The 60,948-nt window shown below is 30.9% G+C and overlaps 1 protein-coding gene across 1 annotated transcript; it reads right to left on the reverse strand.

The window, feature by feature from the left end:
• Positions 1-9,597: 9,597 nt before the first annotated feature.
• On the reverse strand, positions 9,598-53,780 carry LOC145242721 (monocarboxylate transporter 9-like). The gene is made up of 4 exons (XM_080105865.1): positions 53,425-53,780; positions 37,077-37,755; positions 17,869-17,919; positions 9,598-11,704 (listed from the first exon to the last, which is right to left on the reverse strand). The coding sequence occupies exons 1-4, from the start codon at positions 53,737-53,739 to the stop codon at positions 11,646-11,648; spliced, it is 1,104 nt and encodes a 367-aa protein (XP_079961991.1). The 5' UTR covers positions 53,740-53,780; the 3' UTR covers positions 9,598-11,645.
• Between the last annotated feature and the right edge of the window lie 7,168 nt (positions 53,781-60,948).

Here is a 60,948-nt window from a genome sequence, read left to right on the forward strand (position 1 = left end):
TATCTCCATGCCATTCTCATCTGATGTGGGAAACGTACATTAAAAGAAGAAGAAGAAGAAAAAGAAGAAGAAAAAGAAGAAGAAAAAGAAGAAGAAGAAAGTAAACCTAAGGTTTCAGCAATTTTGTAAATCTCATATCCACTTATTTTGCCAAAGGTGGAAAAATTGCTGTTTTCTGGTATAACTTTTCTATAGTCTATTGTCCAATCCAATCTTGTATTTTCAAACAAAGGCATTTCAGTGAAAAACCTTAGTACGTACTTACATGTCATGTCAAAATTAGTATAAATTCCCAAAATTATGGAAAATGGTCCAGTAGAAAATGAACTACAGCTAATTTTCACAAAAAAGCATGCAGTATATTGAGAAAAAGCAAGATGGCCGTGTAATATTGGGAATCCCAGCTTAAATGCTATCTAGGTAGTTGGAGAAATAGTAAGTTATGTAAATATATTTTTGATTCCCATCAGCGAGTTTAGTGGGGTCACAGAAGGTTAGATTTGACATTCGTCAAACTCAAGTCCCTTTTTGTCAACCTAGTTAGATGCACCGGAAATTAGGGGTGACGTGCACCGGAAATTAGGGATAACGGGAATTGTGGTCGTAGGTTTCCGGTTGGCGACCACGTGGGGGAGAGTTGGTTTTGGACTGCAGATGAAGCAGACGTGACATTAGAGTCTCTCCTCCAACAACCATGGGTTCGAGACATAGGCTTGCCTTTTTAATAAAACGAATTGAAGCTTCGAATCCATCTCATGTTATCGATGCATCTGCAGCAGTGACCACTCCCCATGAGATGGCAGCCCAGTGACAAGAGGATATTATCCGCTGAACAAGGCAAGCAGGTATGTACACATTATATATTTGCGCATACATGTCGAGACACTACAAGGCAAGAAACTGTGTAAGAATAGAATGCACACACACACACACACACACACACACACACACACACACGCACACACACAAGAACACACATGTAAGAACACACAGACTTTAAAAGCCAAAAAAATAGTAAAAGAGAACGATTAGCAAAGTAAACAAACAAATAAATAAGAAGGACACAAAAGTCCATCTTTAACAGCCGACCTGAAAGATCATGTCATCAGATTCTGCCCAAAGCAACTTAAACAGTATAATGCAGTTATCTTCCCCTGATTTCAAGCATCTGAAGGTTTAATTCACAGTGAAAAATCACAACTTTGAAAATTTCTGCTTTTACTTATAATTATTTTTCTATTGCACTATTTTTGTAATTTTTTAAATTTATTCTACTTCTGGCATGACGCTTAAGTATGTGATAATATTTTTCTTTGAAATACATTTTTTCAAAGACAAACTATAGTAAAATAGCACCGTGTTTTTTTTTTTTTTGAGGATGTGGTATGAGATTTTCAATCCTCTCAGAATAGTCATCATCAAGAAATATTAAAAGAGTTTCCACCTTTGGAACTACATGTTTATTTCGTTTCCTGTATATGTTTACAAATGTAAAAAAAAAGAATAAAAACAAATGAAAATAAACAGCAAGTATAAAAAAGATTTTTATTTACAAAAAAAAAATGAAATATAAAAAGAGTTGTCTCCCTTTGCAGTAAAAATTTCATTTCTTTTTTGTATAATTTTAAAAAAATATGAAAAATAAGTAAAAATTAACAGAACGTATTAAAAGATCTACATTTATTAATAACAACAACAGCAACAACAACAACAACATCAACAACAACAACAACAACAACAACAACAACAACAACAAGGGAGTGATAGTGGTTAACAACGCAGGCTGACAACCTTGGTGTGCCATGTTCAAACCCAGTTCATTCCACAGAAACACTTTCACTGAGTAATGTTGGCAACCTTCACATGGTCTCTTCTGTAAGTATGCGATATTCTTCTAGAAAGAATTCTTAATAGAAGGATATCTCGGAAACGAATGCCAACAAAATCATCATCATCATCATAAATGATACTAAAACACAACAACAACTAATGAACAGCAATTCATTCACAAATGATGATGATGATGATGATGATCATCATCATCATCATCATCATCTGGAATTGTAAGTCACCGGGTTCTAAAATTTCTGCAAAGTTTTTCCTGCAGAATTTTTGCAAAGTTTTCCTGCTAAAATTTCTGCAAAGTTTTTCCTGCAGAATTTTTGCCACTATTTTCTCATGTTGAGAAATAGAAATCTCATTGAATGAGAAGTTCTCACTCACGTAGGCTGCGTGTAATCTATTTGCAACATGACTGTTCGTGATTTCCTTCCACAAATTCAGCATGTCACGATCTTTTGTAGAGATAAGCCGTCAATCCTGCAGGAATCATAATTTACTCTATTCTTCTTTCAGCAAAAAAAGTTTCTCATAAATTTTGAAAGACGTGTTTTATCTGAGTCCCAAACTACCAGATCTTTTCGACCTCCTCATAAAAATGGTTTGCAGCATGTGTAACTTCAATTTCCAAAACAGATGCCTGAAATGAGTTCAACTCTGTCCTTTCTGCTGTCTGTGATGATTAGAAGTTGGACTTCCATCACGATGGCCTGATAAAATATGTGTAACTTGTGCACTTTCAAATTCAACAGCAATCCTAACCCCTTTGGTAATTTTATCGATTGAGATGTTGAACCCAAAAAAGTGCAGTTTCATCTGTAGCAATCATGTCGAAGAGATGATATTTACAAAAATTTACTTAAAATGCAAATCTACATGCAACAATCTTGACAGCTTTCAGTGCTTTTAACTGCTTTGAAATTTTTATGGAAATTTACCAAATTAGCAGGCCGCCCGGCATTGCCTGGTCATAAAATACACATAAATATTATATTTTAATTAATGCAGAATTCTTATTTATTAAAAACAGAAATACTGTAGGCATTAAATGTAATGTTAAATTCCTTTAAAAAAATGAAGTAAAAAAAAAACGAAAAAAACTGAGACATGTGCATGCTAGTATTATGTTTTTTTTTTCTAAACCGTTCATTTCTGTAAGTAAAAAAAGAAAAAAAATACTCGAGCTGTGATTGAAACCAAAACCTAAAGACAGTTCAAAATCATTAAAAACTTTTCCTCTCCAAAAATTTTAAAAACAAAAAAATAAAATATGGCTGTTTATGGTATTAGATTGGCTATTTTATTTTGTAATTAAAAAAATAAAATATGGCTGTTTATGGTATTAGATTGGCTATTTTATTTTGTAATTAAAAAAATAAAATATGGCTGTCTGTTTATGGTATTAGATTGGCTATTTTATTTTGTAACTAGCGGGGGTACCCGGCGTTTCCCGAGTGTTTGTTTCCGGGACGGGGGGGGGGGAGGGAGTTTTAAAAAATGTTATGGTAGGTAAGTAGGAAGGATCAAACCCGGAGTCATGAGTAAAAGTAGGAAAATAAAGTGTGAAAAAAAACAAAAAAAAACATCTGCAACGTTAACAGTTCGGCACCAAGAAAAGTCCATTCCAGTTGTTTAGGAAAAAAAACAAAAAAAAAACGACTACGGTAGGTCGGCGCGAACGTGAAAATATAATGTGAATTGTCCAGCACGCTAACCACTACGCCACAGAGCACTGCAGCTTAGTTTAGTGATTTTAAATAACTTCACATGAAAGAACTACGAAGCCAAACCGGTGTTCTCTTCTCAACTGTTCCTTGTGAACGATCCCCAAACGGTGTTAAGTGGTGGCAGGGGGAGGAGGAATTTGTTAGAGAGAAAATATTTTACCACTTCCATTGATCTTAACCGATTTTGGCCGTGATTTCTCAGCAGAAAAAGTATAGAAATCTAAGATTATCAAGGAATTTGAGAAATAATAAGCCTATAACACACCTCAGATATTGTTCTGCCGTTTGTGCATATTATATTTGCATGAAATATTTTGATTTTTAATCCTATTAATGTCAAAATCAGACTGGAAAAAATGAGTTCATTTTATTTATATAGAGATTAAAAAAATAAAATATGGCTGTCTGTTTATGGTATTAGATTGGCTATTTTATTTTGTAATTAAAAAATAAAATATGGCTGTTTATGGTATTAGATTGGCTATTTTATTTTGTAATTAAAAAAATAAAATATGGCTGTCTGTTTATGGTATTAGATTGGCTATTTTATTTTGTAATTAAAAAAATAAAATTTTATTTTGTAATTAAAAAAATAAAATTTTATTTTGTAATTAAAAAAAGTAATGTTGAGAGGAAACTGTAAGTTTTTTTATATTTTTTTTTAAAATAAAAAAAAAAATGTGCAAGTGAATTGACATCTGTTCCTTTATAATTTATATAAAAAAATTATTCAAAAAACCAAAATAATGTGTTGTTTGTTGAATTTTCATTGAAAAAAAACTTTTTCAATTAATTCTTTTAAGCTTTAAAAGGTTAAAAAAGGAATTTGCTAAAAAAATTGTTTTAAATTCGTTGTTATTTGTTTTATTTTATTTTTTATTCATTTTATTTATTATGTGTTTTAAAAAATTTAAACTACCGTGCAATTGCGACAGGTTCAGCTAGTATGTATAATTATTATCGTTATCATTTTTATGAAAATTAACTCAGGCTTCAGTTTTTAAGTAAAATAAAATGAGCAACAAGATATTCAATGCAAGAGATACATTTAAGCATTGCCAAGGTGGGCTCCCTCTACCGTGCTAGAAAGCTACTTACGCCTGAAAGTATCCTGTATCTCTATAAGGCCGCCATTCGCCCATGTATGGAGTACTGTTGTCACATTTGGGCCAGTGTATTTGCTACTAGTCTCTCGCTCCTGGACAGGGTTCAGAAGAGAGTCACCAACCTGATAGGTCCTGAACTGTCATCTAAGCTTCAACCTCTGTCCCATCGACGTAATGTTGCATTCCTCTGCCTGTTCTACAAGTATTTTAATGGTGAATGCTCTGACGAACTACAAGCACTTGTACCCTCTTGACGTGAATACCCCCGACAAACAGCAAAATTTCACCCCTACACACTAGAGATCCCTAGATGTAAGAAAACCTTCTACTCCAATAGTTTCTTCACCAGAACTGCTAGACTTTGGAATTCTCTTCCGAGTTCCTGCTTTCCGAACTGTACTAACATTCAGAAGTTCAAGTGTAATGTGAACAGATATCTTGCTGCTCAACTCCCTACACAGTATCACTGCAACTTATGTCACTGACAGTATTCCCCTACATCAAAGTAGCACTGTGTCTTGTTTAGGGTGAAAATGGAATTAAAAAAAAAATGTCGTTGAGCCGTCCCCATAAATAATCAGGTTTCATGAACAAAGCTGCTTTCTCAGAACTTCCTGCCTGTGGAACACTGTTCTGCTGTTCTGCTTCCTGGTTGAATACAACATAGTAGCCTTCAAATCCAATGCAAACAAGTCCTTTGTCGAGCCGTCCCCATAAATAATCAAATTCCATCCAATTGACGCAATTAACGATTACCACCTTACATTCATTAACCCTTATCCTCAAGTGGCCTTAAGGCCTTGATAAGTGGTGACTCCCAGGTAAAATTAAGAAAAAGAGAGGATCAAGACTTTAAGGGTATATTTTTTTGTGATGAAATCGCTTGTTGAAATGCTCAACAATAGTTTTAGTGAAAAGAGAGAAATGCGCTAACCAGACTCACATTAAATTCAGGGAGATTGCAAATGTATAAGATAGTGGAATTGAACAACAATATTAAGGAAATTGATTACGTGGTGAAATTAATGAAGAAAGTGACTTACACAACTGAGTGCACCTCTCTCTAGCCTGTTGGGTGACAGAATGAGGGAAGGAAAGAGAAAGAAAAGATCTTTGTTTGTAGAAGGTTCAGTAGTATACATATGGCATTAATTTGCATAGGAGGGCAGAAACTGCTATGAAAAGGACGAGTTGAAAGCACACGTTTTTTTTTTTTAGTTTTTTGACAGCTGAGAGAGATAACGGACAGGGGAAATTTTATTATATTTTATTTTTTATTCATTTTCACCCAACAACAAGGCACAGTGCCAATTTGATGTTCTATCTGAGACATAATTGCTGGAACACTATGTGGGGAATTTAGCAGCAAGATTACACTTGAACTTCTGCATATCAGTACAGTCGAGGAAACAGGAAACCAGAAGGGAATTCCAAAGTCTAGCAGTTCTGTGGAAGAAACTATTAGAGTAGAAGGTTTTCTTACTGCTAGGGATATCTACTGTGTAGGGGTTGGATTTTGCTGCTTGTTGGGTTTGTCGGGGGTATTTGCGTCGAGGGGGTACAAGGGCTTGTAGTTCGTTGGAGCATCCACGATTAAAATATTTGTAAAATAGGCAGAGGGTGCAACATTTTATCGATGGAGCAACGGCTGAAGCCTGGCCAACAGTTCGGGACCAATTACAGTTGAAGTTAGTCATGGAAAAGCCGGAGTTCGAAAAAAAATATTTTTCTTCATTTAATTTTCTTTTTTTTTCTTTTCATTCAAAATTGTAACGTGTGAGTTGCTAAAAAGCTTGGATTAAGCACATTCTAAACTATTGAACTCTGCTTGCAAAATAATGATATACATAGAAATAACTGATGCCACATATAACTTATAATAAATGCCAGATCCATAGGCTAATCCTAAGTGGGGAGTTGTGCCACGAGATGTTTGTTCACATTACATTTAAATTTTTTCATGTTGATAAAATCAGGGAAACAGGGAGTAGAGAGGGAATTTCGAAAGCAAATGGTTTGAGGAAATAAGCTACTAAAAGTGTAAAAAGCCTTCTGGCATCTGGAGTCATCTATAATTAAGGGGTGTAATTTTGCTGCTATATATAACCTAGTCGTAAAGCTTAACATTGTGGGGTTCAATGTAGTTGTTACACATCATAATCGCAAATATGCCTAATTTTGAGTTAGAAAAAAAATCACAATTAATTTATAGAGACGGTAATAGAGTTACAGGAAAACGTCACACTTTATAGTTGTCTGTAATAATTAGAAAAAAGTCACAGTTAAAAATTTATAATGGCCGTTAATAAAATTACATGATAATAAAAGTTACATGAAAATGGCACAATTTTAGTTAAGACAGAAAGTTACAATGAATCTGTAGTGGCATGTAAAGAAGTTACATGAAAAAAGTCACAGAAATATCACAGTTTTGTTCAGAAAATAATATCAGGTAATCAAAACAGAATATTCTACAATGACACAACTATCAGAAAACAATAAAAAAAACAATAAAAAACAATATAAAGCAATAAAAAGCGACTATAATAATAAGCCCCTTGTACCCATCCCCCCTCTTTTTTATGGAAAGTAGATAATACAATGGATGTGCTATCGGCAGCTCCAGTAACTCTCGCTTCTCCTTTTTTGTCATTCAGTCCTCATGCAAATGAGTGATTTTTCTAACAAAGGGTGAAGAAAAAGCTGCTTTAAAGGTCGGTAGTACTTGGTAAACAGTAGTCTGAGATGTCGGAAATTTTTCTGTCTCTATGTCTATCCTTGTGGCCATGTCACTAGTAAGGGTGCTCGAGGTAAACATTTTGTCTGGGCTGACGTTATCCGTCTGATAGTCAGGGACCCAAACCTTGGATTAATCACTAAGGAGGCTGTCCTATTAGCAGGCGCAAAGTACTGGGACTGCTGTATTGCCATTTGGTGAATGGACTCTGGACCATGCAGTAGTCTCTGGTCGGGCCTCTCGATGCCATACTAGTGGGTAATTGTTACGGCTTTACCTTTTCATGTGCCACAAAAAAAAAAAAAAAATTTCCTGTCTTTTTCTCTCTTACTTTCCCTCTCTGTACTGCTCTAACCAAGTATGCCGACCTGTTCCACAAATCCCAAAACCTCAACATGAAACATCTCCAAAAAAAAACTCAAATAAACCTAGGACCCCTTCTTTCAATGTAGACCCCTACTACCAGGTCTCCTTCTCCAACATCAGGGGTCTGCGTTCCAACCTTCCAGAGGTTGAAACACAATTACAGGAGACGACACTGGACATATTCTTTCTAAGCGAAACTGGAATAGGGCCGACCACTTCCCTAGATGAGTTCATAATTAATGGATGCTCTAACTTAACATCTAAATCTGACACCCAAGATCGCCATGGGCATGGAATATGTGCCTACATTAAAGATGGCTTCCCATGTGGCAGGGATATCTCTAGAGAAGATCCTAATTTACCTTATATGTGCTTCCAGGTTGCACTTGCTTACACCACTGCATTCATATTTGCCCTCTATCAGCGGAGTTACTATCTGTAAGAGCATATCTGAGAAAATAGACAATATCCTGTCTGCACATCCCTCGGCTAACATCCACATCTGTGGTGACTTCAACGTCCATAACATGGAATGGCTGACCCACTCAAATAAGACGGACGATGAGGGGAGGTTCTGTCATGATTTTGCCATTGCTTATGACCTCATTCAGATTGTTCGCGAGCCCACTCATGTGCCCGATACTACAGGTCAATATGCAAGCCTCCTAGACCTTTTTCTCACAACTTCCCCTGAGCTATGTTCATGTTCCGTTCTTTCTCCTCTAGGATCCTCCGACCACTCCGTCATATCAGTTAAGATAAAAATGAAATGTAATAAGTCCCCAGACGTACCCCTCTACCGTACTGTATACCGATATTCTATGGCTGACTGGGATAGCTTCCGTACATTCATATCTGATCTACCTCTGCATTCCATGTTTAAAAAGGATGTGTCCTCTATAGTATCAGACCTGACCGAATGGTTAATTGTAGGCATAGACCGATTCATACCATCTAACAAATTCCAACAAAAACCTACCAGCCAGCCATGGTTCTCCCCAGAATGTGCTGCTGCCATTGCGCACAGAAATCACTTTTTCCATAGCTAACAATGTAATAGATGCACTGAGACTAAAGCTGCTCTCAGGAACGCCAGCAACCACTGTAAAAGAGTAATAAAAAATGCAAGAGAGCTATATGCCCAGTCTGTTAAATCCAAAGTAGCTAATCAGTGGCTTGGTTCCCACCAGTTTTGGCAAATAACAAATAGGATCCTGAACAGAAGTGTGTGTTCAATCCCAACCATTATCAACGGACCAGAGGTCATCTCAGCGTCAGACAAGGCCAAACTATTTGCCAAGAACTTGGCAGCTAATTCTACCCTATGCGACGAAGGCCATCAACTCCCCATATTTCCTCCTATAACACAAAACACGCTAGGTAACATACAAATATCTGTGCATGAGGTCGCCAAGCTAATCAAGAACCTTGATTCCAGTAAAGCTACTGGCCCTGACGGCATCCAAATTATAGTGTTAAAAAGCTTCAACCAGAACTTGCTCTCATACTTATAAAACTGTTTAAACGTTGCCTTAAGGAGAAGTACTTTCCAACACCCTGAAAAACCTCATCAGTATGCCCTGTATTTAAGAACTCAGGTGATAAGTTATCTCCCTCTCAGTACAGACCAATAAGTCTCCTGTGTGTCATGAGTAAGTTGCTGAAATCCATATTAAATAGAGAAATAGTCAACCACCTCAGCAGAAATAACCTTCTTAGTGACACGCAGTATGGTTTCCGTCTTGCAAGATCTACCGCAGATGTGCTAACGATTATATCTCATAGGATCAGTGAATCTCTTGACAAAGGCTTCCTTTCCAGGGCAATTGCTCTTGACATATCAAAAGCCTTCGACAAGGTATGGCATAAGGGCCTACTTCACAAGATCTCCAGCTACGGTATAACTGGAAATGTTTTCTCAATCATTAAATCATAGGCTCATAACGGACAAAAATCATAGTATTAATGTTGGAGTCCCTCAGGGGTCAATCCTGGGCCCAACTCTCTTCCTGATCTACATCAATGATCTCCCTAAACATATACTTTAATCATTCGTTGACATCTATGCTGATGACACGACCATCTACAGCAACACATCAAAGGCTGTAAATGAAAAAGCTCTCTCTGATTCTCTCTCCTCTGATCTCGAACGAGTGGTTCAGTGGGGGAAGATGTGGCTGGTTACCTTTAATGCATCTAAAACCAAACTCCTATCTTTACATCATCAATGCTCTGATCCCCATCTGGCATCAATTGAAATGGATGGCTCCCGTCTAGGAGAAGCCCCATGTTTTGACAAGCTTCTTGATCTGAAATGGAACACGTACATCAAGTCTGTTGCCAAGGTCGCTGAAAAGATGGTGGGATCCTTCTACCGCTCCAGAAGATATCTCACTACTAATGCAATTCTCTATCTTTATAAAAGCCAAGTACGTCCAAGGATGGAATACTGCTGCCATATCTGGGCAGGAGCTGCTAAAAACAGCCTATTCTGCCTTGACAGAGTACAAAATAGACTTCGTGGCTCAGTGAGGGATGCCCTTTTCTCTTTCCTGCAACCTCTCTACCACAGAAGAGACGTTGCAAGCCTATCTTTGTTTTATCGTTATTTCCATGGCAGGTGCTCGTCTGAACTCTAATCTCTGGTCCCCCCTTGCCAATCTTTTACAAAAAACACCCGTCTAGCTGAAACCACTGTGAAAAACTTTCCCCACTCTTTATCTATGCCTAAATCAAAACGTAGATTCCATGAACAAAGCTTCTTTCTTAGAACTGCACGCCTGTGGAACTCTGTTCCGTCTGCCTGCTTCCCTCCTGACTACAACTTGGATGTCTTCAAGTCCAATGTAAACAAATTCCTGATGAACCGCCCCCTTAAGTAGACACTTTAAATATCCACACTAACGTACTGTACTTACAATAACCCTTATCCCTGAGTGGCTTCCGGGCCTCGCTAAGTGGTGACCACCTTGTAAAAAAACCCCAAAAAACTATAAAATAAACAATAAAAACGATAAAATAAAAAACAATATAAAAAACGCAAAAACCAATTAAAATTATCAAAAAACAATATAAAATAAAATAAAAAAACAAAAACAATTATAAAGCAATAAAAACAATATACATAAATAATACAAACAAATAAACGATACAAAAAATATAAAAATAATAGAATAAACAATAGAAACAATATACAAACAATAAGATAAACAATAAAAACAACATATAATAATAAAAAAAAACAATAAAAACAATCATAAACAATAGCAGCAATAAAATCAAATATCTGGATCAGAGTAAGTTAATGGAATAAGTCAGTGATTTAGAGTTGGGGGTTCATGCCTATAAAGCTTTAAAAATATGAGAATGTGATAGTTCATATTAAAGATGCAAAAACAATGCTAACATTGTGCCGTTTCTTTATTTCCGTGACCTTTTTCCAGTGAGTGTTTTCTACCTGTGAGATTTTTTTCTACCTGTGAGTTTCTTTTTAATTGTGTGTTTTTTTTTTTAGACATTTTTCTGAAATCGTTTTTGGTAATGGAAGGCTAATATAATCTTTAACTTCTTTAAAGTATTTTCATCTCCTCCAAAAATGGGTACAAAAAAACAAACAAAAAAAAAAAAAACAAGACAAAAACAAAAACAAAAAAACAAAACAAAAACAAGAAACAAAACAAAACAAAACAAAAACAAAACAAAATAAAAACAACAAAAAACGAAAACAGAAATAAAAAACAAAACAAAACAAAAACAGTCGATATTAGAATATTGGTTAAAAAAAAGAGACAAGGTTTCTTATTTTCATGCAGGTATTGATATCAGGCATGGAATATTGGAATGGACGGGTGTGTTATTTGGAATTATTTTTCATGAAAAGTTCAATGGAAGGAAAAGAGCAGCTGTGGCACACACGATGTACATGGAACCTGGAACCGAAAAAAAAAGAAAAAAAAGTGAACATGAATATTTGTTTGTCTAAATTATATAAGTTGGACGTAATTAAAATTGGATGTAATTAAAGTTGATGTAATTAAAGTTGGACATAATTTCAGTTGGACGCAATTAAAGTTGGACATAATTTAAGTTCAACGTAATTAAAGTTGAACGTAATTAAAGTTGGACGTAATAAAGTTGGATGTAATTTAAATTGGACGTAATTTAAGTTGGACGTAATTAAAGTTAGGCATAATTTAAATTGGACGTAATTTAAGTTAGACGTAATTAAAGTTGAACGTAATTAAAGTTGGACATAATTAAAGTTGGGCGTAATTTAAAAAATTTTTTTTAATTACATTTTCACCTCAAACAAGGCAAATTGCCACTTTGGTGTAGGGGGCTACTATCAGGGGCAACAACTACTGGGGTACTATGTAGGGATTTGGGCAGCAAGATGTCGGTTCACGTTACACTTGAACTTCTGCACGTCAGTACTGTTGGGGAAGCAGGGACCTGGAATGGAATTCCAGAGTCTAGCGGTTGTGGGGAAGAAACTATTGGAGTAAAAAGATCTTTTACATCTAGGGATCTCTACAGTGTGGGGGTGGGATTTAGCAGCCTGTCGGGTTTGTCGAGGGTGCTCACGTCGTGGGGGCACAAGTGATTGCAGTTCGTCAGAGCATTCACCACTAAAATACTTGTAGAAAAGGCAGAGGGATGCAACATTTCGTCGATGGGACAGAGGCTGAAGCTTAGATGCCAGTTCAGGGCCTATCAGGTTTGCAACTCTCTTTTGAACCTTGTCAAGGAGCGAGAGACTAGTAGCAGATGCACCAGCCCAGATGTGACAGCAATACTCCATACATGGGCGAATGGTGGCCTTATAGAGGTACAGGATACTTTCGGGTGTTAATAGTTGTCTAGCACGGTAGAGAGAGCCCACCTTTCTTGCAGCGGCCCTGGCAATGCCTTCAATGTAATTGTTCCAAGTCATGTTTCCTGTGAACGTTAGGCCAAGGAGTTTGAAAGATGTACTCTCAGATAAAGAGTCGTTAGCCATTGCTATAGGTGGTAGAGAGGGTTTCTTGTAATTATTGAATGAAACTAGTTTAGTCTTGGTGGCATTGAACGTGACCAACCATTTTTGTCCCCATTCCACTACAGATTGGAGGTCTTCCTCTAGTGTTTCTGCCATTTCTTTAGAAATGTGTTCATTCGTCTTCCTGTCGTGCCTGCCATAGAGTGTAGTGTAATCAGCATATATAGCCATCTCAGAGGCAATTTTGTCGGGGAGGTCATTTATGAATATCAGGAACAATAGAGGTCCAAGGATAGAACCCTGGGGCACTCCCACATTTATATCATATTGTTTAGATGTACGACCGTCGAGGACAACCTGGATTTTTTTCTTATCTAAGAAGGATTTAATTATGTTAAGTATTCTACCAGTGATACCGTATGATCTAATTTTCCTGAGGAGACCCTCATGCCATACCCTGTCAAAAGCCTTAGATATATCTAGAGCTACCGCTCTGCCCTCCCCTGCTTTGTCCAGTGAAAGGTATATACGTTCAGAGATTACAGTTAGGATGTCTACTGTGGAACGGGCTTGTTGGACGTAATTTAAGTTAACATATAAAATTTTAAGTTGCCAATTGCCATTTATTATCATAGTACCATGTTGTTGGCATCATAATTACGTACATTGCTATAGTTTATTTTAAAAATGATATAGACCCACCTGGACAACTGATAATATGATTATCCTCTTATAAGTAACCCAGATAGGGTATGGCATAAAGGTCTACTTCACAAGATCTCCAGCTACGGTATAGCTGGAAATGTCTTTTCAATTATTAAATCATTTCTCTCTGATAGGTTCATAAGAGTAGTGGTTGATGGGCAGAAATCAGAAGCTCATAGTATTACTGCTGGAGTCCCCCAGGGGTCCATCCTGGGCTAACCTGTCTTCCTGATCTACATAAATAATCTCCCAAATCACACCCTAAGATCATTTGTAAACATTTATGATGACGACACTACCATCTATGGCAACACGGTAACACGAATGCGCAAAAGATTTGGATGAGTCTTAATGCATATAATCTCTGATACTTTTCGAGTTTTAAGTAGAACCTACTCGAAACAGAAAAACCAAAACAAACAAAAACAAAACAAAACAAACATCCACACTAAAGTTTGAGGAAGAATGTCAAAAGTAATATAAATCATTATAAAATATAAAATTATAAAAAAATTATTCATAAAATATAAAATTATATATAAATTATTATAAAATATAAAATTATATATAAATTATTATAAAATATGAAATTATAAAAAAATTATTCATAAAATATAAAATTATTATAAATTATAAAATTATATAAAAATTATTATAAAATATAAAATTATAATATAATATAAATTATTATAAAATATAAAATAATTATACAATATAAAATTATATAAATATTATTATAAAATTATTATAAATATAAAATTATTATGAATCATAAAATTAGATAAAAATTATTATAAATTATAAAATTATATAAAAATTGTTATAAAATATAAAATTATAATAAAATATGAAATTATTATAAAATATAAAATTATTATAAAATATAAAATTATATAAAAATTATTATAAAATATAAAATTATTATAAAATACAAAATTATATAAAAAATTATTATAAAATATAAAATTATTATAAAATATAAAATTATATAAAAATTATTACGAAATAAAAAATTATTATAACATATAATATTATATAAAAATTATTATAAAATAAAAAATTAAATAAAAAGTATTATAAAATATAAAATTATATAAAATTATTATAAGATATCAAATTATATAAAATTATTATAAAATATAAAATTATTATAAAATATAATATTATATAAAAATTATTTTAAAATACAAAATTATTAAAAATTATAAAATTATATAAAAATTATTATAAAATATAAAATTATATAAAAAAATATTATAAAATATGAAATTATATAAAAATTATTATAAATTAATACTTATAAAATATAAAGTTATATAAAAATTATTATGATATATATAAAATTATACAAAAATTATTATAAAATATAAAATTATTATAAAATATAAAATTATATAAAATTATTATAAAAGATAAAATTATATAAAAATTATTATAAAATATAAAATTATATAAAAATTTTTATAAAAAAAAATTATTATAAAAGATAAAATTATATAAAAATTATTATACAATATAAAATTATATAAAATTATTATAAAATATAAAATTATATATAAATTATTATAAAATATAACATTATATAAAAATTATTATAAGATAAAAAATTATTATAAAATATAAAATTATAAAAAAATATTATACAATAAAAAATTATTATTAAATATGAAATTATACATAAATTATTATAAAATATAAAATTATATAAAAAATATTATAAAAAAATAAATTATATAAAAATTATTATAAAAGATAAAATTCTATGAAAATTATCATAAAATATAAAATTATTATAAAATATAACATTATATAAAAATTATTATAGAATAAGAAATTATTATAAAATATAATATTATATAAAAATTATTATAAAATAAAAAATTATATAAAAATTATTATAAAATACAAAATTATATAAAAATTATTATAAAATATAAAATTATATAAAATTATTATAAAATATAAAATTATTATAAAATATAATATCATATAAAAATTATTATAAAATAAAAACATTATTTTAAATTATAAAATTATATAAAAATTATTATAAAATATAAAATTATATAAACCATATTATAAAATATAAAATGATATAAATATTATTATAAAATAAATAATTATTATCAAATATAAAATTATATAAAAATTATTATAAAATATAAAATTATATAAATATTATTATGAAATAAATAATTATTATGAAATATAAAATTATATGAAAATTATTATAAAATATAAAATTATTATACAATATAAATTATATAAAATTATTATAAAAGATAAAATTATATAAAAATTCTTATAAAATATAAACTTATATAAAAATTATTATAAAATAAAAAATTATTATAAAAGATAAAATTATATAAAAATTACTATAATATATAAAATTATATAAAAATTATTATAAAATATAAAATTATATATGAATTATTATAAAATATAAAATTATATAAAAATTATTATAAGATAAAAAATTATTATAATATATAAAAGTATAAAAAAATAATTATGAAATAAAAAATTATTATTAAATATAAAACTATATATAAATTATTATAAAATATAAAATTATATAATTATCATAAAATATAAAATTATATAAAAAATATTATAAAATAATAAATTATATAAAATTATTAAAAATAGAAAATTATATAAAAATTATTATAAAATAAAAAGTTATTATAAAAGATAAAATTATATAAAAATTATTATAAAATATAAATTATATAAAATTATTATAAAATATAATATTATATAAAAAACATTATAAAATAATAAATTATATGAAAATTATTATAAAATATAATATTATATAAAAATTATTATAAAATAAAACAGTATTATTAAAGATAAAATTATATAAAAATTATTATAAAATAAAAAATTATTATAAAAGATAAAACTATATAAAAATTATTATAAAATATAAGATTATATAAAAATTATTATAAAATATAAGATTATATAAAAATTATTATAAAATAAAAAATCATATATAAATTATTATAAAATATTAAATTATATAAAAATTATTATAAAATATTAAATTATATATGAATTATTATAAAATATAAGATTATATAAAAATTATTATAAGATAAAACTTATTATAAAATATAAAATTATAAAAGAATTATCATAAAATAAAAAAATTATTATGAAATATAAAATTATATGTAAATTATTATTAAATATAAAATTATATAAAAATTATTATAAAATATAAAATTATATAATAATTATTATAAAATATAAAATTATATAAAAAAATATTATAAAATAATAAATTATATAAAAATTAATATAAAATATAAAATCATATAAAAATTATTATAAAATATAAAATTATATAAAATTATTATGAAATAATAAATTATATAAAAATTATTATAAAATATAAAATTATATAAAAATTATTATAAAATACAAATTATATAAAAATTATTATAAAATAAAAAATTATTATAAAAGATAAAATTATATAAAAATTATTATAAAATATAAAATTATATAAAAATTATTATAAATTATAAAATTATATATAAATTATTATAAAATATTAAATTATATAAAAATTATTATAAGATAAAAAATTATTATAAAATATAAAATTATATAAAAATTATTATAAAATAAAAAAATTATTATAAAAGATAAAATTATATATAAATTATTATAAAAGATAAAATTATATATAAATTATTATAAAATATAAAATTATATATAAATTATTATAAATTATAAAATTATATATAAATTATTATAAAATATAAAATTATATATAAATTATTATAAAAGATAAAATTATATATAAATTATTATAAAATATAAAATTATATATAAATTATTATAAAAGATAAAATTATATATAAATTATTATAAAATATAAAATTATATATAAATTATTATAAAATATAAAATTATATATAAATTATTATAAAATATAAAATTATATATAAATTATTATAAAATATAAAATTATATATAAATTATTATAAAATATAAAATTATATATAAATTATTATAAAATATAAAATTATATATAAATTATTATAAAATATAAAATTATATATAAATTATTATAAAATATAAAATTATATATAAATTATTATAAAATATAACATTATATAAAAATTATTATAAAATAAAAAAATTATTATAAAATATAAAATTATATATAAATTATTATAAAATATAAAATTATAAAAAATAACCAAAATAAGAAAAGTTGTCTGAAAATACAAATAATACAAGTTGTCAATCGTCATCTTCAACCAAATTGTTCTGAAGTGGTATTTTTTTACATAATGTGGTTTCATGCATGGTCTGGAGCGATTTCCATGTAAAAACAAAGGATAAATTTTAATGAAAATGGAGGTGATAAAAAGATTGATAAATTACCTGCAAAAACAAAGGCAGAACTGAACGAACCTGTCCATTCAACAATGTTATCTGAAATGAAAACAATTGCTTTAACGCTAGCAAATATATGCACCGTCCGGGCGAAAACATTAGTTAACATGGTTATCCTGACGCTCCGCACTCCTTTGTTTACCTCGGAAGTGACGTCACACAAATCTTATAATACGGATGGCTACAATTGTAAAAATAATTTGTTTTATTTTTCTTTCATTTTGAGCTCCTTTTTTTCTCCCGTTTGTTTTTGTTTTCTTCTCCCATTTCTTATTTTGAGCAGAGAATTTATTTTATTTTCATTTTGAGCTCTTTTTCCGATCCGGTGTTACCTTTTATAGGTACTCCTGCACTTTACGACCCTAGCTATTTTTAACACTATTATTTAGAAACCTATTATTTAACATGGGGAAGGGAGGGTGTATTGTAACTATTCTGTACTTTCACCTAACAATTAAATTAAAAAAAAATATCGTGAAACTTGAATTTAACTTGAAAATATTATTAAAAATAGCATTATTACCATAATATTTTGATTTTTTTAAAACTTATAATAAATATTCTACTTGAGGCGCTTTTTTATACAAGGTTATTGTGCAGAGAGAGACAACTATTTTACTAAGAGATTTGTCCATTTTTTCATCTCATAATTTAGGACGCTACTAACGATATTTGGGGTTGTTTTACTGTAAACATAGATTCGAAAACGTTGTCACAAAACAAATATAGAACAAATAAATGTTACCAAAGGCAAGATAAGTTACTCTTCTACCTAACTGGATATGTTTTTAGTGATTATATTTAATGTAACATCTTTATTCAGCTCGAAAAACATACAGTGTTTACCGATGTATTGGAAAATGCAAAATGGCAGCCGACTCTCTCTCGGAGACGGTAAGTTTGGGAAAAGGAGTTATAAATAAAAAAAAAAACAGACAAAATACCGTTAAAAACCCACCGAATATACGTCAGCCTATGTCACGATAACATATATTGAGCGAGTTTCTAACAGTATTTTTTCTGTTCTTTTTATTAATAACTTATTTTCCCAAACTTACCGCTTCAAAGAGAGTCGGCTGCCAGTTTAAATTTTCCAATACATCGGTAAACACTGTATGTTTTTCGAGCTGAATAAACATGTTACATTAAATATAAACACTAAAAACATATCCAGTTAGGTAGAAGAGTAACTTATCTTGCCTTTGATAACATTTATTTGTTATATATATGTTTTGTGATAACTTTTTCAATTCTATGTGTACAGTAAAACAAACCCCGATATTTTTATTAAATCAAAACATAAAAAAAAAACAAAGCTGCGACGAATTTTTTTAAAAATCTAACAAAGTTGATCATTAATAATACAAAATGTAGTCTTTACGCGACTGTTAAGAGAATCGTTTTGTCAGTTTTTTCTTTTCGACTACATTACAGTTGGGAAAGCAGAATCCCGGAAGGGAGTTCCAAAGACCTGCAGTTCTGGGGAAGAAACTGTTGGAGTAAAAGGCTTTCTTGCACCTAGGAATCTTTACTGTAAAGGGATAAGACTTACTAGCTTGTTGGGTTTGTCGGGGGTAGTTACGTCGGGGAGGTACAAGTGTTTGCAGTTCGTCAGAGCATTCACCATTAAAGTATTTGTAGAACAGGCAGAGGGATGCAACATTTCGTCGGTGGGACAGAGGCTGAAGCCTAGATGACAGTTCAGGACCTATCAGGTTGGCGACTCTCTTTTTAACCCTGTCCAGGATCGAGAGACAAGCAGCAGATGCACCAACCCAGATGTGACAAAAGTACTCCATACATGGGAGAATGGTGGCCTTATAGAATAGAGCTACAGGATACTGTCAGGCGTAAGTAGTTTTCTAGCACGGTAGAGGGAGCCAACCTTCCTTACAGCAGCCTTAGCAATGCTCTCAATGCATCTATTCCAGTTCATATTCCCTGTAACGTTAGGCCGAGGAGTTTAAAAGAAGTACTTTCAGGCAATGTGTTCTTGGCCATTGCTATTGGTGGTAGAAAAGGTTTCTTGTAATTATTGAAGGAAACAAGTTTAGTCTTAGCAGCATTGAATGTGACCATCCATTTTTGTCCCCATTCCACTACAGATTGGCAGTCATCTTCTAGTGTTTCTGCCATTTCCTTGGATATGTGTTCATTTGTTTTCCCCTCATATCTATTATAGAGAGTGGTGTCATCGGCAAATATAACCATCTCCAAAACAATTTTATCAGGGAGGTCATTTATGAATAATAGAGGTCCAAGGATAGACCCCTGAGGCACTCCCGCATTTATGTCATATTGTTTAGATGTACGACCGTCGAGGACAACTTGGATTTTTCTCTTACTTAAGAAGGATTTAATTACATCATGAATTCTTCCAGTGATTCCATATGATCTAATTTTCCTTAGAAAACCATCGTGCCATACCCTGTCAAAAGCCTTAGATATATCAAGGGCTACCACTCTACCTTCCACTGTTTTGTCCAATGAACAGTATATACGTTCAGAAACTACAGTTAAGATATCTGCTATTGAACATGCTTACCTGAATCCATATTGTTTGTCAGTCAGGAGTTTAGCAGCTGTTAGGTGCTGGACTAAGGCTTGATTAACTAAGGACTCATATATTTTGGCGAAAAGCGGAAGGAAGCTAATGGGTCGATAATTTAGTGGGTCAGTTCTTTCACCAGAATTCTTGAAGACTGGTACCACAGAAGTGGTTTTCCAGCAGTCGGGAAAGCAAGATTCGTTAAGGCATTTATTATAAAGTTTGGAGAGAATTGGAGCAACCTCGGCAGAGCATTTTTTTAATAGCACAGCCGGGATGAGATCTGGTCCACATGCTTTTGAGGTGTCTAGGTTTTTTATAATAGCATGTACCTGAAAAGGGGTGATTTTCAAATCATCTAGTGTGGCGTCTGTTCACAGAGGAAAATCAGGGAGGGAGTGGTGTACTGGGTTCAGTGTGGAGTTTGAGGCAAACCGACTGGCAAGCAGATTAGCCTTGTCAGTTGCCGTGCAAGCAACCTCAGGATTGTTTGATAGTGAGGGAATAGTTGACTGTCCATTATTTACTACGCTGTTGTAGATTTTCCAAAAATCCCAGGTTCCTAATTTCTGTGCTTCGATGCGTTTTCTGGTGGTTTCAGAGTAATCTGTCTTAGCTGTCTCTATCACTCTCTTACAATTATTTCTAGCTTCTATATACTTCTGTTTATTTGAGCTGGACTTATGTCGGTTGAACCTGCGGAACGCATGCTGCCTTTGACAAATGGCAGCTGCACAAGCAGAAGTAAACCATTGGGGAGAGTGGGGCTTGCTATAGAATTTCCGTCCGGGAACATGTGCTTCAATTGCAGTTTTGAACCATTCAGTTGTCTCATTTGCACACTGTTCCGCTGAAAGAGTAAAGATATTTTGCCATGGGGCATCTCTGATGAGCTCCCTGATGGCTTCCCAATCAGCCTTTTTGTAATACCTCGTTGTTTTGAGTAGTGGGTCTTTAGTTTTAGGGCGAGAATTAAGGCTGATTTCTACCATTATCACAGCGATTAACAGAATCGTTTCTGTTTTCATATCACAATTTACGACGCTAAAACCAACGATATTTTTATTAGATGAAAACATTTGACAAAGAAAGTTGCGGCAACTTATTCTAGCTTTTTTTTTTTTTTTTTTTTTTTTTTTTTAGTTTTTAAGTAAATATTATGGTTAGGTTCTATACAAAAATAGTCTTTAAGCTTAAAACCCAAAGAATAAAAACATTACAAAAGAAATGGAATCCTTACGACTACGGTTTTTTTTTTTTTTCTTTTTTACTACCTTTTTAAATCAACAAATAAATGTTATGATAAGACTTTTTTTGCGAAAATGGAGGAAAATACAACGATAGTTGAAGAGGAAATTGTGATTTTAAAAAACAAACTCTTTAATAAAATAAGGATGAAACTGTTTTTTTTTTAAGCTGTGGCTACTTTTTTTATTTTTATTTATTTATTTTATTTTATAATATAAATAACACCAACATCTAGTTTTAACATTATAAAAAATGAAAATGCGACTTTAATTATTGACGGATTGTAATTTTTATTAAACAAAACTGCAATTTATTTTATATGAAATATTTGTTTACATGAATAATTAAAACACTATATTGCTCCCTGATACAAATTAATATTCTTGGGAAAAAGTTGCCGCAACTTTCTTTTCCAAATGTTTTCAACTAATAAAAATATCGTTGGTTTGAGCGTCGTAAATTGTGATATGAAAACAGAAACGATTCTCTTAATAATCGCGTAAAGAACTATTTGTATTAATGTTATAAACTTTGTTGGATTAAAAAAAAAAATTGTCGCAGCCTATTTATTTATTTATTTATTTATTTATTTTTTGATGTTTTGACTTAATAAAAATATCGTTATAGTAGCGTCCTAAATTATGAGATAAAAAAAATGAACAAATGTCTTAGTAAAATGGAGCTGTCCCCCCCTGCACAATGACCTTGTACAAAAAAGCGCCCTACTCTGAAATTTCTGTAATTTATAGATATATTACTATTTTGGAGAGGACAATTAAGTAATATTGTTTTAGCTTAAAAGGACATATTTAAAAAAAAATACCGCTGTCGTCTAACCCTAAACAAGCACTTGTTACACAAGTAACTTGTTACATAAAACCATTATATATCTGTTTTTAAAATTTGACTTTTATTTTTTATTTTTTTTCTCTCGTAAGTTGAATCGTAAAAACAGCGTCAGATTCAATTTTCATACAATCGTTAATAAGCATCACGTGAAGGGAAATAACCCTGTTCATACTATATCGCAAGGGAGATAAACACGACTACTTAACATTTTTTACAAAATGGTAAAAATCTATCACAACTTTATCTACACACCTAATTTTTTTTTTTGTATTGATATTCATATTAAAAACTTCTTTCCGATATATTTCAAAAGAAAATACAACTTTGTTATATATGGGTCGTGGAATTCCATTCACTAGCAAAAGATCTAGCTAATTTGCATATTCTTTTAAACGTTTATTTTAATTAATTCCCTATTATTTTTTTCAGTTTTCTTATGGGATGATCATCTTTAATTTACTATTACATGTAATTATATTCATGCAGATATTCTACATGATTTATACTTGCGTAATATTTGCGTAAAAAAAAACTCTTTCCATATATATTTATACGTACATATTTTTGTTTAAAAAAACTTTTAGCTATCAAACTCCTCTGTCAGTTTTTGGTCTATAGACATGAAACTTAATATATAAGGTATTCGAACCCATGCGAATTTAGCCCGAGAAAATCAGTATAAAAGTGTAAAAATTAAAAAGCAAATTTACCAGATGAAGGTCAAACGCCGGCATTATGAATATGCATGTACAACGTAGTAGCTATTGGTTCATGTTTGAATTTTTAGCTTTGCAGCAAATATGTCTTCGTAGTTCAGTCATTAGCAGCAGAGGAAGAAATAAATCGTAAGCTACATGTTCTGGTTTCGATTCTAGGTGGTGGCACACGAGTCATTTAAAAAAAACAACTTTTTAAGTCATTACTATATATTGGGTCCAATATAATATAATAGAATATAATAATAATAATAATAATAATTATAAAAATAATATGAAGAAATCTACATAAATTAAAATATCATCTTTAAGTGTATTTTATGACCGGGCAATGCCGGGCGCCCTGCCAGTAATATATAAGACTCGATAGAAATTGTCTCTGTAATAATATATACGAAATCTGCATAAATTAAAATATCATATTTAAGCGTATTATACGATCAGGTTATGCTGGGCGTCCCTACTAGCTTAGATAAATACTTTTGCAGTTTTAACAAAAGAGCTACAGTAATATCAGGGCGTCTTCATTTATGCTGATCCTCTACATCCTTCGGGCTAAGATCAAAGTGTAATATCTGTTCGAATATTACACTTCAATTTTTTTGTTTGCGGTTAGTGGAGGAGAAATCTTTCACGACTGAGACAATTTTTATTTTTGTTCGTTTGCTCACATTAAAAAACGAACCTGGTGTCTAACTCTGCCCTCGTGGGGAGGCAAAGTAAATAGGAACATTCATGGAATGCCAACATCAATATATTACATATGAAAGAATCCACTGTGGAATTTCCACAGGTCTCGCTAGTAAATAATAATAATTTTGATTTCGTTAATCAACGTCTCTGGAAAGGGATGGGATTCATTTCCAGAAGATTTCCCTCAATCCCGGCTTCAAACCAGGAGCTTCAAAGATCAAGGTTTTTCTAAAAATGTTGGTGGTACCTACAATTGCAAAGGTCTGAAGGCCACCTAAAACATTGGGGATTTGTAGTTTTTTTCAATTGTCCTTCCAGACGACTTGATACTACTCCTAGTGTACCAACTACGACCGGGATTATTTGTGTTTTAACCCCGTGTATACGCCTTATCTCCAAGGCCAACGGAGCATAATTGCTCCACTTCTCATTCTCCTTCTCTCTCACATTCCTGTCCCAGGGTACTGAAAAGTCTACAATCTGCCAGTTTTTTGAGACCTTGTCAATGATGACCAAATCCGGACGATTATGTTCCAATTGCTTGGTCGTTATGACACTTTTGCCCTACCATACCTCTACCTTGCCATCTTTACTTGTTCTCACTTCATCAGACACCTCCTCAAACCTTTTTCCAACACACTTCACCCCAACCCTCTTACACACCTCCCAATATATCCGGAGCCCCATGCGATCGTGTCTTTTGTAGCACTATCTCTGGGCCAGTCCACTACACCCTGCTGCAAGGTGCGCAATTGACTCTGAGGTCTTACCACAAATCCGGCATTCTGCAGCAACTTCCTCTCCTAAAACTACTTTTTTGAACAATCGTATTCCTAATGCCTGCTCTTGTGCTGCACAAAAAAAGCTTCAGTACTCTTTGCCAGATACCCAGCTCTAAGCCATTGCCATGATCTTTCATCAGCCACTTCTGCTATATCCTGGAAGAACCTTCCATGCATTTTCTTCCTAGCCAGTTCCTCTGCTCTTTCTCTATCCATATGTTCCACATAATCAGCCTTGGTCTCACATACCTCCACTTCATTGGCTACAACCTTAAGCATCCATTCCTCACTTCTAACCACATGCTCCTTCAACATCTCGGTTCTAACACAATCTTTTACACTTTTCAATCCTTTCCTACTGTCTTTTCTCTTTTGATACAGCCTTGCTACGCTACTTCGATGTGAAATATTCCAAACATTGCTAAAACTTTTCTTGTTTTGATATCCATCGCATGCAACTCCTTGTCAGACCATTCTAAAATTCCCGCACCGTATCTCAAAACACTGACTGCCCATGCATTTACTGCTTTCATTAGGTTTCCTCCATACAGTTTTGACTTTGCAATTAGTTTCACTCTTCTAAGATACTCCTTCCTGACTTTTTCCTTCATTTCTCTGTTCATGATGCTTACACCCTCCAACACTCCCAAATACTTATATCCTTTATCTTCTATTTCTTTCATGATTTCTCCATTTGGCAGCGCTATTCCATTTGAATGAACTTTTACTCTTCTTTTCATCACCAGCACCGCACATTTACTAATCCCAAACTCCATCCCAATGTCTTGTGAGTATGTCCCCACAAGTTCTACTACTACTACTACTACTACTACTACTACTACTACTACTACTACTGCAGCAACAACAACAACAACAACAACAACAACAACAACAACAACAACAATAATAATAATAATAATATGTGCTTAAAAAAGATATTATCTTGTAGGAATTTTAATGTAGCTGATATAAATTAATCGTGCAGGGCGATAAGTCTACTGCATAATATGTTACAAGGGAGATAACCCTGAAAGTTAAAATGCCAATAAAAAATATTATTATTATTATTATGATTCCTCCTCCTCCTCCTCCTCCTCCTCCATTTCCATCATAGTGGTCTCAGCCTTTTTTAGATGGATTTTTTTTTCTTGAATATCGGGTCAATTACTTTGGCTTTAGACATTCAAGCTGTATTAACACTATTGCCGTTCCTAACAGGCAAAGCCTTTTGCTAAGTACGGGCAAAATGAATGTCGATGCTCAAAATTAACCCCTCCCTTTACATAAAAAGTCACCAAAAATCAGGAAAGCAACCAATTTTAATGAAAATTTCAGTATTTATCAAATAATGATCCCGGAATATAATGAACCAATTATTTTTTATTTAAATCTCAGTGGAAATATATTATTTCGGTTAAACAAAAAATACGTTTACTAAAATTTTAATTTTCCGTAGGAAATAAAAAAAATGAATTTATTTTTGCTTTTTTTTTCATGAAAATAAAGCATCGTTAATTATAACAATTAAAAAAAAATGAATTTATTTTTGCTTTTTTTTTCATGAAAATAAAGCATCGTTAATTATAACAATTAAAAAAAAATGAATTTATTTTTGCTTTTTTTTTCATGAAAATAAAGCATCGTTAATTATAACAATTAAAAAAAAATGAATTTATTTTTGCTTTTTTTTTCATGAAAATAAAGCATCGTTAATTATAACAATTAAAAAAAAATGAATTTATTTTTGCTTTTTTTTCATGAAAATAAAGCATCGTTAATTATAACAATTAAAAAAAAATGAATTTATTTTTGCTTTTTTTTTCATGAAAATAAAGCATCGTTAATTATAACAATTAAAAAAAAATGAATTTATTTTTGCTTTTTTTTTCATGAAAATAAAGCATCGTTAATTATAACAATTAAAAAAAAATGAATTTATTTTTGCTTTTTTTTCATGAAAATAAAGCATCGTTAATTATAACAATTAAAAAAAATGAATTTATTTTTGCTTTTTTTTTCATGAAAATAAAGCATCGTTAATTATAACAATTAAAAAAAAATGAATTTATTTTTGCTTTTTTTTCATGAAAATAAAGCATCGTAAATTATAACAATTAAAAAAAATGAATTTATTTTTGCTTTTTTTTCATGAAAATAAAGCATCGTTAATTATAACAATTAAAAAAAAATGAATTTATTTTTGCTTTTTTTTTCATGAAAATAAAGCATCGTTAATTATAACAATTAAAAAAAATGAATTTATTTTTGCTTTTTTTTTTCATGAAAATAAAGCATCGTTAATTATAACAATTAAAAAAAAATGAATTTATTTTTGCTTTTTTTTTCATGAAAATAAAGCATCGTAAATTATAACAATTAAAAAAAAATGAATTTATTTTTGCTTTTTTTTTCATGAAAATAAAGCATCGTTAATTATAACAATTAAAAAAAAATGAATTTATTTTTGCTTTTTTTTTCATGAAAATAAAGCATCGTTAATTATAACAATTAAAAAAAAATGAATTTATTTTTGCTTTTTTTTTCATGAAAATAAAGCATCGTTAATTATAACAATTAAAAAAAAATGAATTTATTTTTGCTTTTTTTTTCATGAAAATAAAGCATCGTAAATTATAACAATTAAAAAAAAATGAATTTATTTTTGCTTTTTTTTTTCATGAAAATAAAGCATCGTAAATTATAACAATTAAAAAAAAATGAATTTATTTTTGCTTTTTTTTTCATGAAAATAAAGCATCGTTAATTATAACAATTAAAAAAAAATGAATTTATTTTTGCTTTTTTTTTTCATGAAAATAAAGCATCGTTAATTATAACAATTAAAAAAAAAATGAATTTATTTTTGCTTTTTTTTTCATGAAAATAAAGCATCGTTAATTATAACAATTAAAAAAAAAATGAATTTATTTTTGCTTTTTTTTTCATGAAAATAAAGCATCGTTAATTATAACAATTAAAAAAAAATGAATTTATTTTTGCTTTTTTTTTCATGAAAATAAAGCATCGTTAATTATAACAATTAAAAAAAAATGAATTTATTTTTGCTTTTTTTTTCATGAAAATAAAGCATCGTTAATTATAACAATTAAAAAAAAAATGAATTTATTTTTGCTTTTTTTTTCATGAAAATAAAGCATCGTTAATTATAACAATTAAAAAAAAAATGAATTTATTTTTGCTTTTTTTTTTCATGAAAATAAAGCATCGTTAATTATAACAATTAAAAAAAAATGAATTTATTTTTGCTTTTTTTTTCATGAAAATAAAGCATCGTTTATTATAACAATTAAAAAAAAATGAATTTATTTTTGCTTTTTTTTTCATGAAAATAAAGCATCGTTAATTATAACAATTAAAAAAAAATGAATTTATTTTTGCTTTTTTTTTCATGAAAATAAAGCATCGTTAATTATAACAATTAAAAAAAAATGAATTTATTTTTGCTTTTTTTTTCATGAAAATAAAGCATCGTTAATTATAACAATTAAAAAAAATGAATTTATTTTTGCTTTTTTTTTTCATGAAAATAAAGCATCGTTAATTATAACAATTAAAAAAAAAATGAATTTATTTTTGCTTTTTTTTTCATGAAAATAAAGCATCGTTAATTATAACAATTAAAAAAAAATGAATTTATTTTTGCTTTTTTTTTCATGAAAATAAAGCATCGTTAATTATAACAATTAAAAAAAAATGAATTTATTTTTGCTTTTTTTTTTCATGAAAATAAAGCATCGTTAATTATAACAATTAAAAAAAAATGAATTTATTTTTGCTTTTTTTTTCATGAAAATAAAGCATCGTTAATTATAACAATTAAAAAAAAATGAATTTATTTTTGCTTTTTTTTTTCATGAAAATAAAGCATCGTTAATTATAACAATTAAAAAAAATGAATTTATTTTTGCTTTTTTTTTCATGAAAATAAAGCATCGTTAATTATAACAATTAAAAAAAAAATGAATTTATTTTTGCTTTTTTTTTCATGAAAATAAAGCATCGTTAATTATAACAATTAAAAAAAAATTAATTTATTTTTGCTTTTTTTTCATGAAAATAAAGCATCGTTAATTATAACAATTAAAAAAAAATGAATTTATTTTTGCTTTTTTTTTCATGAAAATAAAGCATCGTTAATTATAACAATTAAAAAAAAATGAATTTATTTTTGCTTTTTTTTTCATGAAAATAAAGCATCGTAAATTATAACAATTAAAAAAAAATGAATTTATTTTTGCTTTTTTATTCATGAAAATAAAGCATCGTTAATTATAACAATTCAAAAAAATGAATTTATTTTTGCTTTTTTTTTCATGAAAATAAAGCATCGTTAATTATAACAATTAAAAAAAAATGAATTTATTTTTGCTTTTTTTTTCATGAAAATAAAGCATCGTTAATTATAACAATTAAAAAGAAATGAATTTATTTTTGCTTTTTTTTCCATGAAAATAAAGCATCGTTAATTATAACAATTAAAAAAAAATGAATTTATTTTTGCTTTTTTTCCATGAAAATAAAGCATCGTTAATTATAACAATTAAAAAAAAAATGAATTTATTTTTGCTTTTTTTTTCATGAAAATAAAGCATCGTTAATTATAACAATTAAAAAAAAAATGAATTTATTTTTGCTTTTTTTTCCATGAAAATAAAGCATCGTTAATTATAACAATTAAAAAAAAATGAATTTATTTTTGCTTTTTTTTTTCATGAAAATAAAGCATCGTTAATTATAACAATTAAAAAAAAATGAATTTATTTTTGCTTTTTTTTTTCATGAAAATAAAGCATCGTTAATTATAACAATTAAAAAAAAAATGAATTTATTTTTGCTTTTTTTTTTCATGAAAATAAAGCATCGTTAATTATAACAATTAAAAAAAAAATGAATTTATTTTTGCTTTTTTTTTTCATGAAAATAAAGCATCGTTAATTATAACAATTAAAAAAAAATTATTTCATTTTTACAGGAACATTACGAAAAAAAAACAACTAAAATCCGTATTAATGAATTCGATATAATTCGAAGAAAAATTAATTTCTTGAACTACCGAGATTACCATTGAATTAAGCATTGTTTATTTAATATTTTCATAGAAAAAAATTATAATTATAAAAATATTTCAACTTTTTTTTGTAGATTACAGGTTTCGCATAATTTTTATATGTAAGATTTTAATATTTTCCTTGTTTGCATGAATGTGAAAATTTCGGCGTAACATAAAATTTTAGATGATCTTGCAATATATAAATAAAAAAATTTAATTTAAAAACAAGAACATAAAAAAAATAATTAAATTAAAAAAATTAAAAATTGGTAAAAATGATACAAACGTTCAGGATAAGAATGCATGTCTACCCGACCTCATTTTAATTACATGACGTCATTTTCAGACAGCCTTTCGACTGTTTCAGATTTGGGGCTTCTGTATAATCAATGTTTACGATACTTCTGTTTGTTGCAATTGGCAAAGGGCAGAATTCCTCAATTTTGGGGACTAATTAAGTTATTTTTTGTGCAAACAAGATGTTTTTTTTTAAATTTAATTCAATATCTTAGGACTTTTCATTGAAATAGATCCAGAAAACTAATATCCATCTTTGAAAGGATTTTTACAATGAATTTATTTAACTTCAAAATTTAGCTGAATTGGTTAGCTCGATGTGAAAACATTTTTCATAACTTTTTTTTTTCACGTGTACAAATATTTTTTCCTTTTGGAAATTAACTTTAGTCTCTAATCTTTTTAATACAATCAAAAATTAGTCGGAAACCTACGAAAAAATTATGATAAATCGGCTTTCAAAACTATGTCCCTCCCCACCTATCTTTATTCGGCTATTTTTGCCCATACCTACCTTTTACAAAATTAGAAAAAAAATTGTCTTGTCAATCTGATTAAGTCATTTATGGTGGCTTTTTGGTATGGTCCCAAGCTTTTCAATTACAATGGGAATCACCTGGACTTTCTTACAGGTCGAGGTGTTTGCATTGTTTCATAGCAGTCTTAAATTTCTTTACAAACAGTCTTTTCTTTCTCCAATTTTACAACATGGCAAGGAAGAAAAGAAAAAAAAAAGAAAACAACATACTGAGGATGGAGTATAATTCCGAAATATATTTATGTTATAAATTTCAAACAAGTAAAATATTTGTTTATTTTCCTAACATTACGTTATGATTTGGCTTTCAAATGCTCTTGATGCATATTTTATTTTATTCATATTAAATCAACGTTTCTATATGGAACGACTCGACGTCAACTTTCTAATGTTTTTATTTATTTATTTATTTTTTATTTTTTCTCTAGCTTTGGTTTAGACATTTAAGCTATACCTTAGCACTTTCGCTGTTCTCAACAGGCAAGCCTTTTGCAAAATTGGAAATTGCCTTGTCAATCTGATTAAGCCATTTATGGTGATTTTTGTTGTTGTTATTATTATTATTATTATTATTATTATTATTATTATTATTATTATTTACTCACTAGGAGTAGTGACTCATCAAAGATTTAGCTTTGAGAACAACTTGTGATGTTATCTGAAGTCTGAGATATAATAATAATAATAATAATAATAATAATAATAATAATAATAATAATAATAATAAAGAATGGGAGAAATTGGAATCAGAGGAATGACTGGAAAACTACAACGAACAACAATAATGAAAACAACTGAAATATTAAGGAAGACCCTTGAACTTGGAGACTAACACACATGAGCCAAAAGCACAGGCCAGACAAACTGCTGCAGAGGCAAAACATGAAGCACTACATGGAACCAAGAACATTGAAGCCGCATATCTATAAATTCTCTAACCCCCACCCCATCCTCCTATTACCACATCAGTGCCCCCCCATTTATTGTTCATTTTTTTTATCGACAAAAACATTAAATATAATCATTTCATATAATACATTGTTATGTTATATAAAAAATATAATATGCTGTTATGTTATATAAAAATATATGTTGTTAATGTTATATAAAAAATATATGTTGTTATGTTATATAAAAAATATAATATGTTGTTATATATATATATATATATATATATATAAAATGAACTCATTTTTCCCCTATGATTTTTACCTTAATAGGGTTAAAAATCAAGACATTTTATGTGAATGTAATATGCACAAACTGCAGCACAATATCTGAGGTGTGTTATAGGCATATTACCTCTCCACTTCCTCGATAATTGTAGATTCCTATATTTTTTCTGCTGAAAGTTAACTGCCACAATCGGTTAAAATCAATGGAAGTAGTAAAATCTTTTCTCTTTAATTAATTCCTCCTTCCCCCGCCACCACTTACACCGTTTCCAGGATCGTTCACAAGGGACAGTTATGAAGGAACACCGGTTTTGGTTTTCTTTACTTTGTATTTGCTTAGAAAAACTGGAATGGAATTTTACCGCACCTTTCCGTTCTATGCTTTCTACTGGGTGAAACGCACCATGGACTTAACCGAATTGAAGGGTTATTTATGCCATTTTTTTTCGCTTTATTTCGTTTTGTAGTTGCTTAAAAAACTGGAATGGAATTTCAACGTTCCTTTTCGTTCTATGCTTTCTACTGGGTGAAACACACCATGGATTTAACCGAATCGATGGGCTATTTATGCCATGTTTTTCGTTGTAATTTTTTGTTTTTCTGAACACTTTCATCATTTTTTTTCCTTACTTTTGCTTTTTGTTTTTCTGATTTCTTTTTTAAAGAAGTTTTACATTTGTTTGCTGTTTTTTTGTTTTGTTTTTTCCGATTTTTTTAAGAAGTTTAACATCGTTTTTTTTTTAAATATTTAAACAGGGTTATTACTTTGCTTATTCGTTACTTTGCTCCCCACCTCCTTACACACACACCTCCAAACACCCGGGCAACGCCGGATACCCCCGCTAGTGTTATATATAAAAAAAATAATTTGTTATATAAAAAAAAAATGCAAAGTTTAAACATTCGAATCAGATGTTCCCAACCTTTGGGTTGTGACCTCCAGTTGAGCCAGAAATCTATTTTTAGGGCCGCTAAATCAGAAATTTAATCATCTTCTATTTATGGTTGGAATTATCATCATCATCAGCATTGTAGAGTTTCACTCCATCTCAAGATCCATTGTCAGATTTGCATCAAAGCATGGCTGCTCACTTAAGAGATAGTCTATGAGGATGTGTGTGATAGTTTGAACATCGGCGCTGCAGGAAAAACTGAGCGTCCTGTACATATTCCCACTTGTGCAGGTTGTTGCGTGTTTTGGCAACCTTTGCTCAGGTCGGGTTGAGTGTTACCCACTCTTTCTGGGAGAATTAAGAGCTTGCCAGAAGGTCTTCTTTCAGTGCCGGAAAAGCCTTGTTATTGTCTTTGATTGATTCATTCCATCAACTCAGGCGGATAGATACTGATGTTGTTCTGTCCAAGGCCTGTAATAGTGGCAAAGCTCTTGCAGGAGTGTAGTTGCTGCGGCACCTCTTGGTGTCGAAATAGGGGATGGCGATTAACTTGTAATACTAGTTAGACGCATCCATTCACTACTTTTCTGCTTGGTTATCATTAGAACGCAAAGTTGTCCTTGTTTTCTTAAGTTTGACAGTTTTTGTTTTATATAGTTTTTATTTTTATTTTTTATATTTTTTATTTTTATTTTTTATTTTTATATTTTTATATTTTTATTTTTATTTTTATTTTTTATTTTAATTATTATTTTTATTTTTGTTATTATTTTTTATTTTTTATTTTATTTTTATTTTCATATTTTATTTTTTATTTTTATTTTTATTTTTTATTTTTTATTTTAATTTTTTATTTTAATTATTATTTTTATTTTTGTTATTATTTTTTATTTTATTTTTATTTTTATTTCTAATTTTTATTTTTTATTTTAATTTTTTATTTTAATTATTATTTTTATTTTTGTTATTATTTTTTATTTTATTTTTATTTTTATTTTTATTTTTTATTTTTTATTTTAATTTTTTATTTTAATTATTATTTTTATTTTTGTTATTATTTTTTATTTTATTTTTATTTTTATTTTTATTTTTTATTTTAATTTTTTATTTTAATTATTATTGTTATTTTTGTTATTATTTTTTATTTTATTTTTATTTTTATTTTTATTTTATTTTTCATTTTAATTTTTTATTTTAATTATTATTTTTATTTTTGTTATTATTTTTCATTTTATTTTTATTTTTATTTTTTATTTTTTATTTTTTATTTTAATATTTTATTTTAATTATTATTTTTATTTTTGTTATTATTTTTTATTTTATTTTTATTTTTATTTTTATTTTTTATTTTAATTATTATTTTTATTTTTGTTATTATTTTTTATTTTATTTTTATTTTTATTTTTTATTTTTTATTTTAATTTTTTATTTTAATTATTATTTTTATTTTTGTTATTATTTTTTATTTTATTTTTATTTTTATTTTTATTTTTTATTTTAATTTTTTATTTTAATTATTATTGTTATTTTTGTTATTATTTTTTATTTTATTTTTATTTTTATTTTTATTTTATTTTTCATTTTAATTTTTTATTTTAATTATTATTTTTATTTTTGTTATTATTTTTCATTTTATTTTTATTTTTATTTTTTATTTTTTATTTTTTATTTTAATTTTTTATTTTAATTATTATTTTCATTTTTGTTATTATTTTTTATTTTATTTTTATTTTTATTTTTATTTTTTATTTTTTATTTTAATTTTTTATTTTAATTATTATTTTTATTTTTGTTATTATTTTTTATTTTATTTTTATTTTTATTTTTATTTTTTATTTTTTATTTTAATTTTTTATTTTAATTATTATTTTTATTTTTGTTATTATTTTTTATTTTATTTTTATTTTTATTTTTATTTTTTATTTTTCATTTTAATTTTTTATTTTAATTATTATTTTTATTTTTGTTATTATTTTTCATTTTATTTTTATTTTTATTTTTTATTTTTATTTTTTATTTTAATTTTTTATTTTAATTATTATTTTTATTTTTGTTATTATTTTTTATTTTATTTTTATTTTTATTTTTATTTTTATTTTTTATTTTAATTTTTTATTTTAATTATTATTTTTATTTTTGTTATTATTTTTTATTTTATTTTTATTTTTATTTTTATTTTTTATTTTTATTTTAATTTTTTATTTTAATTATTATTTTTATTTTTTTTATTTTTTTGTATTTTATTTTTATTTTTATTTTTACTTTTTTATTTTTTATTTTAATTTTTTATTTTTATTATTATTTTTATTTTTGTTATTATTTTTTATTTTATTTTTATTTTTACTTTTTATTTTTATTTTTTATTTTCATTATTATTTTTATTTTTATTATTATTTTTATTTTTTATTTTATTTTTATTTTCATATTTTATTTTTTATTTTTTATTTTTATATTTTTATTTTTTATTTTTATTTCTATTTTTTATTTTTATTTTTTTATTTTTATATTTTATTTCATTTTTTATTTTTTATTTTTTTATTTTTATTTTTATTTTTATTTTTTTTGAAATCCTTCTGAGATGAGGCTTCATAATTTGTGTATCCTTTTTTTTGTGAACTCTTATCTTCATCTTCATTGTTGTTTCACCATGTTTTGGCTAACTCATCCTCTGGCCTTCTTCAGATGGTTAACCGTACCATTAATTACTGCCTTCCATGATTATTCTTATCTCACCACGTTTTTGACCAACTAATCCTCTCGCCTGCTTTTTGGTAGGATTGAAACCAAAATGCAGGCCAGAGGATGAGTTGGTCGAAACGTGATGGAGCAACTATGAAAATGAAGATAACAGTCCGCAAAAAAAAAAAAAAAAATTGAATACACAAGCTATTGTCTTGTTTTTCCTCAAATTCATTTATTTTAGTTTTTCTTGTTAGAAAAAATTTTATATTTATTTTTTTAACTAAACTTTTCAGTCTATGTGCATCTTTAGTCATGTTTTATTGGCTCTAAATAATTCTCGTCTGCTATGCCTTTGGCATAATGATCAAATGCCTTGCAGAACCGATGTCTTGCATGGTTCAATCATGTAGAGTGTACCACCTTTTGCAATCAACTTCCTAATTTGTTGGGATATTTTGAACACCAGGGGGCGCAATAGACTGAGGAGGACGTGGCGTGAGTACATATGAAACAATATAAATGTCAACACGTTGGATTCGACTGACGTGATGATAGGCAGAAGGCATTGCCTGGTTTTACACAATCCAAAGTCGATGAGACTCACAGAACTCTAAATATTAACAACAGTATGGTTAGAAAAAAAAGAAGACGACTATTTTTTTTTTTTTTTTGAAAAGTTAAATTTCGTTTGAGATTTAATCATAAGTTTGGAATAGAGTACTGTTGCCACATCTGGGCAGGATATGCTCGGTGCACCCGATCTTGTCTTGATAGAGTTCAAAACCGGTTTCAAAACTTAGTAGGTAATGCCCTTTTCTCTTCTCTGCAACTCCTTTCCCACCGAAGAGATGTCGTGAGTATGTCTCTGTTCTATCGTTATTTTCATGGCAAGTTCTCGACTTAACTTCAATCTATTGTTCCCACTTGCGAAACTTTCACAAACAACAATCAACCATCTACAACTACTATATACAGTTTCCCCCACTCTCTATCTGTGCCTAAATCTAAACACATATTCCATGAACAAAGCTTCTTTTCCAGAACTGCCTGCTTGTGGAATATTGTTCTACTGGCCTGCTTCCCGGTTGAATACAACATGGTAGCCTTCAACTCCAATGTAAACAAGTTCTTGTTAAGTTGTCCCCATAAAGAATCAAATTCTAGACAATTTACACCACTAGCGATTATTACACTACCCCTTACATTCATTAACCCTTATCCTCGAGTGGCCTTTGGACCTTGATAAGTTGTGACTCAAGTAAGAAAAAAGTTTTCAACATGCATAGAAGACATCATTTACATGAATATGTATTAGAGAGAGAGAGAGAGAGAGAGAGAGAGAGAGAGAGAGGGAGAGAGGGAGAGAGAGAGAGGAGTAAGGGAAAGAAAGAGAGAAAGTGAGAAAAAGAATGAGAGAGAGAGAAAGAGAAAGAGACGCGGAAAAGGAAAAAAGAGAAAGTGAGGAAAAGAGAGAGAAAAAGAAATAGATAGATTGTGAAATAGATAGATGGATAGCTAGATAAATATATAGATAGATAGATAGAGAGAGAGAAAGAGAGAGAGAGAGAAATAGATAGATAGATAGATAGATAGATAAAGAGAGAGAAAATGAGATAGATAGGTAGATAGATAGAAAAATAGAGAGAAGAAGATAGATAGATATAGAGATAGGTAGAGAGAGAGATACGGTGTTCTTCACCTTACCTGCTAATGGCGTTCCCACAACTCCTCCTAATCCCCAAATAAACATTTCCAAGCCAAACGCTGTCGCCATGTTCTCCATATCTGCAATGCATAGCGTGAGCTTATTCAACAAAGAGTACACACCGCAATTGTAGAGTCCAAAGACAATTCCGAAGACGATTTGTCCAGCCATTAAGTGGACATAAAACGGGAAAAATACTGTAAACAGACCGAGGATAGCGAAAGGAGCAAGGTATAATAAAAAGACATCAACAGCATTTGAACTGGCAAGGAAACCCATCAGGGGTCGAGTCAATGTTGAACAGATACCAATCAGGGAAAGAATTAACGAAGCGTGACTTTGGGAAGCACCGTGGCTAATGAGATAACCGGGCAACATGAGATAGACCATGCCTTCAGCCGTACTCGCACACATGATGCAGAATAAAAAGTTGAATAATTTCACATTTTTGAAGATGCTCAGTTGAGGCGTTTCATCGATCGTGTCGACGTTGATGATGGAACAATGCATTTCGTCTTTGGCGTTGTTGAATTCATGACATTTTTGGAATTCTTTGTTTACTTGAAGATTTGGTGTAGAATCGTGTTCTGTGGAAATCCTTTGGAATCTGCTGTGAACGATGTCGCTATCATATCGGCTGCTTTGATGGGAACTTACGGACAAAAGAGAAAGTGCATTCTGAAAAAGAAGAGAAACAGAAACAGAAAAAAAAAACTCAATGAAACGAAAGAAAATGAATGAAAAATTAATAATATTTAAAAAGTTTGGAAAATCAGTGTAAGATGAATGAAAAGAATTATTTTATTTTATTTCTACCAGAAAAAAAAAAACACGAATTAAACCTAGAACCCCATCCTCCAACGTAGATCCCTACTACTATGTCTCCTTCTCCAACATCAGTGGTCTATGTTCCAACTTCCAGAGGTTGAAACCCAATTACAGGAGATGAAACCGGACATATTCTTCCTAAGTTAAACTGGCATAGGGCCGACCACTTCCCTAGACAAGTTCATAATTAAAGGATACTCTAACTTAACATCTAAATCTGACCCCCAAGATCGCCATGGGCGTGGAATATGTGCCTACATTAAAGATGGCTTTCCGTGTGGTAGGGATATCCCCAGAGAAGACCCTAATTTACCTTATATGTGCTTCCGGGTTGCACTTGCTTACACCACCAAATCTATATTTGCCCTCTACCACCCCTACAACAGCGGAATTACTATCTTTAAGAGTATATCTGAGAAAATTGACCACATCCTATCTGCTCATCCTTCGGCTAACATTCACATTTGTGGTGACTTCAATGTTTTTTTGTTTTTTTTTTTACATAGGCATCACCACATTATCAAGGCCAAGAGGCCACTCAAGGATAAGGGTTAAAGAGTGTACAGTAGAAATTGGACAATATAGTAATCATTAGTAATGAAAATTTGGTAAATTTGATAACTTATATGGAACGGCTCATCAAGAACTTATTTATGTTAGACTTGAAGACAACCATATTGTAGTCAACCGGAAAGCAGGAAAACGGAAGACAATTCCACAGGCGTGCAGTTCTAAGAAAGAAGCTCTGTTCATGGAATCTACGTTTAGGTTTAGGCACAGATAAAGAGTGGGGGAATTATTGATAGTGTTTACAGCTAGACGAGTGTTTCTTGTAAAAGTTTAGCGAGGGGAGACCATAGATTGAAGCTCAGTCGAACACTTTCCATGAAAGTAACGATACATCAGAGACAAACTTGCAACATCTCTTCTGTGAGATAGAGGTTGCAAGGAAGAGAAAAGGACATCTCCTACGAGGCTACGAAGTCTATTTTGAACTCTATCAAGGCAGGACAAGTCCTTTCTAGCAGCTCCTGCCCAGATGTGGCAACAGTATTCCATCCTTGGACGTACCTGGCTCTTATATAGATAGAGAATAGCATCAGCAGTGAGATATCTACTGGATCGATAGAAAGATCCCACCATTTTTCCAGCCGCCTTGGCAACAGATTTGATGTACGTGTTCCATTTAAGATCAGGAGTAATGGTCAAGCCAAGAAGCTTGTCAAAACTTGAGGCCTCCTGAAGATGAGAGCCATTCATTTCAACTGATGCCAGATGTGGATCAGAATGTTGATGATGTAAAGAGAGAAGCTTGGTTTTAGATGCATTAAAAGTAACCAGCCACTCCTTACCCCATTGTACTACGTGCTCAAGATCAGAGGAGAGAGAATTGGAGAGAACTTGGTCGTTTACTGTCTTAGATGTGCTACCATAAATGGTAGTGTCAATATCCACAATGTGGAATGACTGACCCACTCAAACAAGACAGATGATGAGGGGAGGTTCTGTTATGATTTCACCATTGCTTATAACCTCACTCAAATTGTTCACAGACCCAACGTGTGCCCGATACTACCGGACAGTATGCAAGCCTTCTAGACCTTTTTATCACAACTTCCCCTGAGCTATGTTCATGTTTCGTTCTATCGCCTCTAGAATCTTCTGACCACTCGGTTGTATCAGTTAAGATAAAAATGAAATGTAATAAGACTTCCGACATACCTCTCCACCGCACAGTGTATCGATACTCTATGGCTGACTGGGATAGCTTCCGTACATTTATATCTGATCTACCTCTGCATCCCATGTTTAAAAAGGATGTGTCCTCTATAGTATCAGACCTAACCGAATGGTTAATTGTAGGTATGGACCGATTCATACCATCCAAAAAATTCCAACAAAAATCTAACAGCCAGCCATGGTTCTCCCCAGAATGTGCTGCTGCCATCGCGCACAGAAATCACTTTTTCCATAGCTACCAACGTAATAGATGTACTGAGACTAAAGCTGCTTTCAGGACTGCCAGCAACCACTGTAAAAGAGTAATAAAAAATGTAAGAAAGCTATATGCTCATTTTGTTAAATCCAAAGTAGCTGAGCAGCGGCTTGGTTCCCACCAGTTTTGGCAAATAGCAAACAGGATCTTGACAGAAGCATGCGGTCTATCCCAACCATCATCAATGGACCTGAGGTCATCTCGTCAGCATCAGAAAAGACCAAACAATATTGCCAAGAACTTTGTAGCTAATTCTACCCTAAGCGATGAAGGCCATACCCGTATTTCCTCCTATAACAGACCACACGCTATGCAACATACAAATATCTGTGCATGAGGTCACCAAGCTAATCAAGAACCTTGATTCCAGTAAAGCAACTGGCTCTGACGGCATTCCAATTATAGTGTTGAAAAACTTCAAACAGAACGGTATTACTGGAAATGTTTTCTCAATAATTAAATCATTTCTCTCTGATAGGCTCATAAGAGAAGTGGTTGATGGGCAGAAATCAGAGGCCCACAGTATTAATGCTGGAGTCCTTCAGGGGTCCATCCTGGGCCCAACTCTCTTCCTGATCTACATCAATGATCTCCCAAAACACATACTTAAATCATTTGACGACATCTATGCTGATGACACGACCATTTATGGCAACACTTCAAAGGCCGTGAATGAGAAAGTTCTCTCTGATTTTCTCTCCTCTGATCTTGAGTGAGTGGTACAGTGGGGGAAGAGGTGGCTGGTTACTTTTAATACATCTAAACCAAACTCCTATCTTTACATCATCAACGCTCTGATCCCCATCTGGCATCAATTGAAATGGATGGCTCTCGTCTTGGGGAGGCTTCATGTTTTGACAAGCTTCTGGGTTTGACCTTTACTCCTGATCTGAAATGGAACACGTACATCAAATCCGTTGCCAAGGTCGCTAGAAAAATGGTGGGATCCTTCTACCGCTCCAGAAGATATCTCACTACTGATGCAATTCTCTATCTTTATAAAAGCCAAGTTCGTCCAAGGATAGAGTACTGCTGCCACATCTGGGCAGGAGCTGCTAAAAACAGCCTATTCTGCTTTGACAGAGTACAAAATAGACTTCGTAGCTTAGTGGGGGAGGCCCTTTTCTCTTCCCTGCAACCTCTCTCCCACAGAAAAGACGTTGCGAGCATGTTGTTGTTTTATTGTTATTTCCATGGCAAGTGCTCGCCTGAGCTCCAATCTCTGGTCCCATCTCGACAATCTTTTATGAAAAACGCCAGTCTAGCTGAAACCACTATCAATAATTTTCCCCACTCTTTGTCTGTGCCTAAATCAAAACGTGGATTCCATGAACAAAGGTTCTTTCTTAGAAGTGCATGCCTTTGGAGCTCTCTGCCGTTTGTCTGTTTCCCACCTGACTACAACTTGGATGTCTTCAAATCCAACATAAACAAATTCCTGATAAATCGCCCCCTTAAGTAAGACACTTTATCAGATCTCCATTACTAGCGATTACTACGATATTGTCCCATTGATTACTGTACACGCAATAACCCTTATCCCCAAATGGCCTCCGGGCCTTGATAAGTGGTGACTACCATGTAAAAAAAAAAAAAACAAAAAAAAAAATAACTGATATATAAAAGGCACTATGTATCTGGGAGTGTTCTTTGATAAGTTTTGTATTGAAATACATATCGAAAATTGATAATCAAATAATCCGATTAAAGAAGGAAGTCCAATTTTGACCAAAGTTAACACCTTATACAGCCTAACACCACAAGTGCATTTAAGAAGTTTTATCACTGCACAAGCAGAAAGGCATAGGGCATAAAATCAACAGCAGATGTTTTTCTTTAGGGCACCATTGAACCATGATACTTGACATTTGTATTTGAAATCAATAAAATCATTCTTTTTTTTTTTTTTTTTTTTTTTACACAGTGATCACCACTTATCAAGGCCCGGAAGCCACTCAGGGATAAGGGTTATTGCAAGTACATAAAGTTAGTGAGGAGATTTGCTGAAGTGTTTACTTAAGGGGGCGGTTCATTAGGAATTTGTTAACATTGGACTTGAAGATATCCAAATTGTAGTCCTGAGGGAAGCAGGCAGACGGAACAGAGTTCCATAGGCGTGCAGTTCTAAGAAAGAACCTTTGTTCATGGAATCCGCGTTTTGATTTAGGCACAGATATAGAGTGGGGGAAATTTTTCACAGTGGATTCAGCAAGACGGGTGTTTCTCGTGAAAGATTGGCGAGTGGGGACGAGAGATTGGAGTTCAGACGAGCATCTGCCATGGAAATAACGATAAAACAAGGACAGGCTCGCAACGTCTCTTCTGTGGGAGAGAGGTTGCAGGGTAGAAAAAAGGGCATCCCCCACTAAACCACGAAGTCTATTTTGTACTCTGTCAAGGCAGGATAGGCTGTTTTTAGCAGCTCCTGCCCAGATATGGCAACAGTATTCCATCCTTGGACGTACTTGGCTTTTATATAGATAGAGAATTGCATCAGTAGTGAGATATCTTCTGGAGCGGTAGAAGGATCCCACCATCTTTCCAGCGACCTTGGCAACAGACTTGATGTACGTGTTCCATTTCAGATCAGGAGTAAAGGTTAAACCCAGAAGCTTGTCAAAACACGGAGCCTCACCCAGACGAGAGCCATCCATCACAATTGATGCCATTCTTATAAAAAGAGACAAAGAAACATAACTATGGCATGGATTACCAAAAAGTCATTTTATAGTGTTCCCCACACATGGCTACGGTGATGGGTAGATTTGTATAAAACTCGTCCAGCAATTAAAGAGACCATGGCTGTACATATGCAAATGTGGTAAACTACCATGACATTAAGCCACACAGACTGAACTGTAAAAATCCCTAGAATTAAAATCAGAAGAGGAATCTTCCAAGGATATAGCCTATCTCCTTCACTCTTCTGCCTTGTTATTTATATATATATATATATATATATATATATATATATATAACAAGGACATTTACTACATGATTGTTTGAACGACTTCCGTTTACTGCGGACCAGAAGAGGCACTTCCTGTAATGGCGTCCTGATGAAATAAACATGCTTGCTTTCTCAGATTTCTATCTCTTTGTGTCATCTCTTTCTCCAGTCATCCTGGTTTCTACTTATGTGCCTCTATCAACTAGGCAGCTATTCTAATGGTAAGACGCTTCATTTTATCTTCATCTAGCTTGTAGCTTTAATATTAAGACACATTTACAACCACGTGTTCGAACAACATAACATGCCTGATGATAGATCTGTTACGGAAATTAGTTAACAAAAACTCGAGTGCTTACAATCTGAGCCAAAGTGGCCAACAAGACCCAAACAAAAGAGTCAACTACATGCTCTTCATGAACGACCTCAAGCTGTATGCCAACTCAGACGTTGATTTAAGTTGTCTCTTACAGATCGTACATAAATTCTTTAGAGATATTGGAATGAAGTTTGATTTGTGACTGCCAAGTGCTCCATCAAAATTGGAAAGAAGGTCCAAATGGAAAACATATAGTTTGATGAAGACATTGACATCAAGGACCTAGAAGAGCAGGAAAAATACAAATACCCTTGGCATTCAAGCGATTCAATTTAGCATGTCAGAATGAGAGAAAAAATTGGCAGAGAATAATATATACATTTTGTTCGGAAAATCTGTAAAGCAAAACTTACAAACAAAAAAAGATACCTGATATCAACCAACTAGCAACTGTGATAACATACAGATTTAGTATTGTTGATTGGCCACAAAAGGACATAAACAGACTGGACACTAAAATGTGGAAAACGCTGTACAGAATAACATACAGAAACCAGTGTCTGTCTCGACTGTATCTGGTCAGGTGAGTAGGAGAGTAGGAGGTTGTTGATCTTCACTTAATTCTGGGCAACGCCAGATCTGCCTGCTAGTTTATACAAGTCTTGTAAAAACAATTTTCAAGGTAAAAATTTCACAAGAAATCTTATGATGGCATTTATTCTTGATATTTGCAATATTTTTTATTTTTTTATTTTTTATTTTTTTATTTTTTTATTACATTTTCACCCCAAACAAGGCAAATTGCCACTTTGGTATAGGGGGCTACTATCAGGGGCAACAACTACTGGGGTACTATGTAGGGATTTTGGCAGCAAGATGTCGGTTCACTTTACACTTGAACTTCTGTACGTCAGTACAGTTGGGGAAGCAGGGACCTGGAATGGAATTCCAAAGTCTAGCGGTTCTGGGGAAGAAACTACTGGAGTAGAAAGATCTTTTACATCTAGGGATCTCTACAGTGTGGGGGTAGGATTTAGCAGCCTGTCGAGTTTGTCAAAGGTGTTCACGTCATGGGGGTACAAGTGCTTGCAGTTCGTCAGAGCATTCACCATTAAAATACTTGTAGAAAAGGCAGAGGGATGCAACGTTTCGTCGATGAGACAGAGGCTGAAGCTTAAATGCCAATTCAGGGCCTATCAGATTTGCGACTCTCTTTTAAATCTTGTCAAGGAGTGAGAGACTAGTTGCAGATGCACCAGCCCAAATATGACAGCAATACTCCATACATGGGCGAATGGTGGCCTTATAGAGATACAGGATACTTTCGGGTGTTAGTAGTTTTCTAGCACAGTAGAGAGAGCCCACCTTTCTTGCAGCGGCCCTGGCAATGCCTTCAATGTAATTGTTCCAACTCATATTTTCTGGGAACGTTAGGCCAAGGAGTTTGAAAGATGTACTCAGTCGTTGGCTACTGCTATACGTGGTAGAGAAAGTTTCTTGTAATTATTGAATGAAACTAGTTTAGTCTTGGTGGCATTGAACCTGACCATCCATTTTTCTCCCCATTCCACTACAGATTGGAGGTCATCCTCTAGTGTTTCTGCCATTTCTTTAGATATGTGTTCATTTGTTTTCCTGTTGTGCCTGTTATAGAGTGTGGTGTCATCAGCATATATACCCATCTCAGAGGCAATCTTGTCGGGGAGGTCATTTATAAATATCAGGAACAATAGAGGTCCAAGGATAGACCCGTGGGGCACTCCCGCATTTATATCATATTGTTTAGATGTATGACCATCGAGGACTACCTGGATTTTTCTCTTATCTAAGAAGGATTTAATTATGTTAAGTATTCTACCAGTGATACCATATGATCTAATTTTCCTGAGGAGACCTTCATCCCATACCCTGTCAAAAGCCTTAGATATATCTAGAGCTACCGCTCTGCCCTCCCCCGCTTTGTCCAGTGAATGGTATATACGTTCAGAGATTACAGTTAGGATGTCTGCTGTGGAACGGGCTTGTCTAAATCCATATTGTTGGTCAGTCAGAAGTTTAGCATCTGTAAGGTGATGGACTAGAGCATGGTTAATTAAGGTCTCAAATATTTTGGCAAAAAGTGGGAGGAGGCTAATGGGGCGATAATTTGATGGGTCAGTTCTTTCGCCAGAATTCTTGAATACTGGTACCACAGAACAGCCCGGAAAGCAGGATTCATTAAGGCATTTGTTGTAGAGTTTGGAGAGAACTGGAGCTACTTCGGCTGAGCACATTTTTAATAGCACAGCTGGGATGAAATTGGGTCCACATGCTTTTGAAGTGTCAAGGTTTTTATGATAGCATGCACCTGAGCAGGGGTGATTTTCAGATCGTCTAGCATGGTGTCTGTCTGCATAGGAAATTCAGGTAGGGGGTGGTTGGAAGGGTCTAGTGTGGAGTTTTAGGCAAACTGACTGGCAAGCATGTTAGCCTTCTCGGTTGCTGAGCAAACAACCTCGTGATTTTTGGTTAGTGGGGGAATTGTTGATTGCCCATTATTTACTACACTGTTGTAGATTTTCCAGAAGTCACGAGTTCCTAGTTTTTCTGCTTTGATGCGTTTTTTAGTGATTTCAGTAAATTCTCTCTTAGCTGTCGCTATTTCTTTCTTAATGTTACTTTTAGCTTCTATGTACTTCGTCTGTTTGAACTGGACTTATGTCGGTTAAATCTGTGGGATTCATGCTGCCTTTGAGCAATGGCAGTTGCGCAAGTTGAAGTAAACCATTGGAGCGAGTGGGGTTTGCTATAAAATTTCCGCATGGTAACATGCGCTTCGATTGCAGTTTTGAACCATTCAGTGGTCTCATTTGCGAACTGTTCAGCAGGAAGAGAAAAAATATTTCCCCATGGGGCATTTCTGATAAGATCTCTGATGCCTTCCCAGTCAGCCTTTTTATAATATCTCGTTGTTTTGAGCACTGGCTCTTCAGTTTTGGCTCTAGAGTTTAGGGCGATTTCAACCATTATCACTGCATGATCAGCGTTCCCAAGCAGGTTGTCGGCATTCGTTATACAATCATTGGGAACTGTGATCAAAAACAGATCTAGAAGTGATGAATGTTGTTCTTCCTGGTCAGGGAAACGGGTTGGAAACGTAACAATTTGTGATAGGGAGTGAGATATAGAGAAGTTATGTGTTGTGCTGCCTTTGTTTATTATGCTGCAGTCCTGGGTCGAGGGAGAGTGGTAGAGAAAGTAAAAGTAGCTAATGTTATGTTGTATGTTTAGTCTAAAGCACATAAAGGCTTGGGCATCCGATTCTAGGTTTGTTTCTCTAGTCAAGGGAAGGGTATTACGAATGTAAACTCCAAGTCCGTGCATGTGTCTGCCAGAGTCCTTACGGCAGAGTGGGAGATATCCAGGCATGTTAAAGTAGTTAGAGGGGATGGAGGAGCGTAGGTTAGTCTCACTTAGTGCTAAGATATCTGGGGTATTTGTTAGGAGAAATGCTTCAACATCAGCAAAATTATATTCGTGAGTGTTTCTGTCGAATCACTGTGATAGCATCTCTGTGCCTGACTAATAGGCAAAGAAGGAGTATGGAAGTTGGGCAATAGACAGAGCCTATCTACTCCTTAAGCAGTTTAGGTTTGCAAACCGGTAATTTGTTTGAGCCACCAGCTCTAGGAAGGTTGTCATCCAAGACTGAAGAGGCCTTCCTCCCCTTTGGTTTAGTTTCAGAGTTTTTCTTCTCCTAGACGGATGATCTGGGAAGATCTACTGGATCCACCAGCACAGAGAGGGGTTGCTCCGTGCCTGGGTTCTAATCCAGGTATTTCTGCGACCCCGCATGGTTAGTTAATGTTACTGGGTTAGTTTGTAGAGGTTATATATCTGCTGAATAGTTACACTCCTCAAAGTGAATTAGGGGCATTGCTATTTCATTGTTACTGGATAAAGGGGGTGAGTAGAGTTCATGCAGTGTAAGCAACTAAGATTTGTAAGAAGGCTTGTTAGAAAGGAGATAATGTGGTTTGAGGCTTTCCCTTTTTTGAGTTTTGAGTCATGTATAATTAGGTAAATAGATATATGGGCAGGTTTTCAGTAGATGCGAATAAAGTTGAAGTTGTAGGTATAAAGTGTGTTTCTATTATTGAGGGAAGATAATTTCAGCTTTCAAGTAAGAGTCATGGACATTTAGTATAACAAGGAGTATCGGTTCAGTTTCGTATTAATCGTTGCAAAACTATCTAGGAGGAGACATAGTTATGTAATGCAGATCGCTTTGCTCCTGAGTACATACTTTGGCTGTTAAATACTTAACTGAATAGGAATGAACTCTAATGCATGTTTAAGAGGTAAAAATGTATGCATGTTTAGTGATGACTAAGCAGTTAGTATGTGCGCGAGCCTTTTCTAGTTTCACACAAAACATGCGTTCACATCTCAAGCCATTTTTCTTGTCATATATATACGTGCACACAAACATACGCATGCACGTACACACACATACATATATTCACGTTTGCATACATACACTCACCGAGCCGAGTGGTCGGCGGACCAGCCGCCTCCCTTACAGTGCACGCGCACCCGCGTGCATCACGCCACCTGCTACTATGTTGGGCAAAAGCTAACAGACAGTACGTACACTTTATACGCTTTCTCTCTCCATGAACTGGATTGACTTTCTCACTCTTTTTTCCCCTATTGTTTTGGTCCATCAACCAGACAACTCTTCTACAACTTGTGCCCGAGAACACCTCCGCGTAGTTGATTGCTAACATGGCGCGCAGCTTAACTGATGTCAATCCTCTCTCTCTTTCTCTTTCTACATGACCGACTGCCATTTCTCGTTTCTCTACTCCATTTCCTTTTCTTGCCACGCGCGAACAAATGATAGTGACCCGAACGTGAGATGAACACCCATTTCCTTTTTCTTTCTATACCACCAGTTCCGCAACAAACGATGGTTACACCCGAACGTGGACATGAACACGTGTTACACCTAAAACATTAATTTTTCAACAGTAAATAAACGACACGTTTATTTTTTCCAGCAATTGAGTTTTTGTTTCCTTCATTCCATTCGTTTCATTATTTTCTTTTGTAGCGAGTTAGGATATTCATATCCTGGCCTGCAACACATGTGAGGGTTAGGGGCTGGAAGTTAAAGATTCCACTAGAAATGCTGTGCAATATAGGAGTTAAGTGGCGGCTTGGTGGGAAGGAGCAGATTGTTAGTGTTCAAGAGACTGGGGTTATGAAGTAAAAAGAAATGTTTGATATGAATCCGCTACCGTTTATGTATAGAATAGTAGGATAGTCTGGCCAAGTAGTGGAAAAGCAATGAACGATGATTATGGTATTTAATTGCAATTTCTTCTTTGCCATTTAAAATATTATTTTTTGAAGTTTCATTCAAAGAGAGTTAACTTTTTACAAGTAAATAAAAAGTTATATCCTTTTTCTTTTCTTTTTTTTTTTTTAACTTGGATTCCATTTGAAAATAAGCCCGAGCTGGACAAAGCATTTTCTGGAAGGAATTAAATAAAATTTTATTTTATTCTCAACAATGATGATTTGAGATAAAACTCATAAACGAGAATATAATATTGATTTTGTAGGAAGAAAGCTATCGACAACAAAGAGATGATAAAAGACCAGCTTTACTTTATGTATTAGATGTATTCATGGAGATCTACAAGAATTTGTCCATCGGCCAGTTTGTCATGCTTGAGACTGAAATAATATTTTAGCTGATCGGTTACACTTAAGTTTAAAATCAGGGTTATAGTAGTCTGTCATGCTTAAGTTAAAAATAGCAGTTTTGATGGTCTGTCTTGTACGGTATTCTACCCAAGAAATAAGGTACTTGTACAGTATTCTATCTATATGAGAACACAAAGAAAGTCTTACCAGTCGCGTACATAAAAAGTCAGTAAAACCAAAAATCACGTAAAATCATGTAGTATGACTTTTAAATAAGAAAAAAATACTTCTACAATATTGTAACCATATAAAACTCTTACCTGTAACTTATTGAAAAGTTAGCACAACTAAAGCAGTTTTAAAAAATCACTTTATTTCATGCATAATTTTTGAGAGGATGTGTGTATGGAGTCAATCCCGGAAATAGCTGAAGCAGTTTACGATCTATAAATGACTTTATTTCATATATATATTTTTAAGAGAAGGGGTTTATAGGCGGTCAGTTCCAGAAATGTCTGAAGCATTTTATGATCTAACAATCACTTTATTTCATATATATTTTTAGGAAAGGGGATATATAGAGTCAGAGGTACTAGGCGTTGCCCGGTCGTGAAATACTCTCCATTGTCTTCATTAATTAGTGTTGATATGATTAATCAGAAAAATTACAACTTTTTAAGGTATTGCAATCAGTATCAGAATCAGAAAAATTTGTGCATATTTTCCGATGCCAAAATCGATTCCTTTAATTGTCCTTTTTAATTTATTTTATTTTAAAACCAAATTTATTTAAAACAAAATTTATTTAAAACAAAACTTATTTAAAATAAAATTTATTTAAAACAAATTTATTTAAAACAAATTTATTTAAAACCCAATTTATTTAAAACAAAACTTATTTAAAACAAAATTTATTTAAAACCAAATTTATTTAAAACAAAATTTATTTAAAACAAAATTTATTTAAAACAAAACTTATTTAAAACAAAACTTATTTAACACAAAACTTATTTAAAACAAAACTTATTTAAAACAAAACTTATTTAAAACAAAATTTATTTAAAAAAAAATTTATTTAAAACAAAATTTATTTAAAACAAAATTTATTTAAAACCAAATTTATTTAAAACCAAATTTATTTAAGACAAAATTTATTTAAAACCAAATTTATTTAAAACAAAATTTATTTAAAACCAAATTTATTTAAAACAAAATTTATTTAAAACAAAATTTATTTAAATCAAAATTTATTTAAAACAAAATTTATTTATTATTTATTATTATTATTATTATTATTATTATTATTATTATTATTATTATTATTATTATTTATTATTATTAATTATCAATATTATTATTATTATTTATTATTATTATTATTATTTAATATTATTATTATTTATTATTTATTATTATTATTATTTATTATTATTTATTATTATTATTATTAATTATCTTTATTATTATTATTATTTATTATTATTATTTATTATTATTATTATTTGTTATTTATTATTATTATTTATTATTATTATTTATTATTATTATTATTATTATTATTATTATTATTTATTATTATTATTAATTATCATTATTATTATTATTTATTATTATTATTATTATTTATTATTATTATTTATTATTATTATTTATTATTATTATTATTTGTTATTTATTATTATTATTTATTATTATTATTTATTATAATTATTATTATTATTATTTATTATTATTATTATTAATTATCATTATTATTATTATTATTATTATTTATTATTATTATTTATTATTATTATTTATTATTATTATTTATTATTATTATTTATTATTATTATTATTTATTATTATTATTATTAATTATCATTATTATATTATTATTATTATTATTATTATTTATTATTATTATTTATTATAATTATTATTATTATTATTTATTATTATTATTATTAATTATCATTATTATTATTATTATCATTATTATTATTATTTATTATTATTATTTATTATTATTATTTATTATTATTATTATTTGTTATGTATTATTATTATTTATTATTATTATTTATTATAATAATTATTATTATTATTTATTATTATTATTATTATTTATTATTATTATTATTATTATTAATTATCATTATTATTATTATTTATTATTATTATTATTTGTTATTTATTATTATTATTATTATTATTATTATTATTTATTATTATTATTAATTATCATTATTATTATTTATTATTATTATTATTTCTTAATATTATTTATTATTATTATTATTATTATTTCTTAATATTATTTATTATTTATTATTATTATCATTATTAGTTGTTCTTCTTATAATTATTTATTATTATTATTACGTTTTTAATTGCATGCAATATTCGCAGTTTTTTTGCTATTTGACAGAGAATAAAAACCGTTAACTTCATGAATAGCAATTGAATAATTTACTTAGACCATGATTTAGAAAAAAAATGACAAAAAATATTAAAAACCTAAAATTACGCCTTGTTTCATCGTTCCACATGAAATTATCAAATAAAAATTAGATAAAGAAAATATAGTTGCCGTCCAAACAATTCGAGAAAGAAGTTAGCTAAGAAAGAACGATAACTCAATATTATTAGCATGTCTTTATAACTAGAAAATTGGAAATATGTTTACATGAGAATGTTACTTGGTAACTTGGAAATATTACAATCCGTGTTGGATCGTTTTACCTCCTTACTACCAAGAACTTCCATTTCAGGATTTAGCATGCATTTTGGATCTGAAGTTCAATATCCTTTTTTCTGTCTCGATATCAAATTTTCCTTTAGTCTCTGTAGCTAAAATGATTTAAAAACTTTAAAACTTTTAATTTTTTCTATGTTTATTGCTTTTAACAAATAAGGTGCAAACCATTTATAATATTTGCTAATATTTTTTCTCTGAGGAGATGAATAAACATCGAAAACCCATGTGTTAAGGAAATATACTTATTAAAATGTATTTTTTGTTTTGCATATAATAAAAATTTTTATATTTGAAAATTAACTTTTTCAAATCATAATATTTAAATACCTAATATATTATTTATTTGCTCTATCTTGTGTATTAAGCAATTTTATTTAGGGATTGTCTTGTATAAATTATTACATCTAATAATATTTTGTAAGACCATAATCACTGGATTTGCATACCGGTATATATATATATATATATATATATATATATATATATATATATATATATATATATACTAGCATTTCTGCCCGGCGTTGCCCGGGTATTTGGAGGTGTATGTTGAGCAAAAAAAAAAAAAAGCGGTAAATTTTTGAAACTTTGACCCCTATTATGACGACTTAAAATTTATTGTTTTGGGCTCAAATCAAGTTAAGCTAGATCCATGTCCAAGGAACCTATATCTAAAATTTCAAGTGTTTAGACCATAAATTGTCGGAGGAGTTTGGTAGAGTTCTCAAAAGTCAGATCGTTGAACTTTGACCCTTAATCGCCAAATTTCTGGCCGAAATCCGGTCACATTGATTTTCCCAAATCTCAGTATCCTGTATATCAAATTTCGAGTATGTAGACTAAAAATTGACAGAGTTATTGCGTATGGAAATGTACACAGACACACACAGACAGGCAGACACTTTCACTTTTATAGATATACTAGCATTTCGTTCCGGCGTTGCCCGGGTGTTTGGAGGTGCATGCTGAGCAAAAAACAAAACAAAACAAAAAAAAAAATTGGTCATTTTTTAAAAAACTTTGACCCCTATTATAACCCCTTAACATTTATTGTTTTGAGCTCAAATCAAGTTATTAAGTTAGATCCATGTCCAAGGAACCTATATCTTAGATTTCAAGTGTGTAGACCAAAAATTGTCGGAGGAGTTTGGTAGAGTTCTCAAAGATCAAATCGTTGAACTTTGACGCCTTAACAGGCAAATTTCTGGCCGAAAACCGATCACATCGATTTCCCCAAATCTCAGTACCCTGTATATCAAATTTTGAGTCTGTAGACTAAAGATTGTGAGAGTTATTGCGTAGGGAAATGTACACGGACACGTACACACACACAGACAGACCCTTTCACTTTTATAGACATAATAGATAACAATGAACGTTATAAACTCCACCTCAATTATTGAGCTTTATATTCTGATAAGTTTTCTTTTAAAGAATTCCTCTAATTATTTTTGGTTCCCCATATATATATATGTATATATATATATATATATATATATATATATAGAGAGAGAGAGAGAGAGAGAGAGAGATAGAGAGAGAGAGAGATAGAGAGAGAGAGAGATATAGAGAGAGACATATATTGTTGAACAGTGTAGAGTGTTTTTGCTTTGTTTGTAATTTCTCCATTTTTTTGTATGGTCGTTCTAATATCGCGATCAAATTTATGTAATAAAGTTCCATAGTCGTTTTCGTCCATCTGTTTCTTTTGCAAGTACTTTCAACTTCAGTCGTCTAGAATAAAAAATAGGAGGCATTACTTTTGGATGGTATGAAAATAAAAATGATATATCTTAAGCATGAAAATAAAAATGGTATACCTTAAGCATGACAGTAGGTGTTTCTTTGGTCACTTCAAATTCTATATCAACATCAGGATATGGTGAGGCTGCACCTTTGAGCCAAAAGCGTTTCGTTTGAGCCATCTCAATTGTGGAAGGTCGGATTAGGCTGCCAAAGACCCATTTATTCAGAGTGAGACAGGCCATAATTAGGAAAGATCCCTTCAAGCTGTAGTACTCAAGGCTGAAGTTGACAAGAATCGAGATGGTAAGAAGGCCTATGCCCTGGCCAGAGACTGATATTCCAGTGGCTGCGGAAAGGTATTTGTCGAAATTGTAGCCAAGACTGATCATTATAGCTGAATAAGTTATTCCAGATCCTAAGCCTAAAACGAAAAGAAATAAAATTATGTATGTTGTTACTTTACAAAAGAAATAAAATTATGTATGTTGTTACTTTACAAAAGAAATAAAATTATGTATGTTGTTACTTTACAAAAGAAATAAAATTATGTATGTTGTTACTTTACAAAAGAAATAAAATTATGTATGTTGTTACTTTACAAAAGAAATAAAATTATGTATGTTGTTACTTTACAAAAGTAATAAAATTATGTATGTTGTTACTTTACAAAAGAAATAAAATTATGTATGTTGTTACTTTACAAAAGAAATAAAATTATGTATGTTGTTACTTTACAAAAGAAATAAAATTATGTATGTTGTTACTTTACAAAAGAAATAAAATTATGTATGTTGTTACTTTACAAAAGAAATAAAATTATGTATGTTGTTACTTTACAAAAGAAATAAAATTATGTATGTTGTTACTTTACAAAAGAAATAAAATTATGTATGTTGTTACTTTACAAAAGAAATAAAATTATGTATGTTGTTACTTTACAAAAGAAATAAAATTATGTTTGTTGTTACTTTACAAAAGAAATAAAATTATGTATGTTGTTACTTTACAAAAGAAATAAAATTATGTATGTTGTTACTTTACAAAAGAAATAAAATTATGTATGTTGTTACTTTACAAAAGTAATAAAATTATGTATGTTGTTACTTTACAAAAGAAATAAAATTATGTATGTTGTTACTTTACAAAAGAAATAAAATTATGTATGTTGTTACTTTACAAAAGAAATAAAATTATGTATGTTGTTACTTTACAAAAGAAATAAAATTATGTATGTTGTTACTTTACAAAAGAAATAAAATTATGTATGTTGTTACTTTACAAAAGAAATAAAATTATGTATGTTGTTACTTTACAAAAGTAATAAAATTATGTATGTTGTTACTTTACAAAAGAAATAAAATTATGTATGTTGTTACTTTACAAAAGAAATAAAATTATGTATGTTGTTACTTTACAAAAGAAATAAAATTATGTATGTTGTTACTTTACAAAAGAACTAAAATTATGTATGTTGTTACTTTACAAAAGAAATAAAATTATGTATGTTGTTACTTTACAAAAGAAATAAAATTATGTATGTTGTTACTTTACAAAAGAAATAAAATTATGTATGTTGTTACTTTACAAAAGAAATAAAATTATGTATGTTGTTACTTTACAAAAGAAATAAAATTATGTATGTTGTTACTTTACAAAAGAAATAAAATTATGTATGTTGTTACTTTACAAAAGAAATAAAATTATGTATGTTGTTACTTTACAAAAGAAATAAAATTATGTTTGTTGTTACTTTACAAAAGAAATAAAATTATGTATGTTGTTACTTTACAAAAGAAATAAAATTATGTATGTTGTTACTTTACAAAAGAAATAAAATTATGTATGTTGTTACTTTACAAAAGTAATAAAATTATGTATGTTGTTACTTTACAAAAGAAATAAAATTATATATGTTGTTACTTTACAAAAGAAATAAAATTATATATGTTGTTACTTTACAAAAGAAATAAAATTATGTATGTTGTTACTTTACAAAAGAAATAAAATTATGTATGTTGTTACTTTACAAAAGAAATAAAATTATGTATGTTGTTACTTTACAAAAGAAATAAAATTATGTTTGTTGTTACTTTACAAAAGAAAGAAAATTATGTATGTTGTTACTTTACAAAAGAAATAAATAAAATCCGGGTCAGCATCTTTTGGTTTCCTTCAATAATTACAAGAAACCTTCTCTGCCACCAATAGCAATGGCCAGTGACTCCATGTCTGAGAGTACATCTTTCAAACTGCTTGGCCTTACGTTCACAGCAAACAAGAGTTGGAACAATTATATTGAAAACATTGCCAGGGCCGCTGTGAAGAAGGTAGGCTCTCTCTACCATGCTAGAAAACTACTGAGACCTGAAAGTATCCTGTACCTCTATAAGGCCACCATTCGCCCATGTATGGAGTATTGTTGTCACATTTGGGCTGGTGCATCTGCTACTAGTCTCTCGCTCCTAGACAAGGTTCAAAAGAGAGTCGCAAATCTGATAGGCCCTGAACTGGCATCTAAGCTTCAGCCTCTGTCCCATCGACGAAATGTTGCATCCCTCTGCCTGTTCTACAAGTATTTTAATGGTGAATGCTCTGACGAACTGCAGACACTTGTGCCCCCACGATGTAGACACCCTCGATAAACCCGACAGGCGCCTAAATCCCACCCCCACACTGTAGAGATCCCTAGATGTAAAAGATCTTTCTACTCCAGTAGTTTCTTCCCCAGAACCGCTAGACTCTGGAATTCTATTCCAGGTCCCTGCTTCCCTAACTGTACTGACATGCAGAAGGTCAAGTGTAATGTGAACCGACATCTTGCTGCCCAAATCCTAACATAGTGTCCCAGTAGTTGCTGCCCCTGATAGTAGCCCCCAAAGTGGCAATGTGTCTTGTTTGGGGTGAAAATTTGATAAAAAAAAAAAAAAAAAGAAAAGAAGCATTTATTGTTGTTACTCTCCTCTCACAACACCAGCTTAAAAGTCGCTCGCTATTATCCATCTTGCTCAGTGTACTCTTTCCTTCTCCAATCTCATGCCAGCTGCATCCAGCCATTTCTCGCTTTCAATTTCACACATCCATTTTCTTCAACGTCAACTTTTTTTCTCCGGACCATATGGTATATTTTTTCTCCTTTTTTGCCTTTTTCTTCTCATACACACTTCCTAATTTGCATATACGCTGTTTTTGTTATTGCTGCTGCTAATCTCTTCGCAAGCCAGCTATCCTTTGCTGCTACTGATATTTTCCCGCGCTCTCATGTGCATTATGTTACAGATGGGTAAAGGTCGATTTCATACATCTGGCAAATAAGACAGAGAGTAGAGTTATCATCATCATCATCGTTGGTTCACTATCTGCTTTGCATACAGGGATGTGTTGGACGGCTTCCAAACTAATCTATCTCTGGCCAGGTCTTTATTTTCCCCTTTTTTGGTCAAATTAATCTTTATCACTTTCTCTCATATTTTCTTTGACTTTCTCCTGCGAACTGACTTTGCTAACTCAACTGTTCTACATCAACTAATTCTAACCAGTTGCATATAGGGAGGAGGGAAGGCTATGGGATAATGACCCCAGGCATCCACATCATGAGGGTATCTCATCATATTCGAACCATTAATATTTCTCATACTATTTATCAGTACTAGGATTTATACTTAAGTATTTGGGGCATACATTCACGGAGTTGGACCAGATCTCTGAACTCCACTGACCTAAGAAATCTTATTTTTTTTAATTAAACAAAGTTAAATGTTCTGCACATACTTCCTTATACCGTCCATAGAGTTACTCTTCCACTGAGGTCATCAGATCTAAGCCTGTCTTTAATGTGTGAGAGAGAGTTCCCTATAGAAGAAAACATTAGAGAACCTACATAAAAAGTGTATTTATATGTAAAACTTTCCAGGGAAGACAATGGAAGTGGTTCTAAATCACTACATGCATCCTCCTCCTCCTCCTCCTCCTCCTCCTCCTCCTCCTCCTCCTCCTCCCATCATCATCATCATCATCATCATCATCATCATCATCTTTGGTTTAACATTCGTTTTACATGCTGACATGTGTTGGAAGGCTTTAAAAAATTGACTTTCTAAATGAATCTATCTCTGGCCAGGTCTTTATTAATCCTCTTTTCTCTCAAGTCTATTTTTGTTATTTTCTTCCATGTTTTTCTTGGTCTTTCCACATGAGCTGAAACCTGAAACCATACCATCAAAGTCTCCTGTTCTGCACACACCTCCCTGTACTCTCCACAGATTTACTTTTCTTCTTAGGTTATCAGACCTAAGCCTGTTTTCAAGGTTCGCATTACACGTTTACCATATCACTTTTCTATGCAACACACATCTTCTACTCTCATTGGCTATGTTTAATCACATGGCATGCACATGCCTTATTGACTCTTTCCTTGGTTGACACTGATAACGCTCTGCTGGTTAGTAATGACATATGTTTTCCTTCTACCTACGGTCTTGGTTTTTTCAAGACTAAGTGCAATAATCATCTCCTGTCATTTCAACAATTTCATACTGTAACGTAGCCGTGACAAGCAAAGGAAATCACATCTTTAGATCATTTGTAGACATTTATGCTGACGACACTATATAGCAACACTTCAAAAACTATAAACGACCAAGTTCTCTCTGATTCTCTCTCCTCTGATCTTAATCACATGGTGCAATGGGGAAAGAGGTGGTTGATTAATTTTAATGCATCTAAAACCAAGCTTCTATCTTTCAATCATCAATGCTCTGATCTCCGTCTGGCATCAATTGAAATTAATGGTTCTTGTCTTGGGGAGGCTCCATATTTTGACAAGCTTCTAAGTCTAACCTTTACTTCTAATCTGAGATGGAACACGTACATCAAATCTGTTGCCAAGCCTGCTGGAAAAATGGTTGGATCATTCTACCACTCCAGTAGATATCTCACTGCTGATGCAATCCCCTATCTGTATGAGAGACAAGTACATTCAAGGATGGAGTACTGTTGCCACATCTGGGCTGGAGTTACTAGAAAAACATTATCCTGTCTTGACAGAGTTCAAAATACAACTTCGTAGCCTAGTGAGGGTGGGGAACCTTTTCTCTTCCCTGCAACCTCTTTCTCACTGAAGATACGTTGCGAGCCTGTCTCTGTTTTATCGTTATTTTCATGACAAGTGCTTGTCTAAGCTCCAATCTATGGCCCCCCACCCCTGCCAAACTATCACGAAAAACACTTGTTTAGCCAAAACCACTATCAATAATTCCCCCCACTCTTTACCTGTGCCTAAACCTAAACATAGATTCCATGAACAAAGATTCTTTCTTCATGCCTGTGGAACTCTGTTCTGTTTTCCTGCTTCCCCACTGACATCAATATGGTCATCTTCAAGTCCAATGTGAACAAGTTTTTGAATGAGCCGTTCCTCTTAAGTAATCTAATTTACAAAATTTCCACTACTAACTACTACTATATTTTCTCATTGACTACTGTACACTCATTAACCCTTATCCTCGAGTGGCCTCTGAGCCTTAATAAGTGGTGACTCCTTTGTTAAAAAGAATAAATAAATAAAAATATGGTTTGGTATTTTCCTGTTTTTAACATGTTTTTATTACCGCACTCTCCCATCTTCACGACACTTAAAAAGTCTCTTGCTGTCACAGGTCATGTAACTTGACACGAGTTTCTATTTCTTCTGACCACATGCTTGGCACAGCCTGTCCATTCTTGTTTTCAACTTTACATCTCCAACGTTCACTTTTCTTCAACATACACTCTATTCTCCCTTGAAGACTTAGTGTCCTCTTTTCTCCTTCTTTTTCTTTTTCTTCTCCTCCTTTTTCCTTTTTCTTCTCGTGCACACTTCCTAATTTGCATATGCACATTTTTTTGGATACTGCCGCTGCTGCTGTCAATCTCTTTGCAAGCCAATCATCCTTTGCTGCTGATATTTTCCCCAATGCTCATATGCACTGTATTACAGTTCTTGTTAGCTCCTTACATCAAGTGGTTTCATGCCTTGTCTCGATCGATTTTCATTAAAAAAATGTTTTCTGAACTTCATTCATTCCTAATTCTTCCAATCACACCAACACCTGCTCCACCCTGTGTTCCAGTGATATCACTAAACTAACAAAACCTTTGGGTTACTTCAATAATTTCACGATCAAAATATACTTTGTCTATGTCTGAGTTCTCACTGACACAAGATTACTTTCCTGTTGGTTACAACTTGGTTGTTTTCAAGTCTAATGCCAACAAGTATTTCTTTAGCTATACGCTTAAGTAAATAAGTTCTGTTTATTTATTGTCTTCAATCCCCTCATAATTCGCTGATCATCCAACTGACAATCTCATCAACTGTTATCCTCGAGTGGCTTTTGGCCTTGTTTTTCTCCGACAAAGGAGTGATTGGACCTAGTAATTCACTCCCGTTCATCTGTTCATTTGTTTGCACTGTTCTCCATAATCATGCCTTAAATTTTTTTTTTATATTTTGCACAGATGTGCAAGTCGGGGGGAAAGTAAATTTTTTGCTAGAACGGATTTTCTAGGATAACTCTAGTGCCCCCCCCCCCCGGGCCATTATAGGAGTAAAATTGCCCCCAAATCGTTCATCCGTTCATTTGTTCACACTTTTCTTCATGGTTAGGTTTATGGCTATGAGATAGTTGTCTTACTAAAACATCTTGGTTGCAATATGGCATTTTTCAAAGGTCACGTTTGCTGTCTAAGTGACGAAACAACTCCACAAAAAAATAAATAAATGAATAAATAAATAAATAAAATGAAAAAGGATTTGATTGAGATTGTGATTTAAAATACCGATTTAAAAAAAATTGTTATATCTCTGAGTTGTTTTTTTATTAAATAGAATTTTATATTTGGATGTCAAAGAATTTTTTAAAAATAAATAGCAACTGAAGGTATTAACTGTTAGGTTAGGTACTATTTGGCTCCTATTTCATTCTTTACCTTCATTATAAAATTTAATGAGTGTTTTCATAAAGCTTTGGATGGATTAGGCCGTTTAGATGTAAAACATCTTTCGGGATAAGAAAATTTCAAGATACAAAAATTTCAAGATACGAAAATTTCAAGATACGAAAATTTCAAGATACGAAAGTTTCAAGATACGAAAGTTTCAAAATACGAAAATTTCAAGATACAAAAATTTCAAGATTTAACTTAATATCAAAAAGAAGTTCCATTGTACTCAAAATTTCGTTTCTTCGTCCCCTGCCCAAATGTTATGGCTGCATTGGTAATTCAGTAATTCAAGAGTTTTACTCCTTTTTCCTATGGATAGGCTTTGATGACTATTTTTTTTTTTTTTTAAATTGACATTTGATCCCAAACAAAGCACCAAACTACTTAGTCATGAGGGGCTACTATTTAGGACCAGATTTGCAGGGATACTATTTATGGAGTTGGACAGCGAGATATCTTTTTACTTGAATTTCTGCATGTTAGTACAGTCAGAGAAGCAGGGGCCTGGGAGTGAAGTCCAAAGTGCAGCAGTCCGAGGGAAAAAGCTATTTGAGTAGAAGGCTTTACGTCATCTAAGGATCTCTACATTGAAGGGGTGGGATTTTGTCGCTTGTTGG

This window comes from Euprymna scolopes, chromosome 21 (genome assembly GCF_053919585.1).
Source record: "Euprymna scolopes isolate OS-2025 chromosome 21, ASM5391958v1, whole genome shotgun sequence".
Taxonomy (NCBI): Eukaryota; Metazoa; Mollusca; class Cephalopoda; order Sepiida; family Sepiolidae; genus Euprymna; species Euprymna scolopes.

Excerpts from the sequence above, each read along its gene's own strand:
- LOC145242721 (XM_080105865.1), bottom strand. The coding sequence starts at position 53,739 with ATGATCAGTCTTGGCTACAATTTCGACAAATACCTTTCCGCAGCCACT. Across the intron at positions 37,756-53,424 it reads CACCTACTGTCATGCTTAAG|AATGCACTTTCTCTTTTGTC; the intron begins GTATACCATTTT and ends CTTCTTTTTCAG. Across the intron at positions 17,920-37,076 it reads TGTGGGAACGCCATTAGCAG|ATAACATTGTTGAATGGACA; the intron begins GTAAGGTGAAGA and ends TTTTCATTTCAG.